At 64.6% G+C, this 52,979-nt stretch overlaps 1 protein-coding gene across 4 annotated transcripts; it reads left to right on the top strand.

The window, feature by feature from the left end:
* Positions 1-9,554: 9,554 nt before the first annotated feature.
* On the top strand, positions 9,555-52,033 carry LDB1 (LIM domain binding 1). Of its 4 annotated transcripts, none has more exons than XM_045024298.1 (11): positions 9,555-9,799; positions 43,725-43,827; positions 45,252-45,296; positions 47,016-47,091; positions 47,424-47,526; positions 48,087-48,259; positions 48,701-48,823; positions 49,112-49,195; positions 49,726-49,849; positions 50,042-50,184; positions 50,596-52,033. In XM_045024298.1, exons 1-11 carry the CDS (start codon positions 9,775-9,777, stop codon positions 50,824-50,826), a joined length of 1,230 nt encoding a protein of 409 aa, XP_044880233.1. In that variant the 5' UTR covers positions 9,555-9,774; the 3' UTR covers positions 50,827-52,033. The 4 variants fall into 4 exon arrangements, with proteins under 4 accessions (XP_044880233.1, XP_044880232.1, XP_044880235.1 ...); XM_045024297.1 differs by having other exon boundaries at positions 9,556-9,799; positions 50,042-50,190; XM_045024300.1 differs by lacking the exon at positions 9,555-9,799 and adding an exon at positions 31,661-31,681 and having other exon boundaries at positions 50,042-50,190.
* Positions 52,034-52,979: the final 946 nt, after the last annotated feature.

Below are 52,979 nucleotides of genomic sequence, written 5' to 3'. Positions count from 1 at the left end.
TGCAGAAGAGAAGAGTGAGGGGGGATTTGATAGCAGCCTTCAGCTACCTGAAGGGGGGTTCCAGAGAGGATGGAGCTCAGCTGTTCTCAGTGGTGGCAGATGACAGAACAAGGAGCAATGGTCTCACGTTGCAGTGGGGCAGGTCTAGGTTGGATATTAGGAAACACTATGTCACGAGGAGGGTGGTGAGGCACTGGAATGGGTTACCTAGGGAGGTGGTGGAATCTCCTTCCTTAGAGGTTTTTAAGGTCAGGCTTGACAAAGCCCTGGCTGGGATGATGTAGTTGGGGTTGGTCTATGAGGGGCTGTGACCAGGTTTCAGGGGTCTGCCAATTAGGGCCAGCATTAGACTCACTGGGACTCTCAGCAGAAAGCTGAAGTCCCGCTGCTTGGGGCTGAAGCTGTTGACCTGAATGTTACGGGCTAGTTGTTCTGGTTCACCACTGATCGCCTCCGACCAGAAAATGTATAGGTTCTTGTCCAATTCAGACCACAGGGTCCGAGACCTCAGAGCTCTATATTGGGGGAGGACTCTCGGGGTGCTCGGCAAAAGCACTTACACTGAGGACAATACCAATTTGATAAAAACTTTATTGAGATTGACAAAAGAATAATAAATACTATTAAATTTATGAGTGCAAAACAGTAAAAGAATCCCAGAACTCCTGGTGGTAACTTTCCTATTATATATCAGAGGGGTAGCCGTGTTAGTCTGGTTCTGTAGAAGCAGCAAAGAGTCCTGTGGCACCTTATAGACTAACAGACGTTACTATTATAAGTACCTTAACCTAACAAACTCACACCCTTCCTTGAGGACCTGGTAATAGGAGATGACCAGCCTCACTCCTGGCACACGCGATAACAGGATGGTGCTGGCTTCCCCAATAGTTAGGGATGCTGAGTAGTTCTGCTGTACTGCACAAGCTGAGCTGATAGCGTGATGGAAGAGAAGCTGATGGTCTATAGAATATACAGGAACAAAGAAAAGGAAAAGCACCCTATGATATCCTTACATGGTATGTTATAGGATCCTGACGCTAGGTAATTCAGACCCAACCTCCTATATACCCCAATCTTGTTTCTGTACCCTCAGACATTAGGGGTACCCTTCTCCTATGCACTTACTCCCTACATATTAATAAGGATTATCTCACTCCAAAAACTGCCAGCCTAGCTCTCTTGGCAACTTCCAGGTTTGTGGTGTGCCTTGTGGTAACCAGCGCCGGATAAACCTGTTCAGTGTTGTGTGTAGTTCCTCCTTCGGTTCCCCAAAGTTCAGGGACCATTTCTATCCGTGCCAAAGGTTGCCAGCTTTTATGCTGACTTACTCTTCACTGATCATACTTTTAGCTATTTAGCAGATCTTACCGGATACAGGCCCGTAGGCTTCTTGCACTTCAGCAAAACTTATTCTATGTATAATTATTAGGAAACATATTTTATACCTCAACACATCCTAATTTCCTAGGAATTAATACTGATAAAATACAAGAATCAGATATGAAATGGATCAATCCAGAAAGAGAAGCAGATTACTTGCTACGGCTGGCTGGATTTGTAGGGTATAATAGCTAGCAAAGTAATCCTGTGGGCTACAAAGCCCAGGGCCCTGACCCCCCACTCTGGGCTGAAGCTGAAGCCTGAGCAATGTGGCTTCACGGGGGCTCCTGGGGCCCCAGGCAACTGCCCTGCTTGCTACCCCCTAACATTGGCCCTGGCTTTTATATACAGAAAAACAGCTGTTGTGACCCGGACGGGCTGTGGAGTTTTTCTAGTATTGAGGGGGCTCAGAAAGAAAGGTTGAGAACCCCTGTGATATCACACAATACTGACCGGAAGAGGTGCCCGCCCAGCGCTGGCTGGCAGGGTCTCGGTCTCCTGGGTCCCTCGCATTGTCTCTGCCTCGGCGTACAGGGGGGTGACAGGATCCTGGCGGGTGGGCGGTCTCTTAGGCAGCCTGGCTCCTCAGCTGCGAGAGTGCCATTAATTAGGGCCTGCCGTCCTTCCCTCTTCTTGGGGCACCCGGCTTCAGGTCGAGGCAGGCTCCAGGTCGGGGCAGCTTGCGGCGCTCAGCAGTCTCCCAGGCGTAGCCGTCTTCCTCCTGCTCCCCGCCCCTTCCCAGAGCTGGCCCTCCAGGAGCCGGTTAGCACGGGGTGAGGCGGGGCCCTTCCCAGCCCCATGGCAGTGGGGAGCTGGCGGGACTGCAGGCAGCAAGGTGGGCATGACAGGCTGGCCCAGAGACAGGCAGGGGTCAGGGAGGGGCAGATCCTAGAGGAACCGGCCCTGTTAGGGGATGAGACTCGGCCTCACCTGGGCCAAGTTTCGGCTGCCTCCCCAGATGGTGGGTTTGGGGGCCAGGCGCAGATGGTGCCCACAGGATGCGTGAGCCTTAGAGAGCGGTTGGGCCCTTCCTGCCATGTGGGGCTGCTCACGCAGACGCAGCCGGCCCCTCGGGGCACCCGGGGCCAGAGGGGAGGTGGGAAGGGGCTCTGTGCAGCAGCCCCATGGACACGCCTGCCTTGCCCAAGCCGGGGCTGAGCGCACCCGGAGCACATGGCAGCAGAGCTGAGCCTAGGCAGATGGCCTGGGGGCTGGGTCTGCCCCAGCGGGAGGGGTGCTGGCTGGAGGAGATGGGGACAAGGGGACCCCTTCCCCTCCTGCTCATGGGGCAGTGGGTGCTGGCCAGGAGGGTGCCAGGCCTTTGGGCTGGAGTCACAGCCGGGCCGATGCTGGGGGAGCCGGGAGGCCGCAGCCTGTCTAGCCGGCAGGATCTGAGCGGGAGCCTCTCTTCCCCGCGTGCCGCCCCTGCGGATGGGGCTGCCTGGGGCTTTAATACCCCCCGCCCAGGGCTTGGGGGGATCATTGGGCGGGGAGAACTGGGGGAGGGGGGGAAGGTCCATCCCAGGAGGAGCCTGCGAGTGCTCACCTGACGGCTCCAGCTCTTCTCCCGCTTTGCGCTTCCCACCAGGTACCTTGGTGGCAAACAAAAGCTCTGCAGCCACAACTCAGGGTGAGGGGCTGTGGGGGGGAGGAGGGGGGAGGGGGGATGTCCAAACCAGGGGGCCTTGGCTGCTGGGATTTAACAGGAGCAGGGGCCTGACCCCCACCTCCTGGCCAAATTCCACTCCTCCTCAGCCCTGCCGCATCAATCTGATACAATGCTCACTCCCCTTCCTGCACTATGCTGTGCAGCAGCCATGCCCCACCCCAGAGGTGGCTGCATTACAGTGGCAGGTGACAGACACAGCAATGAGTTTCCAACTGAAACCACAGGTCGAGTTTCGGGAGGCCATGGCCAACTGCCCATGCTGAGATTTGGGACGTAGGCTAATGTCTCCGGTGCTAGCTGGGCCCTGAACCCAGCCCCAAGGCTGCGGAGCTGGTGGTTTCTGCCGCCAAGCGGCCTCACGGGGAGGCTATATCTGTGGTTCTAGGCCTGATTGAGGGGCTCTGCTGCACTGTGTGGGGGTCCCATTAGCCCCTGCATGTCCAGGCAGCAGAGGCACCCATGGGCAGCCTCTCTCCTCCTGCAGCTGGGGAAGAATGCATCTGCTTTACTCAGATGGGCCGACCTTGCTGCAGTCACCCTCCCTGGCCCTGCAGGGCGGGGCCACGGGTGGTGGGGGGAGTCACAGCCCCAGGCAGGGATTGCAAGGGCAGAGGGGCCGGTTGTGATCATGCTTCACCACGCAGGCCAGAGACCTGCCCCACGTTCCCCTTTGAAAACGCAGCCAGTCTCGAGATAAAAGTTGTCCGTGATGGAGGATCCACCATGGCCCTCGGGGACCTGCTCCGATGGCTAATTGCTCTCACCGTTAAAACATCCGCCTTCATTTCCTGTCTGAATGTGTCTCGCTTCAGCCCCCAGCCATTGGATGGTGTCAGCTCCCTGCTAGACTGCAGAGCTCTAGGCACTTCCAGACGGTGCGCGTCACCCGTAGCCTCCCAAAGAGAAGTTCAATCGATGCAGCTGTTTGCCAACCCGTTCATCATTCTCAGGGCTCTTCTCTGACCCCTCTCCCGTTCAGCGACATCCTTCTTGAATTGTGGGCACCAGACCTGGGCACAGGATCCCAGGAGGGCACTGCAGTCCTAGGCCTCAGCGCAGGGGGGTCCCTGGTATGCCTGGCCCAGGACCCTGCTGGGAGCCCCGGGTGGCCAGGAGGCACCTGTGCTGCCCCCCAGCGAGCCCCGCTGCATGGCTGGAGCCGGGTCTCTGACTCCTGGCTCAGCGGGGCCCTGTGGCAGGGGCGGGGAAGGCTGTGGAGGGGGCGTGCTCCGCCTATGGGGACCCTGTGGCAGGCAACGAGCCATGGCCAGGGGACCAGGAGCAGCTGGCCCAGCTCCCGGAGGCCCTGAGCACCCCGTGGTCCTGGCAGCCCCTCGCTGGGCCGCCTGCTGCTTGGGCCAGGCCTGTATGTGCCTCCTCTGTGCCGGGTGGGTTCCCACCTGGCCGGTATTTGACCAGCCTGGCCAGTGATTTATCAGTTTGCCAGAAAAATAATTTAATGTGCCAGTTTTTTTATGTGGGTCTAAGGATTTGCATTGTTCTCCCAATACACGGGGCTGGCTCGTGGTAAAAGTTTTGGTGTCCGGCCGAAGCTGCTGCAGCTTTCCTGCTTCCGCAGTGCGAGTGAGAACCGAGCCAAACTGGGGAAAATGCAGCAGCTGCCTGCGCACCGCCCCGTGGGCTGAGTCCCGTGCATGTGAGGAGACGTGCCATGGCGTCTGCCTGTGCTCTCGCTGGATACTGGAAGTGGCTGGGTTTTTTTGCCGGGGGCTGCTGAGTTGCCTTGCGGTTGGGGTGGCAGCAGGTTTGCCTTACGTCCTGGTTCTTTTTGCAGGTCAAAGGCGGTAACGCTACTCAGGCTCTGCTTGCTGGGGGGTGGTTCTCAGTGCTGGGGGGCTGGGCTGGGGAAGCTGCGTACTCCACCCCAGGGAGGTGGGGGGGCAGGGGGAGGACTCCCTGAGCAATGCCCGAGTCTCCCCCTCCCCATGGTGTCAGTGGGGTGATACTGGGGTGGGCATCCCAGAGAGCAGGAGCTCCCTGTAAGCTGCCATGTACCCCCACCCCAATACACCCCCCCAAGTGTGCCCTGCTAAAGGCACCCCCACAACACCTCTTCCCTGCTGCTCCAGAGCCCCCCAGACTGAGCTCTGCCCGGGCAGCAGTGGGGGCAGCAGGCAGCTATGGGGCAGGCCGTGGGGGTGGGCTGGAGGGCCCATGCCTGTGAGATGGGGGCAGCACAGAGCCAGTGACAGCCATGGCCTTTGTCTTGCGGGCTCCCCAAGCTGGCACCGGCTGACCTCGCCCGCGAGGGGGCCCCGGACGTCTCGGCGCTGAGCCAGCAGGGCCCGGATTCCTGAGTCAAGCTGTTCCCCAAGTGCTCGCGGCCCGAGGCAGGAGCCCTGCGCCCAGCAGGGGGACAAGGAAGCTGAGTGCCCCACACAAAGCCCGGGCCCCTCCGGTGCATCCTAGCAACAGCCTCGTGTGGGCCTGATCCTGCCCAGGCCTTCTCTGGGGAACGGGGAGGGGCCCCGCAAGTCCTGCCCTTGGGCTCATCCCTCTCAGGGACCCACACGTTGCCTTGCTGGGCTCCGGCCAGCAGTCGCTGGGGCAGGGCAGGGCAGGCAGCAGCTCCCGCCCCCCCATGTGTGCCCCCCCTCGCTGGCGCGCCTCCCTGCCCCCCCTGTGCATGCCCCCCCTCCCCGGTGCACACCCCTGCCCCATCCGTGTGTGCCCACCCCCCCCACCGGTGCGCACCCCCCCTCGCTGGCACCCCCCCGTGCATGCACCCCCCCTCGCCAGCGCACACCCCTCTGTGCATGCCCACCCGTGTGACTGCCCCCCCACCACATCTGTGCATGCCCCCACCGTGCCAGCACGCCCCCCGCCCCCTACGTGCATGCCCACCCCCTCGCCGGCGCGCCCACCCCCACCCCCTCGCCGGTGCACCCCCACCTCTGTGCATGCCCACCCCCTCGCCGGCGCGCCCACACCCACCCCCTCGCCGGCGCGCACACAGCCGCCCCTTTGCATGCTGACGGCTGGACACCTGCCCTTTCCCTGCCCACGCTTGGGGGCCGCTGGGGCTGCAGGGGTGGTGAGTGGGGGCTGGGGGGAAGGGAACGGTTTAGAGCCAAGCTGGCCCCTTGTTGTCTGGTGGGGGGAGGGGCCAGGTGCCAGGGGCCAGTTCATACTGGAGACCTGCCACGGCACTCGGGCCCTTCCTGCGCCATGGGGCCTCCACGGGGTCCTCTGCCCGTTGGGGTGGCGGGCTTAGGGCAGGGGTGGGCAAACTACAGCCCGGCGGCCACATCCGGCCCTTCAGACACTTTAATCCGGCCCTCGAGCTCTCGCTGGGGAGCGCGGCCTGGGGCTTGCCCTGCTCTGCACGTACCGCGGCTCCCCCCGCGTGGCTCCCGGAAGCAGCGGCATGTCCTCCCTCCGGCTCCTACACGTAGGGGCAGCCAGAGGGCTCCACACACTGCCCCTGCCCCCAGTGCCACCCCCACAGCTCGACTGGCCGGGAACCAGCCCGCCATACAATTTCCATACCCAGATGCGTCCCTTGGGCCAAAAAGTTTGCCCACCCCTGGGTTAGGGTCTGCTCCAGTGCCCCCGTGCGGGAGCCCACTGGAATGAAAGGGCAAAAGGCCAGCAGCTGAGATAAGGAAATTCACTGTTAGCCTGTGGAACTCACTGCCACAAGGAACCACGGAGGCCAAAAGCTCAGCAGGTTCCCCAAAAGGGCCAGTCGTTTCCTGTGGCTAATGAGTGGGTGTCCCAAGTGACATTACAGGGGATGTGGAAGGGCCACAAACCCTCCTGCCCCAGGGAATGAGCCAGCCCCACAGCACTCTCCCCAGGGGCCAGATATTCTCCAGGTGCCCATCGGGGGCATCTTACACCTTCCCCCGGCGGCCCCTAGCGGATCCAGTCCCTGGTCTGGCAATTCCGAGACAGCTAAGGGGGGGCTGGCAGCCCCAGGACAGAGGCGGGGTCCCCCCTCCCTGCCCCCTGGGCACCAGCCCCAGCTGCTGTCCCAGGGCAGGCTCCGCCTGTGGTGTAGCTCAAACTCCCCTCCCCTCGCCCCGCCACGCCTGCGCATCTGGGCCTGGAGAGGGCTGGCCTGGTGCCAAGCAGAGGAAGTGGCCCAGAAGTGGCAGGGAGGGGGATGCTCCAGCGGCCTCGGCCTGTCCCTCTGTGTGTCTGTCCCTCTCCCTGGCCCCTCTGTCTGTCTGTCTGTCTGCCCCGGAGACAAACCCAGGGCTTCAGCGGGGCTCCTTGGCCTGCTCCCACTGTGTGCGGAAGCAAAGGCAAAGCGGGTTTCCAGGGGGCACGATCCCTGCAAGGGACTGGGGGGCTCGGGGCCAGACTGGGACCCGGGGGCAGTCCCCCAGCAGAAGAGCCAGAGCTGGATCTTCGAGCTCACTGGGATAACGGACCCCGGGGACAGCACGCCCCCACCCCCGAGGGAGAAAGGAGCCGGAGCCCTGGGGCGCTCCAATTCTGCGTCTTCCTCTCCCCAGGGGCACTGCATGCCGGCTCCATTGCGGGGCACAGGGATCCAGGCGGGGCTCGTCCCCCCCGGGCACTGCGCGGGGCACAGGGATCCAGGCGGGGCTCGTCCCCCCCAGGCACTGTGCGGGGCACAGGGATCCAACCGGGGCTCGTCCCCCCCAGGCACTGCGCGGGGCACAGGGATCCAGCCGGGGCTCGTCCCCCCCGGGCACTGTGCAGGGCAGGGATCCAGCCGGGGCTCGTCCCCCCCGGGCACTGCGCGGGGCACAGGGATCCAGCCGGGGCTCGTCCCCCCCGGGCACTGCGCGGGGCACAGGGATCCAGGCGGGGCTCGTCCCCCCCGGGCACTGCCTGGGGCACAGGGATCCAGGCGGGGCTCGTCCCCCCCGGGCACTGCCTGGGGCACAGGGATCCAGGCGGGGCTCGTCCCCCCCGGGCACTGCGTGGGGCACAGGGATCCAGCCGGGGCTCGTCCCCCCCGGGCACTGCGCGGGGCACAGGGATCCAGCCGGGGCTCGTCCCCCCCCGGCACTGCGCGGGGCACAGGGATCCAGCCGGGGCTCGTCCCCCCCGGGCACTGCGCGGGGCACAGGGATCCAGGCGGGGCTCGTCCCCCCCCGGGCACTGCGCGGGGCACAGGGATCCAGCCGGGGCTCGTCCCCCCCCCCGGGCACTGCATGGGGCACAGGGATCCAGCCGGGGCTCGTCCCCCCCGGGCACTGCGCAGGGCACAGGGATCCAGCCGGGGCTCGTCCCCCCCGGGCACTGCCTGGGGCACAGGGATCCAGGCGGGGCTCGTCCCCCCCCCGGGCACTGCACGGGGCACTGGGATCCAGGCGGGGCTCATCCCCCCCCGGCACTGCGCGGGGCACAGGGATCCAGGCGGGGCTCGTCCCCCCCGGGCACTGCGCGGGGCACAGGGATCCAGGCGGGGCTTGTCCCCCCCGGGCACTGCCTGGGGCACAGGGATCCAGGCGGGGCTTGTCCCCCCCGGGCACTGCCTGGGGCACAGGGATCCAGGCGGGGCTCATCCCCCCCTGGGCACTGCCTGGGGCACAGGGATCCAGCCGGGGCTCGTCCCCCCCCCCGGGCACTGCCTGGGGCACAGGGATCCAGCCGGGGCTCACCTCCCCGCCCCACCGGGCACTGCGCAGGTGGGTCTCAGTGGCTCCTTGCTGGGCTGAACTGGCATTTCGGAGGCACATGGGCACCTCTGGCCATGGCAGTGCAGCGAGCACCGCGGGGCTGGACAGGCAGCCATGACCGGTGACTGCCTGTGAACTAAAAACAGGCAACTTGGCCCCCGCCCAGCCCAGCCCCCTCCACTGCCCTGCCCCCCCTCACAGCCTCTTCCTCCCTGACCCCTGTACGCCTTCCCTTCCCCCCCCGCCCCCCATGCTCCCAGCCCAGCCCCCTCTTCCTCCTCGACCTCCCACCTCCTTCCCCACCCCCACCTTCCCCCACCCCAATGTATCACCAGCCCCCCTCTAGCTCCCCGCCTGGCCCCGGGTGGCTCATGTTACACCAGGCAGCCCATGGGGCCCCACGGCTCCGTTCGGGTCCAGCCCCCGTGTGCTGCTCCCTTAGCTCCGGGCCCAGGCCAGAGGGGTCCGACCCCCACGGGAAAGGGCTGCTGCACCCGGGCAAGGCGGGGTGTCCTCACCCCTGTGCTGCGCCGGGGACGGCAAGGACGCGGCGCGCACACACGTGTGCTTGCACACGCACACATACACGGTCACACATAGGTACGCACACACACACATACCTGCACACACATGCACACAGTGCACATACACACACGCATAGGTGGCCACACATGCACGCATACGCACACACACATCCACGTATGCACACACAGATGTACACACACATACACACGGACACGCACGGGCCCTGCCTCCCCCACACGTTTGTGCACACGCGGGGCCACGCACGTCCACACGCGCAGCCCAGCCGCAGCCGCACACGCACGCACGCACGCTGGCCCTGCCCCCGCCGCGCACGCGCACACGCACACGCACTCTCACACACAGACACGCGCACGCACGCGCGCAGCAGCACAATCACCATGTCAGAGATTTCGGCTCCGGCCCGGTTTTTTCCGCGCTGCGTCACGCGCCCGTGACTCCCCCCGGGGCGGCCAGCGCGTGGGAGCAGCGCCGCGGGGAGCCCCTGCGCCGGGGGGCCCCGCTCGTGTCCCGCCGCGGGGGCGCCTCGCAGCTCGCCGGGGCCCGGCCGGGCATGTGAAGATGTCAGTGGGGTGCGCATGCCCTGGTGAGTGGCTCCGGCCGGTCCCCTTCGCGCGTGGGGGGGGGGCCCGCCCGCCCCCCGGCACTGGGCACCCACGGGAGACGCGGGGCGGGGGTGGGCGCAGGAAACCCGCCTCTCCGCGGGGCCGGGGGGAACGAGGGGTCCGTGGCGGGCTGGGTTTTCACCCGGGCTGGTGGAGCACAAGGGGAGACGGACCCACAGAGGCTGGTTGCGTCTAGTGGGCGGCGGTGCCCCCCGGCCCGGCTTGGGGGGCTGGGGGCACCGTGCAGGATGTGCCGGGGTGGGGGCAGGGTGGCGGTGCCCCTTGGCCTGGACTGGGGGGCTCGGGGCACCGTGAGGGGTGGGGGCAGGGTGGCGGTGCCCCCCGGCCCGGCTTGGGGTGGGGGCTGGGGGCACCGTGCAGGATGTGCCGGGGTGGGGGCAGGGTGGCGGTGCCCCTTGGCCCGGCTTGGGGGGCTGGGGGCACCGTGAGGGGTGGGGGCAGGGTGGTGGTGCCCCCCGGCCCGGCTTGGGGGGCTGGGGGCACCGTACAGGATGTGCCGGGGTGGGGGCAGGGTGGCGGTGCCCCCCGGCCCGGCTTGGGGGGCTGGGGGCACCGTGCAGGATGTGCCGGGGTGGGGGCAGGGTGGCGGTGCCCCCCGGCCCGGCTTGGGGGGGGTGGGGGCACCGTGCAGGATGTGCCGGGGTGGGGGCAGGGTGGCGGTGCCCCCCGGCCCGGCTTGGGGGGGGTGGGGGCACCGTGCAGGATGTGCCGGGGTGGGGCAGGGTGGCGGTGCCCCTTGGCCCGGCTTGGGGGGTGGGGGCACCGTGCAGGATGTGCCGGGGTGGCATTGGAGCTGGGCACCCGCCAGCAGTAACCGAGAGAGGAAAGGGTTGTAACCACCTGGCTGTGGAGGGGCCGCTGGCCACTCTCCCCCCCCCGGAAGCGCTCGGGGGGGCGGCCGAGGCAGGGTCAGGGCACCAGCTGGGTGCAGGCGGCACCCGGGGGAGTGGGTGGGGGGAGTGTGATGAGGTGGTGAGGCCTCAGCTTTGTCCCAGCCGCGGGCCCTTGCCCTGCAGGGGGGCTGCCCCGGACTGGCCCGTGGGGAGTGTCTCTGGGCTCCGAGGGACCTTCCAGCCTTGCCAAGCAGTGGGGGCACCTGGGGCGAGCGCGGGTCTCCTGGCGCAGTGCAGCGGCTGCCCCATGCTGGGAGGAGAAGCGGGTCCCGGTGCCCCTCAGGCCCGGTGCACGGGTGCTGTGAGCTGGCCGGGGCAAGGCCGAGGGTTGGGGCGGACGGGGAGTCGCTGGCAAGGTGGGCAGGGCTGGTTCAGGCGTGTGGGGGCAGCGGGGAAGGGGTGAGATGTTCATTCCCTCCCGTTCCCTCACTCCCTTCCTCTGCCCCGTCTGCCCAAAGCCATTTGGGGACCTGCAGGGCACAGCAGACTGGGGGGGGAGAGTACCGATGGGTTTGGGCAGTTGTGGGGTCTGGCGGGCAGTGGGGGGGTGCCGGATCGGGGTGGCAGGGCTGGCAGGCAGTGGGGGCAGTTGTGGGGTCTGGCGGGCAGTGGGGGGGTGCTGGATCGGGGTGGCAGGGCTGGCAGGCAGTGGGGGGTGCGGGGTCTGGCTGGCTGACAGGGCCGGCGGGCACTGGGGGGTGTGGGGTGAGGCCCTTCCTCATGTGGGGCGTTGGCTGATGCCCCCTGAGCCTGGCCTGAAAGCTCTTGTCTTTGGTGTGCCTGGAACGTGTCTGTGAGCAGCCTTTGGCAGGGCCAGTTGGGTCTCCCGGGCGTGGGCTGAGCCCTCCCCGGTGCTGCCCTTCCCCTGACCGGGAAGGGTTTGGCTGGGGCGGATGCTATCGTCTGTGGGTCCTGTGCAGGCCTGGGGGGGTGGCTCAGGGGCCCGGGCACTAGGTAACCTGGATTCAAGTCCCTGCTCTGCCACAGACTCCTTGTGTGACCTTGGGTGAGTCACTCAGCCCCGTGCCTCAGTTTCTCTGCCTGTCCAGTGGCTGCCTCGTGGGGCGGGTACAAGGAGAGTGTTGCGTGTGGCCGTGCGATTGCCCGGGGGCGCCTGGTAGGGCTGTGCTGTGCGTGGGGTGAGCAGGTGTGCTGGGGGGCGGGTCGAGAGCCCGAGCACAGGGGCCTGCCTGGCCCCCCCGCCGTGGGGCCAGCCCCCCAGCAGGGCACGGTGCAGGCTGTGCACCCCTGGGCCCAGCCCCCTATCCGGCTCCCCCTCTGTTCGGGGCGGGGGCCCTGCGGTGCCTGCCCGGCTGCCCCTCCCCCGCACTGGTTCAGGCGGCCCCTTCCCCCACCCGCCTCCCCCAGCTCCCGTGGAAGCTGCCAGAGCCAGAGCGCTGCTTCCTCGAGCAGAAAGTCACGTGAGCCGCCTGGCCTGCCTTTAAAGGGCCAGCCCCAGCAGGCGCCCCCCCCCCCAGGGCGCACAGGGCCTGCACCCCCTTCTGCCCGCGGTGCCGGGGGGGCCTGGCTCCCGCTGCAGCCGGGATGTGGCACCGGCCCCCACCCAGCTGTGCCCGGAGGTTGTGTTGGGGGCGGCGCCCGCTGCCTGGCACAGCAGTGGTGACCGGCAGGGCCTCAGGCGGGGCAGAGCCCTGTGGGGTCACTGAGTCCGGCCCATCCCCCCACCCCTTGCGAGGGCAGCGATAATCCTTCCCCAGGGCTCCCAGAGCCCCTCCCCGCACGTCTCCCCCTCCCCGACTGGGGTGCGTGTGTCATTGCCCAGGGGGACCAGCCGGGAGTGCGCACACACGCGTGTGCGTGCGCGTTACCCGCCCCTGCCTCCCGCCCCACGCAGGGCTCGAAATGCAGCCAGAGATTTCCCCGCCAGCCGCCTCCCCGGCCCCCCGCCCAGCCTGGGCTGTTTATGGGAATACAGAACAAGCAACCTCTGCCTCTGGCCGCCAGCCAGCCAGAAACATTTAATGAGCGGCTGGGACCAGGCTGCGCTCTGGGGCTGCGTTAACTTGGAGGAGTTTCCTGCTTGGGATTGGCCATTGGGGGTCTACTGTTCCCCCCCCTTCGCCGCGGAACCTCTCACCCCAGGGAGGGAGCGGGGGTCCCTGCCCATCCCTCTGCTCTGTTAGGGGCGAAAAAGCAACGGGGGCAGGGCAGATACCCGGTCCCCCCCATGCATCAGCAATTCCCCCCGCTCTGCACCCGGGGGTGAGAACAGAGCCTGGGGGCCGGTGCAGTGTAACGAGTGGGGCCGTGCCAGGGCCCGAGCGCTGCTTTTGGCCCGGCGGGATTGGAGCAGCTCCGCTGCGTTGCACGGGGATCCTAGGCCCTCTATTGCTAATGGGGGGTGGGGATTCTCCTGCGGCTCAGGTGGCGGGGGAGGGTTGCTTGGTGGAGCAGGGGGGTCAGAGCTCTGTGCCGGCTGGCACCATGGATACCTGTGCGTCGGGTGCTCGCCCCAGTTCCCTTTGTGCTGAGCCCACGGGGGGGTGAGTGTATGCGTGTGTGTGTCCCCCCCCCCCCCGCGCCCCAGCAATGGAGAGACAGCAGGAGAAGGGAACAGGCCCCACTAGGGGCCCTGCCCTGTGCAGAATCGCAGACCTTGGGGGGCGGGGGAGTCTGGCAGCTGCTGGAGCCAGAGCCGGGCTGAGCTCAGACCCCTGGGGGCAGCAGTTTCCATAGTGCTCCCCGGCTCGGCTCGTCCCATGGTAGCTGAGTCACAGGCCCCGGGAGCGGGGCAGTGAGCAGAGTTGCTCGCCCTGCCCTGCCTGCGGGCCAGGACCTCGCTCCGCCACTCTGCAGAGGGGAAGTGACTTGCTGACGCAGGGACCTAGTAGCAGAGCCAGGGGGGGGAGAACCCAGGTGTCCTGACGTGCAGGTTCTGCTCTAACCACTAGCCCTCCTTCCTCCGGCGTGCTGGGCACCCCCGGCAGCCCCAGGACGCTGCCCTACATCAGCCCTCAGTGCCTCTTGTCCGGCCTCCTCCTCTTGCACAGCAAAACGGAGAGCGCAGGGGTGTCTCGGGGGGGCCTGGGGTGGTTTGGGGGAGCAGGCCGGGTGTGTGGGTGTCTCTGAGGGAGGGGGGCTGGGGTGGATGGGGGAGCAGGCGGGGTGTCTGGGGATGTGGGGGTGTCTGAGGGAGGGGGGGGGGGGTGGTTGGGGGAGCAGGTGGGTGTTTGGGCGAGGGGGTGTGTGGGGGTGTCTGAGGGAGGGTACTGGGGTGGATGGGGGAGCAGGCGGGAGTCTGGGGATGTGGGGGTGTCTGAGGGAGGGGGGCTGGGGTGGTTGGAGGAGCAGGCGGGAATCTGGGGGTGTGGGGTGTCTGAGGGAGGGGGCTGGGGTGGTTTGGGGGAGCAGGCGGGTGTCTGGGGGTGTGGGGTTTCTGAGGGAGGGGGGCTGGGGTGGATGGGTTAGCAGGCGGGTGACTGGGGGGGTGGGGTGTCTGAGGGAGGGGGGCTGGGGTGGATGGGGGAGCAGGCGGGTGTCTGGGGGTGTGGGGTGTCTGAGGGAGGGGGCTGGGGTGGATGGGGGAGCAGGCGGGTGTCTGGGGGTGTGGGGTGTCTGAGGGAGGGGGGCTGGGGTGGATGGGGGAGCAGGCGGGTGTCTGGGGGTGTGGGGTGACTGAGGGAGGGGGGCTGGGGTGGTTTGGGGGAGCAGGCGGGGTGTCTGAGGGAGGGGGCTGGGGTGGATGGGGGAGCAGGCGGGTGTCTGGGGGTGTGGGGTGTCTGAGGGAGGGGGGCTGGGGTGGTTTGGGGGAGCAGGCGGGGTGTCTGAGGGAGGGGGCTGGGGTGGATGGGGGAGCAGGCGGGGTGTCTGGCACTGACTGCAGCGAGCTGTACGTGTCCAGCCACGCTGCGAATCAGGCGCTGGGAGCCCCCCGACTCCGCAGGTCTGAAACCCGTCAGGCCGGAGCTGGCCCAGGGACACGAGGCGGGCAGCTGCCAGGCCCTGCCTCCCTGTCCGGGAAGCCCTCCAGGCGGCTCCCACGCAGCACCCACGTGTAGCCAGGGACGCCGCTTTCCTCGCCGAGTCCTGCCCCCCAGGCTGTGTCTGGTGTGGAGCTCTGGGGGCAGCCTTGGGGGGTGCGGCAGGGCTGGCTGTGGGGCAGGTTTCCCAAAGGACGCGCCCTGGGGAGCCCCAGAGTTGAGCTGCCCCATCAGCGCCGATGGGAGTGTTAATCCCGAACCCGGGTGGGGAGGGTGAAGGCCGCTGAGTGCCTGGGACACTGGCTGGGAGATCCCCCAATGGGCGGGGGGGTGTGTGGAGTCCCCATTGGGGTCCCTGGCGATGCTCCATCGGGGAAACCCTTGCCCTGGCAATCGGCGTTACCCTCTGGGGGGGAGGAGGGGCCTGTTGGGTTTTCTGTGGCTGCGACTCTGAAGAAAGAGCCGCTCCTCCCCCTTCCCGCAGTTCCTGCTGAGCGGGGTCACTGCTTCCCCCAGGGCCGCGTTGCTCCCCAGCCGCGGGGGCCTGCTGGCACAGCCCGGCGAGGGGCGGCGGTGCACACGGACACCAGCCAGGCGGCCAGGGTCCCTGCACGTTTCGGTGGAGGCAGCAGGAGCTGGGGGAAAGTGCTGTGGTAGGTCGTTGCGTGCTCCGTCACTGCAGGGGCGTCCCGGCAGCGGGCAGCGTAACGCACATTGCAGCAACTGCTCCCAGCCCCCGGGTGGCTCCACACCGATTCCCCTCGCCCCTGTGGGTGACACGCACGTTGCACTGCCCAGGCCACGGGTCCCCCACAGCCACGCACGAGTAAATATAAACATGCCTGTGTGCCCGCGGCCCCGCACAGCCGTCACGGGGCTATACACATTGGCCACGGGCATTTCACAGCCGCGGCAGGACAGAGCCAGAGCCTCCTGCTCCGAAATGCAGTTACTGGAGACTCTCCGTTAGCAGTATGGGGCTTATGGCACACAGCCAAGCGAGGCTGGTTTCTCCCCAGTGGGGGGCAGTGTTGCACAGATACGCTGCAGTATATGTCCCCCTGTCCTGGGGTCGGGGGAGTCCACAGAGGTCCCTGTATGGTATGTCCTGGCTTCTGCTCTGGTCAAGAGGGGTCTGTGGTCTCCAGGGCCAGGCTCTCTGTATTGGCCCGTGGGCTGCGCTTTGCCTGCCCTGTGTGCTGGGCCCAGGCAGGTCGAGTGATCCGGGAGGGTCAGTGCTGGGAGGAGGCGGGGGGTCCCCACTTGGCCCTAGCGTCAGGGTTAGCCCACCAGGTCCCCCTGCCCAGTGCCAGTGGGGCCGGCGTGCGGCTGCAGAGCTGCGGAAGGGACCCTGGGTGGCACTGGGGCAGCCCCCTGGCATGCTGGGGGCGTTGGCAGGAGAGTGTGAAAGGCTCCCTTCCCCCGCCTCCCCTGCTGTGTGTGTGTGTGTGGGGGGGGGGGATCAGTCTGCCTGCAGGGTGTGGCTGTGGTTTCCTGCCGCTGCTGGGGGCGGGGGGGTCCTGCATGCCCGGGGGGCAGGGTTATGCACACGCGACTGTACATACACCCCCCCCCCACACACACACACCAGGGCTCTCAGACCCGTATCCTGTTGGCTGCAGGGTCCCTGGCCTGCGTCCCAGGGGACAGTGTCTGTGGGAAGACGGCAGGGCTGGGCCCCCACACTCCTGGTCCCCAAACCCAGCTCCCTGCTGTCTCTGGGTCTTTCTCTTTCTACGCAGAACCTGGAGTTTTCCACACACCCCCCTGCCCCCCAAGCTGCTGGGCCTGGATCAAAACAAGAGGGACCGTTGGGGAGGGTTTGATCTCCAAGTGTCCCAGCCGCCAGCCCCACCCCTCTGGGGCTCCGCCAGTGACCACAGATAACAGCCTGCCCCGTCCCTAGGGCCCTGGCATGGGAGGGGGAGTCCCGCAGCCCCCAGGGTGGGTGCAAGGTCAGCAGAAGGACTGGGGGGGGCAGTGGGGGCACACAGAGCCCCTGGCGGGGGGGGGGGGTTGCAGGCATTCCCTGACCCCGAGGGGGATGCGAGCCTGGTGCCCAGGGAGCTTGGAGGGATGCCAGGAGCTTGGTGGCAGAAGCTGCGACGTGGGGGACCCTCGGCTTGTTTTACAGATGTGATTTGTTATCTGATGGCGGCGGAGCCCAGCCAAGGCCCAGGCTCCCGCTGCGCCAGGCGCTGTACAAACGGGACAGAGAGACGGTCCCTGTCCCAAGCACTTAGGTGAAATGTTCTGCTTGATTTCACGCCCCCCTTGCCTCTGCCAGGGAGAGGAGCCGGAAATGCCAGGGCGCCTTGGCTGGGGGCTCGGCTGGCCCAGGCTCAGGGCAGAGTGGGAGCCAATGGCAGGGGGCCAGAGCAAACTCCTGCATGGACCCCACTGGGGTTTGCCGGGCCCTGGAGGGGGCGGGGACGAGCAGCAGCCTTGATGGAGGATTCTTAGAACTGGGAACCCAGCGTATCGTCCTGGGCTGGCCGGTGGGCGGAATCAGAAGTGCCCAGCTGTGTGTCATAGGCACTTCACTGCATGCAGCTGGTGGGGATTCTCCCTGAGTGCAGGGGCCTGTGTTGGCGGCTCGGCGCTCTCCCCGGCCTGCGGCTGCGAAGCGTGGCGTGATTGGCGAGGGCACCGTGCCGCGGAGCCCCCGGGTCAGTGTGTTGCGTGTCCCCCTGGGGGATCTGATCCACAGACCATGAGTCCGGTGCAGCCAGACCCCGGGCCTGGCTCCTTAGCTCCAGCTGTAGGGACTTGTGCTTTCGGCTTTGGAGGCCCCCTTCAGTGCTGAGGTGTCGGCCAGGACCGTGCCTCACCTTCCCCTTGTGCTGTGGGCGCTGGCGTACCCTGGGCAGGTGTGAATCACGTGGGGAGGCCCTTGGCTCAGGCTCTGCAGGGCGGGGAGCTGGCGTCGCCCCTTGGAAGGGGCCCAGAGCGCACTGCAGCGTAGGATCTGGTTGTCTCTGAGCTGCCTGTGGCTGAGTGTCTCCCGGTGCAGGGGGGTAGCCGTGCCAGGGCACTGCTGGGGGGAAGCTCCCAGCGCAGCAGTTCTCCCAGGCAGCACGCGGCTCGGAGGGAGGCCGCGTGGCACAGGATTTCCAGCGCGGCTCTCACCGCTGTAGGGCCCGCCTGGCACACGTTGCTCCAAGCCCCAGAGAATCGCCTGCCGTGCAGCAGCCCGGTCCCAGCTCCAGGCTCTGTGGAAGGGGGAGAGTCTGCAGGCAAAGCTCAGCAATGGCTGCAGCTGCCTCACTGCCCCCAACCTGCCCCGAATGCTGGCAGTGAATGGCTCCTCCCCCCAGTGCACATCACCCCCCCCCCAGGGCTGGGGGGCTGCAGCTGGCTCTCTCACACCAGGAGTGCAGACCCCCTCCACAGGGGTCCCAGGCCCAGCCTTCCCGCTGGGCGTGGGAGAGGGGTGGAGTGTGGCCCAGGCCGCAGGACAGGCTGGGGCTTAGGGGCAGTGCTGGCAGGGCCTTGCCCCACTGGGGACTGCTGCAGGGAAACTCTGGGCCTCAGAGCCACTGCAGCTCGCAGAGGTGAGTTAGTGTCTCTTAGGAGCCATCCGAGCCAGGGCCTGTGGGGTCTCTGGGGCAGCCTGTTAACATTGTGGAGGGGGCCCTTGTCCTCAGCCTCACGGAGGGGGGGGGGCAGAATGCCCTGAGGGCAGCTCTGCTCTGCAGAGGGACAGGCAGAAGCAAAACAGTGTCAAGCTTTCCCCTGGGGGGTGGGTGCATCAGGACTGCTGTGGTTCACTGGCAGAGCGGGTGTGGTCAGGAGCCCAGGGCTGGGCTAGCCGGGGGCTGCGGGTCGGGACTGAGGGGCACCAGCAGAGATAGGGGTGGAGGGGCTGGGCTAGCCGGGGGCTGCGGGTCGGGACTGAGGGGCACCAGCAGAGATGGGGGTGGGGGGGCTGGACTAGCAGGGGGCTGTGGGTCGGGACTGAGGGGCACCAGCAGAGATAGGGGTGGAGGGGCTGGGCTAGCCGGGGGCTGTGGGTCGGGACTGAGGGGCACCAGCAGAGATAGGGGTGGAGGGGCTGGGCTAGCCGGGGGCTGCGGGTCGGGACTGAGGGGCACCAGCAGAGATGGGGGTGGGGGGGCTGGGCTAGCCGGGGGCTGCGGGTCAGGACTGAGGGGCACCAGCAGAGATGGGGGTGGGGGGCTGGACTAGCAGGGGGCTGCGGGTCAGGACTGAGGGGCACCAGCAGAGATGGGGGTGGGGGGCTGGACTAGCAGGGGGCTGCGGGTCGGGACTGAGGGGCACCAGCAGAGATGGGGGTGGGGGGCTGGACTAGCAGGGGGCTGCGGGTCAGGACTGAGGGGCACCAGCAGAGATGGGGGTGGGGGGCTGGACTAGCAGGGGGCTGCGGGTCGGGACTGAGGGGCACCAGCAGAGATGGGGGTGGGGGAGCCCAGGGCTGGGCTAGCAGGGGGCTGCGGGTCAGGACTGAGGGTGATTTTGAGATCACAGGGTCCCCGAGAAGCCCGTTGGTTCCCCCCCGTCAGTACACACGCGCCTTGCCGTGCTGGTTTTGCCCGCACCTGATCTCCGAGTTGTGCCTGGCTCCCTCCGTATCCTGATTCCATTTGCTGGCTCCATCGGTGCGTTTGCTGGGACAGGTTGCACTTGGCAGTGGCTTTAATTGTCCTTCCCCCCTTGAAACTCTGGTGCGCCCTTGGGTGTCACTTGGCCCCGGCGTGTGGGGCCGGGGCAGGGTTCCGAGCCCCCGTGGGTCTGCGGACTATGTCTGAGGGGCCCGCGAAAGACTTAGACTGAAAACGGATGCAGGAGAACTGAACTATAGACAGACGGTAGATGTGCAGAGGGGGCCGCACCTGCATTCAAAATGAAAATGACAAAAGGTTGAGAACCACTGGGCTAGGGGGTATTTCCCGCCCTGCAGCCGCCGGGCCGGGCCTGCGGTTGGGGTGGCTGTCGGTTTGGTGGGCGCTGGTGAGGAGCTCCCGGCTGTGGCAGCAGGTTGCCTTCGGCCCAGCTGGCAGAACCGGGGCGGCTGTTCCACAGGAAGGACACACGTATCAGTAACAGGAAAGAAGCAGCAAAAGGAAACAGAAGCGATACATTATTGATGGGGCCGTTTGCTGCTGCTATATTCGGAGAGCAGCTCTGGAGCACTCAGCCGCCCGGCACTGAGCGGGGGAGACAGGCGTATAACCAACCGCGCGTGGTGAATGGCCTGGGGAAACACTGAACCCCGCGTTCCCTCAGGGGGGATGGGAAAACTGATTTTAAAATAAATATTTATAGTTCCTGGAGTTAACTTTCTCCAGTGGCTTGAGCCAGGTGACTGGGAGCCAGGACTCCTGGGTTCTGTCTCTGGGAGGGGAGTGGGTTAGAAATGGGGGGTCTGAGAGCCAGGACTCCTGGGTTCTATTCCCAGCTCTGGGAGGGGAGTGGGTTAGAGCAGAGAACTGGCAGTCGGGTTCCTGGCTCTGGCCCTGGACCCGACAGGCAGTTGTGGCTCTGGGCGAGTGATGTGGCTCAGGTTTCCTTGTGTAGCCTGGCGGTGTGAGGGGCGTGAGGATTGGCAGATGGATGCTGATGGCCTGAGGTGGAAGTTGTGCTGGCTTTGCAGGAGGCCAGGGTCTGTTCCCATCTATGTGCGGCTCCTGGGCTGACGTGACCAAAAAGCTCCCAGAGAAACCAACATAAATGAGGGGGAAATGCGCACGGGCCCCGCCAGGCCACCTTTCTGTGCAGAGGTAGCCAGAGCGGAGTGGCTGCTGAGACGAGCCTCAGGCTGGGAGACTGGCCAGAAACCAAAACGTTTCTGTAACCTGAGAAAATCCGGGCCGGGAGCTGTCAGACCCCGAGGTTGTGGCTGACTCACCTGGGCCGTGGGCAGCTGAGCTGCTGCCACAAAACGGGCAGGCGCCTCTACCCTGCTGACAGGCCCAGCGTGCAGTGCCTGGCGTGAGTCAGAAATCCCGAGCAGCTAGAGATGGCAAAGACCTGCTATGGGGTGTCAAAAGACCCACTCGCCACGGGGGGCTGAGCCATCGATTTCTGCAGAATCTGACTTGTAATGTTTTTTAAAACCCCAACGTTTCTGGCCCTGGTGTTGTGGGGGCGGCTGTCCCCGTAGGCGAGCAGCGTAACAGCGCAGCGAAACCTGCCTGAGACTGCAGACAAGGGCTCCCCGCCCTGCTGCTGCTCTGCCAAATTCACCAGGCTCCGGTCAGTTTCAGGCTGCTCTGCAAGGCAGGGTGCCCTGCAGGGAAACTGTCCGGAGTCAGCTCGGTTTCACTCTGGCTTCACTGCCAGGGGGGGAAGCTCTGGACCCAAAGGCAGAGGCTGGGGGGGGGGGGACGCATAGCAAAGACCCCCTCCCCTTCTGCAGCTGCTGGGTGGCCCAGGGGACAGAAGACAAAGCAGCTGGAGTAGGGGGAGCCCAGATTTAGCAGAAAACACCTGGCTGGAGGCTGAGGGATGGAGCTGGCCCCAGGGTGCAGCTGCCAGCAGTTCCAGCCCCTCCCCATCCCACCAGGAGGGATTGTTCTGAGTCTGAGGGCTTTCCCCCTCCCCCATTCCTGGAGAGCTGATCACACAGCCTGATCCAGCTCCCTGGCTGGAGGTGTCTGACAGGTTCCTTTCCTCATTTCTTCCCCTTGCTCCCACCTACATGCCCAGCCACTCCTGCAGGATGCCGCCCTGGCCATGCTAGGCACATCCTGCAACTGCACCTTGCCCCACGGCCCAGTTCCTCCAGCTCCCTAGTTCCTAGCGATGTGGGTGACAGCAGCACTGACACCCCCCCCCGACCGAGATCCGGGCCCCGCTGTGCCGGGTGTATAATCAGAACCAGTCCTTGCCTGACGGCGCTCACCATGCAAACAGCCAAAGAGAGGCGGGGGTGGGGGCGGAAGGCAGGCTCTGTCTCCCCAGAGGGCGGGGGACTCCCCCCAGCTAAAGAGGGAGTCTCCCTATTTCTGCTGCTCTGTGCTGAGCTCCCCCACTTTCCCCGTCTGCAATGTGGTGCGTGGGAGTGAATGTGACATTGCCGCTGTGGTTACACCAGTGCCTCCCTCCCACCCACCATGTGTGCGGCTCCGGTCTCTCTTGCAGCTGTCTCAGATTGCAAACTCCTTGCTGCCTGCTGTCACCCTGTCCCCAGTTTTCACCGCTGGCTGGCTCTAGGGCTGGAGTTAACCCTCCCCCACCCTCGGGGATTTACTTGTCTGTTTCCCAGCCAAGTCTCACTGTCGCTATTTGTCAGGTCTCTCTGGATTCCCCGGGTCATCTCTCTGTGCTCCCTGCCCTTTGCAGCTCCTCCCAGCTGGGTGCCCGCTGCCCGTTGGCGCTGGGCACCCTGCTGCGGGTGGCTCAGTAAGCACGGTCCTACCATCGATGGCTTTGGGCACCTCCCCGTCACTCACCGTCCTCCAGCCATTTTCGCTGCACATCCCAGAGTTTTGCCCTGGCTGCTTGGAGTGATTTTTTTTCCCCCCATTCAGACTCCCAAGACACTGGACCCAAAGGGCTAATTGCAGGAGCCCAGCGGGATCTGATGTCCGCGATGACTCATTTCTGTGCACAAATGTTGGGTTCGCAGGCACAGCCCAGCCGCCTCGGCCTGATGATCCAGCGGGAGGTGGGATATTTTCAGGGTGAATGAGTCATTCTCTGTGAGAAAAACTGTCTTTGTGTCTGTCTGTGCAGCGCCTGGCATGGCCTGGGGCTCCCGGGGGCTTTCATAATACAAATAAATAATCATAAAAAGGCTCCATTCCCTCCTCCCCAGTCTCTAACAGCAGCTCACCCCCCAACGGCAGAAGCCAAAGGGAGTTCACAGACCCTTCCTCTGAACGTTGGGGGGGTGGAAATTCTCAGCTGAGAGCCCTCAGCCCTGCAGCTTGGTCCCACTGTTGGTTTGACACAGTCTGAGTCTGCTGATCTGCAGAGCACGATGTGAAGCCATAAGAACGGCCAGACCGGGTCAGACCAAAGGTCCATCTAGCCCAGTGTCCTGGCTGCCGACAGTGGCCAATGCCAGGTGCTCCAGAGGGAATGAACAGAACAGGGAATCATCAAGTGATCCAGCCCCTGTCGCCCATTCCCAGCTTCTGGCAAACAGATTTCGGGACACCCAGATCATGGGGTTGCATCCCTGACCATCCTGGCTAATAGCCATTGCTGGGCCTGTCCTCTGTGAACTGATCTAGTTCTTTTCTGAACCCAGTTATACTTTTGGCCTTCACAACATCCCCTGGCGAGGAGTTCCCCAAGTTGGCTGTGCGCTGCGTGAAGAATTTCCTTGTGTTTGTTTTCAACCTACTGCCTAGTAATCTCATTGAGTGACCCCTGGTTCGTGTGTTATCTTCCCCCACACCAGTCATGATTTTATAGCCCTCGATCATATCCCCCCTTACTTGTCTCTTTTTCTAAACAGTCCCAGACTTTTTAATCTCTCATATGGAAGCTGTTCCAGACCCTTCTTCAGTTTTGTTGCCCTTCTCTGTACTTTTTCCAATTGTAATATATCTTTTTTTGAGAGAGGGTGACCAGAACTGCATGCAGTGTTCACGGTGTGGATGTACCATAGATTTATATAGTGACATTATGATATTTTCTCTCTTATCTATCCCTTTCCTAATGGTTCCAACATTCTGTTCGCTTTGTTGACTGAGGCTGCACATTGAGCGGATGTTTTCAGAGAACTGTCCATGGTGACTCCAAGGTCTTTCCTGAGCTAATTTAGACCCTGTCATTTTGTATGTGTAATTGGCATTATGTTTTCCAGTGAGCATCACTTTGCACTTATCAACATTGAATTTCATCTGCCATTTTGCTGCCCAGTCACCCGGTTTTGTGAGATCCCTTTGTAGCTCTTCGCCATCTGCCTGGGACTTAACTATCTGGAGTAGTTTTGTATCATCTGCAAACTTTGCCAACTCGCTGGTTACCCCTTTTCCCAGATTGTTTATGAACATGTTGAACAGCGCTGGTCTCAGTACAGATACTTGGGAGACCCCGCTGCTTACCTCGCTCCACTGTGAAAACTGCTTATTCCAGTTACTGATCCATGAGAGCCCTGTCCCTCCTATCCCATGGCAGCTTACTTGGCTTAAGAGCCTTTGTTGAGGGACCTTGTCAAAGGCTTTCTGAAAATCCAAGTGCACTAGATCCACTGGGTCCCCCTTGGCCACATGCGTGTTGACTCCCTCCAAGAATTCTAACAGCTTGGTGAGCCCCATGTGCGTTGCCTGCCGGGGTGGCTCGCAGCGACCTGTTTGTCTTGGTGCGTTATGTGATCCCAGGCCCTGCAGTATCTGAGCCCCCTCCCCACAGAGCAATCCTCTCTGCTTGGGGTGGGGGGGGAGAGAGAGAGTGAGTGTGTGTGTGTGTGTGTGTGTGTGTGTGTGTGTGTGTGAAGAATCTCAGTCCCAGCTCTGAGTGTCGTGAGGCCCAGTGTCTCCTCTCTCTTGTGGCAGTGAGTCCCATCGTCCCCGGCTCGGTGACAGTTCTGTCTCCCATGCTCCTGACGGTGATGGTGTCCCTGGTCTGGTGGGGACAGCAGTGGCAGGAGGTTGTGCTCACACAGCGGGGGAGGCCGGGGCGTCTCAGAGGAGCCAGGGCCTGCCCTCACACCAGACACCTTGCCCTGCATGCTGGGAGCTGTGCAGCGAGGGGGCCCTGGGAGGCTGGGCAGTACGGTGCTGAGGCCTGGCCCAGGTGGTGCTGGCCCAGGGCGCGTGGCAGCTTCGTTCCTAGGCTGGCTGATCCTGGCGGTGGCGGCGCACGTGCGGGTCACTGGGACGGGGGCTGTGCCTGGCTGCAGAGGACGGGCTCTCCTGGCCAGTCCCGTTGGAAGGGGCGTTTTGCTGCCCTGGCTGTGTGGGGCCCCCCGATGGCGGGGGTGGCGGAGTGATTGCGGGTGGGGCCAAGTTCTCTAGTGCAGCCAAAGGAGTTTCATGATGCGAATGTGCTGGGACTCGATCGATAACTCCCCAGGCCTGTGTTCAGAGCCGAGGCGGGGAGGCAGCTGCAGGCATTGATGGACCGTAATGCTCGGGGTGGGGTATTTTCCCGTATTAATTTACTTGCCTTAATGGCTGCAGGGGACTGCTGGGAATCCAGAGCATCAGGCTTTGGACTAGCTGGTGTCCCTGGAGTCCCAGGCTGAGCTCTCTGCCAGGCTCCCTCATTTCCCCCGCCCGGTACCAGCAAGGACGCCAGGCCTTTGATTGCTGTGTTCGACTGCGGGGGCAGAGGCCGGGGCTCGGCTCCATCTGCGCAGCTCCCAGCCCGAGGGGGTCCCTTCGGCCCCACGCACCAGAGACCCTGTGGCCAGTAGTGAGCAGCCAGCTGTTAGCCCCGCGGGGCTGGGCCGGAGTCACGCACAGCTGGCGTTACACGGCGGTCAGCTGCTGACGTTCCAGCCTAAGGACCGTGCCTGGCGCAGGCTGGTGCCTGGGGCTTTGCAGTGTGGGTATAACCAAAGCCCTGTCTGCTCGGTGCTTTCTGGGCGGAGCAGGGGTTTTCCTTGATCAGAATATCCCCACTCGTGCAGCCTGCTGGTGGCAGCTGCTCGCTGTGCTTCACCCCAGAGGTGGCTGCGTGTCAGCAGTGCTGCGTGTGAAGGGTTTGTGAAGGGCTTTGGCCTGAGAGGCGTCATACACCTGTGATAGGTGGTTACTCCCTGTGAGACGAGCCCTGAGCAAGGTGTGGGGGGGGGCCCTGTACTGTATCGGGCCGGGGCGTGGCCCATTGGAGGGGCAGGAGGCTGGGCCAGCTCCTAGGTGGGTGTCCATAGTCCCCCTCTCTGGCCCCCTGGGGTCTGCTGGATGGGACTTGGTTCTCCACTCCCTGGCCCCCTGGCTGTCCCCAGGGCAGGGGCTCTGCAGGGCGACGGCTGACAGGCTGCCCTGTTCTGTGCGTGCAGCACGGCTGGTGTGCGAGGGGAGAGGGTGCTGCATGCAGGGGCACTTCCAGCTCCTCCTGGGGGATCGGGGGCTGGAATGGCGGGGGGCTGCAGGGCAGGACCTGGACAGAGCTGGCTTTGCTCTGCCTGTACTAAGGCCTGGCAGGGTGCAGCAGAACAGAGGTTGGGGGCTGGCAGGACTAGGGAGAGCCCATGCTGCTGGGGGGTAGCCCCCCTCAGGTCTGGCTGTGAGTGGGAGCAGCCCCTGGGAACGAGTGCCACCCAGGGTTCCCTGGGCTGGAAGACACAGACTGCCCCAGGCAACAGGGTCAGATTTTGTAATGCTGCCCAGCGAGTCTGCCCTGTGCCTCCGTCTCGCCATTCCCCACCCAGCAGTGCCAGGGAGCTGCCGGTAGCTGGCTGGCTGAGCCGGGCCACGTGTGCAGTGAGTTTGGTGGGTCTCAGCTCAGTTCCTACCAGATCACAGGAACCCCCTGACTGAAGCTGCCTGGGGCCTCGGCTGGCTGCTCACTGGCGAGGCCAAGGAGACCCCACAAGAGCAGGGCCCTTCTGGGGCAGGGCTGGGCAGCGGTGGAGATACGCGGAGGCGTTTGCTCCCCAGGGCTGTTACACGCTGGCCTGAGTCCCCCCAGCCGCCCACCTGACGTGTTCCATTGGGTCTTCCCTGGGCCGGTGTGTGCGACACGCCCCTGCCAGCTGCTGCCTGTCTCTCAGCCCCAGACTGGGCCTGGGTGCCACTTGGGCTGCTCAGTAGCCGTAAGCGGCTCGGAGACCCTTCCCCTCTCCCCCGCACACCCAGAACGCTCAGGGCAGAGCCAGTCTGTGGAGGGATCTGGGGGGCCGCAGACAGAAATGGGCTCAGGGCCCCAGAGATGGGGGGGATTCAAGGTGAAGGGGCCCCGCTGGGCTGCACCCTGTAAATGCAAGACGGGGCCCCAGGAGGGAGGGAATGGACACGCCCCTCCCCAGCTGCATCCCAGCCTTCCCTCTCCAGCCAGCGCCTAGTTCATTATTAACTCGGCTATAACCATAAACAGCTGGGGCTGCTGCAGCCACGTGGACCCGCTGTCGTCAGAGCCGGGCAGGACCACGTGAGCAGCCACCAAGGCCGCGCAGCCTTTGGGGGAATCACAGGGATATGCGCCCTCTGGGTGTCTTGGGGCGCCGGCCTTCAAGCCCTCGGTGTGCGAACATTGGCGCATGCGCCGTGCACGTCCCTCTGCGCCATGTGACCGTCAGGCGGGCGCCGGACTCCCTGGTGCCCGGCTAGATCTTATAAGGGGGGAAATTGCCCAATTTTGCAATATTTGAAAATACAACAGCAGCCAAGCTGCGGGTGAGCTCAGGTGTCTACGTCCGCGTCCCCACGTAGCACAAAGAGCATGTAAACACGGGGAACGAGCGGGAGATGGGTTCGGACACTTCTCTGCCTTCTCCTACCCATTGTTGTGACTGGGTGTGTGTGCTGTGGAAGTGTGTAGGGCCCCCTTGTGCTGGGCGTCTCACAGATGCAGAGAAAGCCCTGCCCTGGCTGATGTCCTGTGGGAAGATCGCCTCCTCCGGCCCCTTGCAGGGAGTCCCCCATACTGCCTCCACTTACTGGCTGGCTCTGCATGGGGCTCAGTGGGATGGTCATGGGGTGGCTGTGCCAGAGGGGTGGTCCTGGGCCCATGTGAGGAGTCTCACCGGCTTAGTGGGAGTGGGCTGGGTGGGTCCGTCTACGCTGCAGTTGAACCACCGCGGCTGGCCTGACTCCGGCTGGCGGGGGCTAAAGGGCTGTGTAGACGTCTGGGCTCCCTCCCCCCTCGCAGGGTCCCAGTTATACAGCTCCACCGCCCAGTCCCTGTGACCCCGAGTCAGCTGGCCACGGGGGGGTTAATTCCAGAGACAGGCTGCTGAGGACGCACCGAGCACCCACCCTGCGTCATGGGGTTAGTCGTGCGTCTCCTGATGGTACCACGGCAGAGATGTGTTACTTGGAGAGGGCCCGGCCGGCTGCATCCGCACGCATGGGGTCACGCGTTGTTTCGTGCCTGCCTCGGGGCGGGGAGGAACACGGGTGGACAGAGAGGTGTGAGGTGCTGCAGCATGCTGGCATGTATGTGTAAGTCCTGGGGTCCCCCAGTGCTGTCTCCCTGCGGAAGAGAAGGGACCCCATTTGCAACCTGCGGGAGTGGCACCCGATTACCGTTCCTGGGAGGACAAGGCGCCCCGATGCTGCCGCTCCAGCCTCTTGGGGGAGGAGGGGGCCCTATGGCCCACACTCCAGAAGGATGGTGGGGTCAGAGGGCAGAGCATGGGGGGTGTTCTGGCCCCCAGGTGTGGAGCTGAGATCTTTAGCTCCGGCTGTGCAGACTCATGTTTCGGGTCCAGAGCAGAGCCGTGAGAAGGAATTTTTGCGCCCAAGGCAAGGGCCGGCTCCAGGGTCTTCAGCGGCAATTCGGTGGTGGGTCCCTGAGTCCCTGTCGGAGGGAAGGACCTGCCACCGAATCATCGCCAAAAAAGTGGCGGCGGTAGAGCTGCCGCCGAAGCGCCGCCGATCACGGTAGAGCTGCGCCCCTCCGCTTTGCGCACCCGAGGCAAGTGCCTCACTCGCCTCGCCCTTGTTACGACCCTGGTTCAGAGGGCCTGGGTGTCAGCCCGGCTGGTGGCTGTGACATAACACGGAGCCGGGTGAAGCTGATAACGTCAGGGCGTGTGTGTGCAACAGCAGGATTGTTGATGTGTGATAGGGGGTTGGTTTGTGCACGTGCTTTCCACTGGAGGGTTGCTGTTTCCTACCACCTGCATTGCCCGAGGTGGACAACACTTGAGTGATGAGCGTGCCAGCAGTACTGTAGACAGACAGATGTCTTAGCCTGCCGCTGTGCCGGCAGCCCCCTCCGCGAAGCAGCAGCAGTACAGATGTGGGGATTTGGGCGGGAGAGACTCAGTTCAATATGTGTGCCATTCGCAGGACACCAGGGCTGGTACCTTCTCCTGCCTACACCTTGTCCGTCTGGGCTGTGAGCTCCGTGGGGCAGGGACCTGGCCTTCTAGACGGTAAAGCGGATGGCGGCTCAGCATGGCCCTGGGGGAGGCTAAGATAACCTGGGCTGGGGTCTCACAGTACCACAAGCCAAAATACTGTACAGCCCAGAGCTCCCATTCGCTGAGCCCCATCCCCAGCATCATCGCCCAGCCCAGCACTGGGGTGGCTGAAAAAGTTCCATTCAAATGTGTTTTTCAAAATGAAATTGCATATTTGACCAAATGGAGATTTTTCATGAAAACTCCCATTGAAAAAATAAAAAGGGATGTTTGTCAAGAAACTGGAAATATTTGGGGTTTTAGAAACTGCAAACCAACATTTTAAAATTTCAAATAGGAGAAAAATGTGATTTCCGGTTGCGGAAAGCTGAAAACAATGCAGTTTTCTGATGAAAACCTGAAAAAAATCTAAGAAAAAAATGAAACAATAAAAAAAAATTGTCATTTTTCTCTGGGGGGAAAACCCCACAACCATTTCCCAGCCAGCTGCGCTCAGTGTGCAGCTGCCTTCGCCACATTGACACCCCCCTGCCCCACCCGGCCCGGCTGCAGGCCTGTCACCGAGGGGGCGGGAGTCTCTTATCGCCCCGGAGCAGCAGTTCCCAGGCCTGGGTTGTACCAGCTGGTTGCAGCGCTTGGTGCGGGGTCCTGAGCGCCGCATTTAGTTGCTGCATTTCTGTCCTCCCCCCCTGCTTCTTCCCTCCATTCAGTGTCTGGCCCCGCTCCTGCACAGAGCGCGATGGGGGAGGTGCCCCAGAATACCCCAGCGCAGCCATGGTTGGCAGGTGTGCTGGGTATGACTGTGGCTTGGTCAGAAACAGGTTTGCCGCGGGGAGGGGTTATACTGGTGCAAGGACAAATGAGCCACTGGCCACGTCATGCAGCCAGTGTCCCTGCTCCGGGCAGACGTCCAGAGAAATGAGGAGTCGCATTGTGATGTGAGAACCTCAGTTGTCTTTCTTTGGTAGGAGGAAGTTCCTAGCCCTCCTGGTTGCAGAGAAGAGCTTGTAATAAAGACCCCTAAATGCTCAGAACCTCAAAGGCAAATAAGACGCAAAACACGTTACTTTTAAAATCATGATTTGTAAGCCAATCTCATGATTTTTAGTGCCTGACTTAATTTTTTTTAAATGCTGGCGGTTGGCTGTCTTTGTTTTCTAGAGCAGCCCGGTATGAATGACTCTTCCATGTGGTAGGAGGGCAAAGAAGGAGGAACAAAAGCAAAGTCTCCAGGAGAGAGCACAGTGTGTGCGTCTCCTCTGGATCATACCACAGCTGCCCCGCCTCACAGAATGGCAGCTGCTTCTAACCGTGTAAAATTGCCACATGCAGCCAGCCTGACTTGGCTGACGCGAAATAGGGTTAGGAAGTGGTTCCTTTGGAGACTGCTCTTTCCTAGCGCTTTGCATCTCTGCAGCCCAGCCACTCCTGCCCCTCTTGGTGTGTGGAGCGGGGCAGAAGTGGAGGCAGCTGCTGGAGCAGGATGGAGAGGGGAAGGAATCCACTCCTCTGAGCTCCTGCACAGAGCAGGAAATTCAGGTACATGAGTGGGTCTTCCAGGGACCAGCAGCGATGGGTCCAGCCCATCACCCTGCACGAGGTGGGAGCCAAAGCCTGTTCCCAGCTTGTTGCTCTTGTTATAACGACCCTGCTGGACACCCCTGCAGCTGGGGGAGCCTGGCTCTGAATTTCACAGCCCAGGCCCCTCCCTTGTTAAAAATCCACATTAGTAGCACAGATTAAAGGGGCTACTCCTCTCCCACCCCCGATCCTCCTCGGCCTCGGTACCAGCTTTGTCCCAGAGCTGCAGGCCGCATGTGCCGGTTAATATGTGATCAGATTGATTGTTATTTTCTCAAGGCCTCTTCTATTCAATCCCCAAACCAGCCGCATCTCAGCAAAGCCTCGGAAAGCCCTCACTTTATTTATTTATGTTTTATTTAAATGTGGCTGCGCCAGATTGATGGCAGTTGAGGGGAGGCGGGGGAGCCATCCTTTCATGGTGTGCCCTCCCTGGGCCCATACACCACGATCCTGCCTTCTCCTAAAGACCCACCTTCCCTGTGATTCCATCTCCCTGCCTCGCTCTCCCTCGGCCTGGGCTACGAGCCGGGTTTGTACCCATTTAAACAGAGAGTTACTCTGGTGCCAGCCCCCGGGGATGCAGGCACAGCGGTATGACGGGGCAGCTTATTTCCATCTTGATGGGAAGCACCTGGCACATCACTGGGGCTACCACAAACAGACCATCCTTGGAATGTCCCCCCGAGCCCTGGCTGGCCGGATCCGGCCCCTGCTTGCCTTGAGCATGATCCTTGGCTGCCAGCCCAGAACCCAGCCAGCGTTGCCGCCTCTGGTGATGTTGTGTGGGGGGTGTAAAGCCCTAGCTCCCGGAGGCACGGGAATGAGGGGAGACCCTCGCTCGCCTTTAAAAAGGAGAGAACCAGGTCCTAGCCCTCCCCCGAGAGCGGCTGGAAAAGGGCTGGGGACCGGACCCCCGGGTTTCTTATTTCGGAAAAGCCGGGTGATTTTTTTAAGCCGGGTGCCTGGGTTTTGGGGGCGCCTGGCTCATGGTTTGGCCCTGCCTGGCATGAGCCCCCGGGCTGGGGCTCGCTGCTGGCAGGGGGTGGGGGCTGGTCCCGCATGGGGGGTGCCCCGGGCCGGCTCTGCCCTTTGTTTGCCCGGCCCGGCCCGGCGCGGCGCGCCCCGCCTCCCGGGCGGCGGCGGGGCCTCTCTCGGGAGGGCTCGGGGAGGGGGTGGGTCTGTGCGTGTGCGGAGCTCGGAGGCGGCTCCATCCCCCCGCCGAGGGCCTGGCAGGCGAGCCGCGGCAGCAGCCATTGTTCCCGGGGAAGCTCGCAAACAAAGGAAGGGGCAGCCTCGGCCCGGCGCCCCACGCGGCCGGCCCCACTCGCGCCCGCGGCCCCCCGTGGGCAGCCCGGCGCGCTCGGCTCCGGCCCGGGGAACTTGGCAGCCGATGGCCGGCGGGGCGGGCGGGCCCGGGGCCGGGGCGCGCTAAGTTTCTGCCGGCCCCCGGCGGGAGCCCGGCTCTTCTCCTGGGTAAGTCGGGCTGGCGCGGGCCGGGCCCACGGGCGAGCGGCCCCGGGGGCTGCAGGGTCCCGCTTGGGAAAGCCGGGGGGCCCGATCCGGGGGCGCGGGGGCCCCGAGACCCGGGACGGTTCCTGCCAAGTGCGGCCTTTGGGCTCCGGGGCCGGCGTGGCGAGTCCGTGGCCCCGCCGTGCGTGGGCCGGGCGAGCCCCGGGAACTTCTCCATGGCGCGGATCTGCCGCTGGATCGGGGGGTCCATGTGCCGGGGACCCCCCCCCATGTCCCCACTTGCTCCGTGTTCCTGGGCCCCGGGGTCTCCCCCCCTTCAGTTCTGCAAAGTTTGGAGGTGGGACAGTGGCTGTTTGGGGTTTCTCTGTGCTGAGCCCCCTGCCAGGGGGGTGCGGGGGACGGACATCCCCTGCTCCCTCCCCCCGTCTTTGTGTGTTAAATTCTGGAGTGAATTGTAGGGCTCCGGGGAGAGGGGCTGACAGCAGCTCCCCGGCTCCCTGTGGGGACAAGGGCTGTCCTGCTCAGCCCCCCTCCATCCCCATCTGCTGTCCCCCCCTGGTTGCTATCCCACGGCTGAACCCCTCTGGGCTCCTTCCTTCTGGCCGGCTGCCCCCTTTGCTACTCCCCTCCTGCTCGCCCTGTGGCTTTGTCAGGGGCCCGCCGTCCCCCCCCCTTTGGTACTGGACATTGCAGGGTTCCCCCGTTCCCCATGTGTGCACGGTGATGGGGCAGGCCTTGCGATATGGTGGGCCAGTGTCCACAGGGACTAGGCTGAGAACTCCAAACTCATCCCACTAGTGACTTTCAATCAAGTACAATGTGTCAGGGATAGAAACCCCGGGGTCCAGGCTTCGTGCCATCTACCTGTTGGCCCCTGAGCCATGTTACTGTAGAATCCTCCCTTGAAGGGGTTTCACTCTCGATTCTGAAGAACCCGCTGTCAGAGACAGGATCCCAGACTAGGTGGACCAGTGGCTAGATCAGACATGGCAGGAGGCCCAGGGACTACCACTGTACAAATGACTGATAATAAATAGACGAAGCATTGACCTGATGTGAGACGACGGTTCTGCTGTTCGCGGCCAGGGCTGGAAGGGGTGTTCGGCAACCCACCGTCGGTGCCGGCCAAGCCCCAGAAACTCCACACTGAGCTGGAAATCCTGCTCTCTGGTTACACTGGAAGCTCTGGGGCAGGGACTGTCTTTTTGTTCTGTGGTTGTTCAGCACGTGGGGTTCTGCTCCGGGATGGGGGCTCATTGGTGCTACCACGGTACAGATTCTAATCATCCTACCTCTGTTGCTGTGAAATGAACAGGTGTGGGAGCGTTAGGCTGGTGGCGTTCTATCCGAGCACCCGTTGTGACAGCCCTGGATACGGTACCGCAGACCCAGGGTGCTCTCTGAACCATCTCGCCCGAGGCACCCCCACGGAGCAGCTGCCTGGGTGGGGAAGACACTGCACTGTAGCAGGCAGTTGCTGGGTGCTAGCTGAGCCATTCCGGCTAGTGTTGTAACTCTCCAGTGTGGAGCAGATTGTGTAGCATCGCACACATGCTAAGTAGATGGAGTTGAATGTGACTCCCCCACGGCTTACCAGCTAGCACGTGTGGGCGAGTTCGAACACGTTAGCTAACGCCCTCTGACATCCTGCCCTCCAATCCTGTATTGACGGTGTAGCCGTAACGCCTGGGTGCTGGAGTCATGGAGTGGGACCCTCCAGGATGGTTTCTGCTCCGACGCCGGTACAGCCTGTGACCAGAGACAACAGGTGGGTGCAGACAGACCGGAGAGGAGACGAAAACAATGAGAGAGGACGGACCAGCGTGATAAGCAGTGGTCTCAGGTCTTGGCCAGTTGTCTAGCACAGCTTCAACTGTAAAGTCTGGGGGGCAGGGACTGTTTGCTTTGTGTCTGTCCAGCGCCCGGCGCGCTGAGGTCGTGGTCTGTGTCTGGGCCCCGGGGCTGTACTGCAAGACGGGTGATGTGAGCTATGCGGCGCGGACAGTCCCCTGAAATACCGCCAGTGCAACAATCAGCACACAGCACAGGCGACCGGTAGCAAATGGATGAAGGTTGGAGATGACCCTCCTGGGAGGTGAGCCGGTGTTCCCTGGGATTCCAGCTGGGGCTCCCTTCTCACAGCAGCATGTGGAGGCTCTGTACCTAGGCACAGCGGGTATGTCCACCCTGCAGCATAAGCCCCGGGTTCAAACTCAGCCTCAGACCGAACCCCTCTTCCGCCTACACGCCAGTCACGCTAACCCAGGCTCGGACCCAGGGCCTCACGGGGCGGAGAGTCCGACTGCGAGTCAAGCCGGGACCCAGGGTTCCAGCCCTCTTGCTTTGCAGTGCGGACGCAGCCCCACTGGACCCGGGCCCTGGGAGTTTGCTGAAAGTATCCCACAATGCCCCGGGCCGACTTCCTTTGTCCTCGGGCCAGTCGTGTTCCCGCGCTGCCCCACGCACAAAGGGCTCGAGCGGCCCCGTTTTGGGAGGGTGCTGGGAACTCTGGGCTGTGGGTGGTTGGACTTGTCCCTGCATAACGCTGTGTAGACGCTGGAGCCCGAGGCTGGGCCCTGGGCTCACCAGTTCCACCCCTGGGGTTACAGAGGAGTGAAGCTGCTCACGTCCCAGGGTAACAAACCCAGGGGCTGCTCCCTCGAGCTCTGCTAACCGGGGCTTGCACTGCAGCGTAGACAGACCCAGTAAGAGCGAGTCTCTACCCCGCAGAGCTCCCAGCCTAGACAAAGGGGTGATTATGGGAAACTGAGGCACGGGAGATTAAGTGACTTGCCCAGGATCCCGCGGTGACAGTTGCGTGGGGAATCTGGCTTCCGAACCCAGTTCATGCTACTTTCCCTGTCAGATTCTTATAAGTTGTCTTCTCGCGCCTTCTAGTGGGAGCGAGGATGTTTGTTACTTCGTCCTGTGTAATGAGTGCAGTCTCGGATACCCGCTCCGCCAGGGGACTGCGCCCTGCGTGTGTGTGTGGGGGGGGGGGGCTGAGCCCTGGGCGCTGGGGCTAGTTTTCTGATTTAAAATAGCAAACCCATTTTGTGATCTGCCCCTCCCCCGCCCACAGAAGTGGGGGTCTTTGTGTGTAGCTGGGATCACTCCTGGGAAAAATCTGTTTCAGATTAAGCCCCCAAAACTGCAGTGTATTGGGAATTAACATAGCGGGGGTGGGAAGAAGTGCAGTGTGGATCCACAGCTTGTGAACGCCGGGGATACCGGTCTGTCTTCTTCCCTTCGGAGTCAGGGTGGGAGGGAGGGAGGCTGTCTTGTGAGTCAGGCCGTGGACTGGGAGATCTGGGTTCAGTCCCTGGGTGTGTGTCCTTGGGGGAGTTGCCCTGCGTCTGGTCTGCACCTGTGAGGTGGGAATAACATCACAATGACCCGGCTAGGGTGCCTGTGTCACCACTGCAATCTGCTGCACAGAGACACCTGCCTCGCTGTGTGTCATGGGCCCAGTACTGCAGGTAGCTGAAGGAGAGTCTCGGGTCCCTTTGCAGTAGGAAGTCCTGAGTTCTATTCTCACTGTTACTGGGAAATTCCGACTCTCTCGTGTGCAGCAGTGAAGCGAGAGGTGCCTACAGATCCCCGAAGACACTAACTCCCTCCCAGCGAGGTGTGAGGGCTTGTAAATATTTGTCCAGGACTTGGTAGATGGAAAGTGCTACAGATATATGGGGTGGGGAGATAAACCCACAGGATTTGGGTTGCCTCAGTGCTGGTGTGGTTGACTTGTGACTTGGCCCTGTAGTTTCAGTGGGTCTCTGGGGCCCAGACCGGGAGCTCCCCTGCTTGTTGGACTTGGGGAGTTCGTACATTTGAGCTGTCCCTGCTGGGGAGACTTGCTTTGCTCTGCCCTCTGGGCCAGAGCTGCTCTCGCCAGTCAGCGTTTGGGGCCTGGGTGGGAAATTTGTCACCTCTTCCATTTGATCTTTGCTCTCCTCGCTCGCCCTTCCCCAGATCTGTGCATCTCCCAGGCAAAGCAGCGTCCAAGCTGGGCTCCCCTGGAGTGGAGAGGGCAGAGGAGCCAGTGGCTGTTTTTTCTAGTTTGTTTGCTTTGTGCACGAGTCTCTTTGCTGCCTCTCCTGCAGAGCGGGTCAGTTTCCAGGGGTTGTCAGCTTTCCTCATCTGATCCGACTCTGGCACTTCTGGTGGTTTTCTCAGGCCCAGCTCTTGGAGTCAGGAGATTCTGGGCAAACCTTGGCTTTTGTTACAGTAAATTACTAGGCCTTATGGGAACAGGCAGAGGACGTCCTGAGGCTGTGACCCAAGTGTGACCGTAAAGGCTCAGAAACGAGAAAGCAAATGAAAAGACCCCCAAATTCATTGTCTTTGAAAGAAATCTCCTGATTTGGGCGGCCTGACTCACAGGTGGGGAAAGCGGCGCACGGAGGTGAAGTGACTTGATTAAGGCCACATGCTGAATGCCTGGCAGAGACAGGAATTAAACTCCGGCATCCTTGGCTTCCAGTCCCGAGCTCAGCTTTATGGACCACGTGCCTCTGTCTCTCTCTGTCAAGGGGCTTGTTCCGTCGCGCAGGCACGGGGAGCGTGTGGTGTTGTGCAGGAGATCGGGGGAGCGGATTGTTTAGACCAGAATGCATCCCTGTTCACCCTCTGGGTTCCCTTCTTTCTCCCTGGAGTCCGGGAGCACCCCCTGCTGGCCAGAGGTCGCTCTGCGGCACCCTGCCTCTGTTTTCCCCCTCTTCCCCGGGCACCAGAGATCCTGTGGGATCAGGGCTGACTGAGGTTCCCACGTTCTGCGCCATATGCAGCGTAACAAGCCCTCGCTGCCACGCCTGGGCTCCATTAAGTACGTTTATTTTTCCAGACTAGCACCTAACAGACAAAACTGGCCCTCAGCTCACACTTTGTCCTGGGGCTTCTCAGCGTCCCTCCTGGGATCTCTGGTAATCCTGCTTCTTGCAGCTTCCCAGTCCCGCCAGCCCCCTTCTCGCCGCCGGTTCGGCTGGAACCCCAGCCCCAGGGCTGCTTCCCGAGCATCCGGCTCCTTGTTCTGGAGACCCACCGCTGCTCTGTGGTTCCTCCCGCCTGGCGCAACCTGCCCCACTCGCGCCGCCTCTTCCTGCCCTCTGATAGGCCGCTCTAGCCCCAGGAGTCCCCTGCCTCCTTTCATTGGCTCTGACCCGGAGCTGGGCCCGGTCTGCCCCAGGGACCCACTATCTGTGACAAGCCCCTTTCTCTTGCAGTCGGTCCTCACGCCCATCGGAGGAAGTTGCAGGAGCCCGTAAGCTCTTCCGGGCAGGGACCACGTTGTCTCTGTGCACGCACAGCGCAGCGTATTACAGGAGCACTTGCAGAGAACAGCAGTGCTGCAGGCTCCGGTGCTGGCCGTCCCCAGGGAGTTCTGAAGGCTGTGCTGACCAGGATGGCATGAGGAGCACCGCCTGGTTTCTCTATCCGGCTGGCCCGTGTATCCTGTGGTAGCTTGGTAACTTCCTTGAGTATCCTGTAAGTTTTATGCACCTGCTCCGACAGTGGCCTTTGTGTCCGGGGGGCAGCCAGGGTCTGCACACAAGACAGGAAGTAGGGCTCCTGGGTGCTACCGTAACACCAGTAATTAATAATCACAGTCCTGTGTTGGAATGAAATGACGCTGTCCGAGCAGCAGCATCCCAAAGGTGTTAGCTCAGCGAGGAAACCCACCAGGCAGGTGTTGTTCACGAGCCCTTTCCAGGCCCTGGGGAGAGGAATGGTCAGGGATTGTCATGGCACACAGTGAGCTTTGAGCGAATGCCCGCGGCTGAGTAATATGTGGGGCTAACACTCTCTCCCTAAGCCATGGTCGTGACCCCCTGAGCATCCCTGTATCTGGGAGCGACGCCCCAGGGGTCATTCCGCCCCGGCTACATGGACGTCGAAGGAAACTGCTCCGTGTTCTGTTGAAAGCAGAATCCCCAAAACTGTTGCTCGTGTCACAGTAGCACCCAGAGGCACCAGTCAAGCCCAGGGCCCCGTTGGGCGGCGCTGGGCGGATGCAGTGCCAGGTGCTGGGCGGATGCAGTGCCAGGCGCTGGGCGGATGCAGTGCTTTAAGGCCAGGTGTGACTTGTAACGGTTGAGTTACCCGGTTCACACCCCTGCGTGCACACTCTGATTTCTGTTCAAGAGCGGCTGATTTCAGTTTAGTTTACACTGATTCCTAATGGTCTGAAGCTAACCTGGAATAATCCAGAGTGGGTCAGGAACAAGTTAAGTTAAACTGACACCACTTCTGCGTGTAGACAAGATCCAAAGCAGTGTAACAGACAAGTGAAGAGCGTGATAGGAAGGTGCAGTTGCACACACCGGCCATGGGGGTGCCCTGTCATTTTTGTCACTCCCACCAAGTAAGCATTGCCCCCGGAATTGGAATCTGAACTCTGCGCCTTGGATTCCGCCTGGGCCGGGGCTCCTGGAGCAAACATCGCTGCGAGATGAAAGGGTCGGGTTGTTTAAGAAGTCCGTCCCCTCCCATTCTGCAGCCCGCCCTATGCCCCGACATGCAGCTTCGTCCAAACGCTCTGAGTCTCAGGACTTCCAGCGATGTCCCATCTCGGCGCAGTAGGCGGTGCGTACCGGGTGCGTACCGGCTCCATCAGATCCGCTCACCGAGAGCTCGCGGCGAGGGGCTGAAGCGTCACCCTGATAGGAAGGCAGCGCTGGCGCTTGGGCAGCTGTCCTCGAGGTGGTTCCTGGAGACTACATGTCCCAGCATGCAACACTCCGCCCTGCTGCAGATAAAAAGTGCTTGGCTCAAGATGGAGCACTGCATGCTGGGCTCTCCAGTCTCCATGGGCTGGGCGGGTGCCCGGAGGACTTGCGAGCGGGCTGGTGTTTCCAGCCCAGCCCTGGGAGGAGATGCTGGGCAGATCTCTCCGCCTTTCCAGCCAGTTCTGAATGGTGCAGCCCACTAACACACTCAGGCAGGCCTGCTCCCCACTAGCCAGAGACCAGTACGCCAGGCAACGCGGGAGCAGAGTGAGCAACGCCCTGGTGATCCAGCCCAACCCCCCAGCTGCCAGGGACAGAGGAAAGTGCTGGGATGGCTCCCAACAGGTGCCGTCCCTGTGCCTGTTCTGGGGCGTCCGTATCCGGCTGGTGGGGGTCTGACGGAATCCGCACACCCCCTGCCCCCTCATCTCCCCTAGGCAGAGACCCCTGACGGGGAGAAGAGTCTCCCTCATGCCGCCACCTCGGCTTGGGGGTTCTGGGTTCTGCTCCCGACGATGCTCCAGCCGTCCCCAGGCAGCAGCAGCAGCAGCTGGGCAATTCTTCACAGCCTCCCTGCTGGTGCCAGCCAGGGGCTCAGAACAGCAGCAGGGAACGCCGCCGGAGTCTTGCTAATCGTGCTCTGCCGCTCTGGGGAGATGTGCTGGTGGCAGACTCAGGAGGACAGCGCTGGGTCAGGTCACCCGGGGAAGGTTTTCTTTGCTGCCACGAAGGTGAAAACCCCTTTTCTTAAGAGCAAAGCTGCCCACTGCCCGGAAGGTTTTCTCACTGGCTGCTGGCGAGGGTGTTTTTCGAGTGTGTAACACCACAACAGCGTTTTTGGTTCAGCTCTGTACCTGTGCGTGGTGCTGAACGGTCAAAGGGATCCTGTCCCAAACGCTCTGGTTCAGAGAGGGCTCAGCGAGGCGCGGGGTGGAACGGGGTGTGAGAACTGAGACTCTTCGAGGGGGGTGTCTAATAGGGTTCTTGCGGCTACCGTTGGCCAAGACTTGGAGCATGGATCTTGTTAAAGAGATGGAAAGTTTAAAGGGATAAATAGGGGCTGAGTGGATATTTCTGTGAATCAAAGGAAATTCGTGAGGCCGTTATCTGCTCTGCAGAAGAATTCTTCCGTCATCGCTGCATCTGCATGGGGGCTGGGACAGCCTCATGACAGCACTCGGGGTGTGAATTTTTCACACCCCTAAGCCACGTGTCTGCTTTGATCTAATTTTTAAAGGTTAGACCAGGCCTAACTTACACTCCAGTGATACTGGTGAGGTTCAAACCGGTTTAAAACCCAGGTTTCAATAGGGGCTGGCATGGGAACTCACTCCTTCAGTTTCACATCCGTTTGTTACCCCAGTGCAAATCCCTTCATGTCGCCGGCCTGGAGGGAGCTCCCTCTCCATGGATCCGAATGACCTGCAGGGAGAAGGGGGGACCTGATGCTCTAGGGATTTCTAAGTTGGAAAAGCCCCCAGCTTTCAGGTCTTGCTTACAGATGATAAAGAAGCAAAATATTTCCGCAAACTCAACGGTGTAATTAACCCCACAACTGCACAGCTAGGCACATCAAAGTCAGGAAAGGCAAGTGTTGAAGTTGCAGACGCACCCTTAACTCTGCCCTGTTGTACATGTGCAGTCTACAAGAATACCGCATCTGTTACATTTTCTTCTGCAACTTCGGACGCACGGTTTGCATCCTCTGGTGCTGCATACGGCTCCGTGTGGGTCTGGTCCATGGCCCGTTGAAGTCAGGGGGAATCACTGACTTCATGGATTTGGGATTAGGTCCTGTGTGCCCAGCACAATCCTTGTAAGTCCTGTATGTGAACTTTTCTTGCGTCATTTACTACAGATTAAGTACAGATTCAAGGGAAGGGGAAATGTGCTGGTGTGTACAGGCTGCCCTTGTTTCTAGCTAAGTTACCTGCTTCGTCCCCAAACTGCACCTCAGGAGTCTGCGCTGCAAATTGAAAAGGGAACGTGTATTACGGAGACAGTGACACTTATTAAAATCCGGGCCTGGGTCCTTGCCAGGGGGAAAAGTCTGAATCAGCCACAAGGCACCGGACCACGATGAGAACAGAAATAGTGTAAGTGCACGAGGGAGAAACCCTGGTGAGACGCCACGCGTGTGTCTGCGGTTTGAGAGGGTGTTGTGGTGTTTGACTGAGCGCTTCTCCTCGGGCCACGTCTCCCTCGTGTGAGTCCGGCATCCAGCACGGAGGGGCCATGATCCGGACACGATCCTTTCTGCGCTCCTGCAGAGGCAGGCAGCAGCAGCCAGGAACTGTGCTGTTGCCGTGGGGAGAGGAAATACCACGAGGTGTCGCGATTCATCGCAGGCCAAGTGCTTTTGTTTTAGCATCCACAGCTCCATAGTGAAACGGGGGACGGAACTGTCACTGTGGGTCTCGGAGCCTAGGGGCTTCAGTGGCCAAGGGCTTTCCGAAGGAGGAGAGCGGAGTGATTAGGGCGTGAGGGTCTCGCTCTCTCATGCACACACAGAGCCGAGGGGTTAGGAGGCAGTGAAGATGCAGGAGTGGAGCAGGCTGGAGACCGGGGCGCTGGCATGTGGCTCTCTGCATTGCTTGGCCTCCAGTAAGCACCAGTGTTATCGGGGTGATTGGCCAGCGGGGTGAGATGGGTGCTTGTGGCTGCAGCGGTGTCTGATTTGAACATGGATAGTTGACTGGGAAGTGCAATGGGAAGAATCTTGCCTTGAAGATGTTAGTGGTGATATGGTCCAGCACTGGGCAGTCACTGGGCTCCTTTGGGTACAGAGACCTTGGCTGCTTGGCACCTTGGCAAATGCACCATTCACATTTCCAACACCCCTGTTTTGATCCATGACTTTCAGGCTCCGTTCTCAGCGCAGCCCTGGGGCGAGGACACTTCTCTGTTTGGAGCAGCTCCGTCTTTGCGTCACTCTGTGGTGCCGTTCTCCTTCAGCGTTCGGGGTCAGGGGCGACTGTGGGACTGGTCAGCGGCTGATCTCACACTGGGGGAGCCTGATGGGCCCTCCAGCAGCTCCGACACCCCCCTGCTGCTCCCCGAGGCTTTCACAGCCCCGCTGTTGGTCGTTCGGGCAGCAAGGAGGGTTCTTGGGAGCAGCCCCAATGGAGGTTGTGGCCCCGGCAATTCCAGGGGGCAGGATGATCCTGTGCGGATGGAGGTTGCCAGGTCTGCCTGGCTGTTCCCAGCTCCCGTCTGTGCCGCTGGCTCTGTGCCCGGGGAGAGGCTGGTGGGGTGTGGGGGCTGAGTTGCTGGCTTGCAGCATGCAGAGGGAGCCAAGGATGGGAGTGACGGGGCCAGGGAGAATTCCCTCCCCACATCACGTGCCTCCTTGGCTCCAGCTGCTCCTGGGGGAGCAGGCGTGCCGAGCCCGGCGCTGGGCCGGGGATCAGGTCCCACTGGGGCTGCAGGAATGGCACCGGGCAGAGACCACTCTGGCATTGACCCCGCAATCCAGGCAGGACGGCCTGCTGGGGCTCCCACGCTGGCCAGGGCTGGATCCCTCTGATGCTTGGCCCTGATAGGATGAATTACCTGGGTCTATCGGACACGCGGCCCTGCCAACCCCTGCCCTGGGGGTGCTGGGCGAGGCCAGGCTGGCCCTGGTTGAGCGGGCACCAGGCCGGGTTGTCGGTGGAGCTGGCGTGTGGGGTTGCTGACCTGGCCAGGTGGCAGAGGGTGCTGGTATCAGTGTGGGAATGGGCAGAGGGCCCAGCCCATCCCATCCCTCCAGCGCCCATGGCTGGAGGGGGCAGAGGGGTCTCTGGGAACGTGAGCCCCTGGGGCCGAATTGGGCCCTGAGAGCTCTCTGGGAGTGTTGGCCGGGCCAGTCCATGTGGGCAAAGCTCTGGCAGCCCCTCACCCAGGTATCAGGTACCGAGCGAAGAGCAAGGCACAGGATTTTCACCAGTCGGGGGCAGGGGGTAGTTAAGTGGTTACTGGCCCGGTGTCTGGAACCCGCGAGCTTCCGAGCCAGACCAACGAGCCCTGCACGGACCCCCCAGCCTCCTTGTCCGTCCCAGAACCACCCTGGCCCTGCCCACCAGAGGAGCTAGCATGGCCCAGGATGGGCCTGGCAGCCCCTTGCCCCCAATGCTGTGCAGATGCAAAGACCCCTCTTTGCCTAGTGGTGACCCACTGATCCCTACGAACGCCGCCTGCTGCCTCTGCCCTGAGCCTGTCGCCCGGCACCAGGAGTTTATAATGGAGCTGGGAGTCTCAGGTCCAGCCAGGCCCCAGACACGCTGGCTCCAGGGCAGGATCCGCCTCCCCTCCAAACTGGTCTGTCTCCGCCTGCTGCCAGACAGGGACCGGAGGGGCGGGCGCGCCCCACGCTGCCCTGCATTGCTCACATTCCTGTCGAATCCTGGCCCTTGTGCCCCACCCCAGCCTGTCGGCACCGAATTGGGGGGGTTGGGGGGGTGGGGTGGTTCTTTCGGACCGGCCAGAGCCTGGGCTGTGAGCTGGGCTCGCCAGTGACCCCTGCTGGACCCACAGCGTCAGTGCGGTGTGAGGAGCAGTGCCTGGCCCTCGGGGGCTGCTGTGACGCCGGGCCCTTGAGGGGACTGGAAAGGGAACAAAAATCCCAACCGCAGCCCCCTGCTGTTCCCCTCCCCCCAGCTGTGCCGTGCCCAGTGCCAACCCACAGCCCCTGCTAGCCCTGCCCTGCCCTGCCCGCCCCCGAGCTCTGCCAGTGCCCCTCACTCCCGACCCGCAGCCCCTGCTAGCCCAGCCCTGGGCTCCCCCCCCAGCTCTGCCAGTGCCCCTCACTCCCGACCCGCAGCCCCTGCTAGCCCAGCCCTGGGCTCCCCCCCCAGCTCTGCCCGTGCCCCTCACTCCCGACCCGCAGCCCCTGCTAGCCCAGCCTTGGGCTCCCGCTCTGGTGCTGCCGTCATGCCCCCAGTGTGCCATGGCTCAGCGCCCCCTCGGCCCAGGACTGTGCAGAGATGGTGCCCGGCTCTGGGGCAGTTGGCAGGGGTGGCCAAGCTGCCCCCAGAGCAGGCTGAGGTTCCCCAAACACAGCTGGGTCCGTGAGCTCCCGGGACCCGAGGCCAGCTGAGGAGACCTGTGTCCTTCGCCCCGGCGCAGAGCGGGCTCCTTCCGGTCCCTCGGCCCCTCCCGGCTGCACCGCCGGCAGGGCTCAGAGCGCCAGGGCTGTGGGGGAGGGGGGTTGTGCCTAGCTGGCTGGGCCTGATCCTGCCGGGGCCCAGCTGTGATGTGTGCTGCTCGCTCTGTCCCGTGCCGAGCGCGGGGGGCTGCGGATCCCACTGACCTCTCCCCCCTCTCGCTGTCTCTCCCACCAGGCTGTTCCTCTAAGTCGTTCAAGCTGTACTCGCCAAAGGAGCCCCCCAACGGCAACGCCTTCCCCCCTTTCCACCCGGGCACCATGCTGGATCGAGATGTGGGGTGAGTGATGGCTGCGGGGCACGGAGCGGCGGGGCCGGTTCCAGCCGGGTTCAGGGCCGCCCCCGTCCTTCCAAGCAGCAGGGCGGATGTGGCACGGCCGGGGCTGGGAAGGTTAGGAACACGCGGGCTGAGGTGCCGGCCGGCAGGCGGGGGGTTAATAGCCCCGAGAGGTGGAAGAACTGCCGGGAAGACCCAGTGATCCTTGGGGTCGCCTCGACTCCCCTGGGCTCTGGGGGGAGCGGAGGGGGCTCAGCCGAAGGGCGGCGCCAGAGTGGGTTACTCCCCACAATGCAATGGGGCAGCCATTGGCACTCATGCCCCAGCCCCTCCTCCCCCCTGGCTCCCAGCTCCTGGTGTAAAGCAGCAGTGGGTCCGGGCAGGTCCGACCCCCCCTGCCCCTCGATGGGGGTCACACAGTGTGTTTGGGGTTCATCCTCGGGGACCATTTGTTGCCCTGCCCCCGGCCGGGCCTGGGTTTCCCTCGCCGCACTCTGGCCAGACGGCTCCTGTGGCACCCGATCACTGGACCTGCCAGCCCAGGCTGGGGGCAGAGAGCCCCGGGCAGCCTGTCCCTGGGGGGGGGGGGGGGACCTGCCAGCCCGGGCTGGGGGCAGAGCGCCCCGGGCAGCCTGTCCCTCGGGGGGGGGGGGGGGACCTGCCAGCCCGGGCTGGGGGCAGAGCGCCCCGGGCAGCCTGTCCCTCGGGGGGGGGGGGGAGGGACCTGCCAGCCCAGGCTGGGGGCAGAGCGCCCCGGGCAGCCTGTCCCTCGGGGGGGGGGGGGGGGGGGACCTGCCAGCCCGGGCTGGGGGCAGAGCGCCCCGGGCGGCCTGTCCCTCGGGGGGGGGGGGGGGGGCCCCGCCAGCCCGGGCTGGGGGCAGAGCGCCCCGGGCAGCCTGTCCCTGGCGGGGAGGGGGGCCCTGCAGGCCCAGGCTGGGGGCAGAGCGCCCCGGGCCGCGTGGCCCTCGGGGGGGGGGGGACCTGCCAGCCCGGGCTGGGGGCAGAGCGCCCCGGGCAGCCTGTCACTCGGGCGGGGGGGACCTGCCAGCCCGGGCTGGGGGCAGAGAGCCCCGGGCAGCCTGTCACTCGGGCGGGGGGGACCTGCCAGCCCGGGCTGGGGGCAGAGCGCCCCGGGCAGCCTGTCACTCGGGGGGGGGGGGAGGGACCTGCCAGCCCGGGCTGGGGGCAGAGAGCCCCGGGCAGCCTGTCCCTCGGGGGGGGGGGGAGGGACCGGCCAGCCCGGGCTGGGGGCAGAGAGCCCCGGGCAGCCTGTCCCTCGGGGGGGGGGGGGACCTGCCAGCCCGGGCTGGGGGCAGAGAGCCCCGGGCAGCCTGTCCCTCGGGGGGGGGGCTGTGGTGACAACACAGACTAGTTCCGAGGCTCCATGGGGACCTGCCCTAACCGCCCGTCGGCGCCTTTCCCCGCAGACCTACCCCCATGTACCCGCCGACGTACCTGGAGCCCGGGATAGGGTAAGAGCTTCCGCGCCGGGGGTCACTGCTCCCACCAGGGGGGCTCCTGTCTGGGCGGGCAGCGTGGGGGCGGGGCGGGGCGCGTGGGACAGGCTGGGGCCAGGGCGGGTAACGTGGAGGCGGGCTGGGGTGGGGAGCATGGGGGTAGGCTGAGGCAGGGAGCGTGGGTCCGGGGCGGGGAGCGTGGGGGTGGGCCGGGGCAGGCAGTGTGGGGGTAGGCTGAGGCAGGGACCGTGGGGCCGGGGCGGGCAGTGTGGGGGCGGGCCGGGGCGGGGAGCGTGGGGGTAGGCTGAGGCAAGGAGCGTGGGGCCGGGGCGGGCAGTGTGGGGGCGGGCCGGGGCCGGGAGCGTGGGGGTTGGCCGCGGCAGGCACTGTGGGGGTAGGCTGAGGCAGGGAGCATGGGGGCGGGCTGGGGCGGGGAGCATGGGGGTGGGCTGAGGCGGGGAGCGTGGGGCCGGGGCGGGGAGCGTGGGGGTGGGCCGGGGCAGGCAGTGTGGGGGTAGGCTGAGGCAGGGAGCGTGGGGCCGGGGCGGGGAGCGTGGGGGTGGGCCGGGGCAGGCAGTGTGGGGGTAGGCTGAGGCAGGGAGCGTGGGGCTGGGGCGGGGAGCATGGAGGTGGGCCGGGGCAGGCAGTGTGGGGGCGGGCTGAGGCAGGGAGCATGGGGCCGGGGCGGGGAGCTTGGGGGTGGGCCGGGGCAGGCACTGTGGGGGTAGGCTGAGGCGGGGAGCGAGGGGCTGGGGTGGGGAGCGTGGGGGTGGGCTGAGGCAGGGAGCGTGGGGCTGGGGCGGGCAGGGAGGGGGCGGGCTGGGGCGGGGAGCGTGGGGGTGGGCCGGGGCAGGCAGTGTGGGGGTAGGCTGAGGCAGGGAGCGTGGGGCCGGGGCGGGCAGTGTGGGGGCGGGCAGGGGCAGGCAGTGTGGGGGTAGGCTGAGGCAGGGAGCGTGGGGCCGGGGCGGGGAGCGTGGGGGTGGGCCGGGGCAGGCACTGTGGGTGTAGGCTGAGGCAGGGAGCGTGGGGCCGGGGCGGGGAGCGTGGGGGTGGGCCGGGGCAGGCAGTGTGGGGGTAGGCTGAGGCAGGGAGCGTGGGGCTGGGGCGGGGAGCATGGAGGTGGGCCGGGGCAGGCAGTGTGGGGGCGGGCTGAGGCAGGGAGCATGGGGCCGGGGCGGGGAGCTTGGGGGTGGGCCGGGGCAGGCACTGTGGGGGTAGGCTGAGGCGGGGAGCGAGGGGCTGGGGTGGGGAGCGTGGGGGTGGGCTGAGGCAGGGAGCGTGGGGCTGGGGCGGGCAGTGTGGGGGCGGGCTGGGGCGGGGAGCGTGGGGGTGGGCCGGGGCAGGCAGTGTGGGGGTAGGCTGAGGCAGGGAGCGTGGGGCCGGGGCGGGCAGGGTGGGGGCGGGGTGGGGCAGGCAGTGTGGGGGTAGGCTGAGGCAGGGAGCGTGGGGCCGGGGCGGGGAGCGTGGGGGTGGGCCGGGGCAGGCAGTGTGGGGGCGGGCTGAGGCAGGGAGCGTGGGGCCGGGGCGGGGAGCGTGGGGGCGGGCTGGGGCGGGGAGCGTGGGGCCGTGGCGGGGAGCGTGGGGGCGGGCCGGGGCAGGCAGTGTGGGGGCGGGCTGAGGCAGGGAGCGTGGGGCCGGGGCGGGGAGCGTGGGGGTGGGCTGAGGCGAGGCGCGCAGGGGCGGGCTGGGCATGGCCGGGCCCCGCTGATTGGCCGTGCTGCGCTGGCTTGGCAGGAGGCACACGCCGTACGGGAACCAGACCGACTACAGGATATTCGAGCTGAACAAGCGGCTGCAGAACTGGACAGAGGTATGCGGCGGGGCTGGGGAGGGTGGGACCCTGGGGGCGGGGGGTGGGGCCCTGGGTGCTCCTGGGTAGCCTCACGCCCGCTCCCGGCCCCTCCGCGCTGGCCCTGCTCCCTCCTGCTGGGGGCTGGCTCAGGGTGGAGCGTTGCCTGCTGGGCTGTGGCCACACAGCCTGTGTCTAGGCTGGCAGAGCCCCGGCGAGTGACTGGCCAGGCCCCAGGGCCCGTGGGCCTTCCAGCTCCCTGTCTCAGCCCGGCCAGGATGGAGGGTCCCAGGCCCCCCGGCGGGGCGGGTTCTCTCCCCTCCCCGTGACCCCGCGCCGTCTCCCGCCCCCAGGAATGTGACAATCTCTGGTGGGACGCCTTCACCACGGAGTTCTTCGAGGACGACGCCATGCTAACGATCACCTTCTGCCTGGAGGATGGACCAAAGAGATACAGTGAGTGGCCGTGGGCCGGGCTCCCTGGGCACTGCTGGGACCCCGCCCCGACGAAGCTGGGGACGGGCTTACAGCCGATCTGCGGTGCCGAGTGCTGCCCGGGTCCCTGGGCTGGGGGCCCCGACGAAGCGGCCGCGCCGGGTCTGTGTCGAGCGCCTCTGGGGCTGGTTCTGGGCTTGGCTCCGGGGCAGAGCTGAGCTCTGGGTCAGACCCCGATACCACGGTGACGGGCACCTCCCCAGTCCCGTGGATGGGGGGAGAGGACCCTGCCTGTATGACCTCAGGGACAGGGACAAAGCGGCACCAGTGGCGGGGAGCCCAGGGCGGCTTCCTGCCACAGGGCCGTCTCGTCCTGCAGGCTGCCCGCCCCGCACCTCTCAGGGCAGCTCCCTGTGCCCCACGGCTGCCGTGTGAGCCGGGTTCCTCAGTGCCTGGCTCCTGGCCCATTGCGCTGGAGGCCGGGGGGTGGCAGGGCGGTAGCCGGGGGCGCCTGGCCAGCCGGGGCTCCAGGGAAGCCGGGCGCTGACTCTCTTCCTCCCTCTCTCCCCTCCCCGCTGCAGCCATCGGCCGGACTCTGATTCCCCGTTACTTCCGCAGCATCTTTGAGGGGGGGGCCACGGAGCTGTACTACGTCCTCAAGCACCCCAAGGAGTCCTTCCACAACAACTTCGTCTCGCTGGACTGCGACCAGTGCACCATGGTGACCCAGCACGGCAAGCCCATGTTCACGCAGGTACTGCAGGGCACCGCGGCGCCGCTGGCCCTCGGGAGACGATTAGCCGCCGAGTACTTACCAGTGCAGGAGGGTATCTGGGGTTCCTGGGAGCTGCCGAGGGACCAGCCTGGGCACCCCCTGTGTGGCTGTGCCTGCCCCTGCCTGCCCTGCAGCCCGAGCGTGTTCGGGCGAAGGGGAGGCGGGCGCGGGTGCCAGGGGGGCCAGCAGCTGCCAGCCGCGTAGGCTCAGGGCACTGGAGTCTGTCTGGGGCCGCAGGCTGGCAGAGCGGGAGGCCTGTCTGCTGGCACCGTGGGTGCGCAGGCTTGAACGGCCCTCGCCGGGTGGGAGCCCAGGTGCGGTTTATCCACGGGGAGGGGGGCAGCAGATCAGAGCCGGGAGGGGTCGAGGGAGCTCGGCCGGCTCTCGGGGCGTTTGGGTTTGACATCCTGCCCCCCCCAGGTGTGCGTGGAGGGGCGGCTCTACCTGGAGTTCATGTTCGACGACATGATGAGGATAAAGACGTGGCACTTCAGCATCCGGCAGCATCGGGAGCTCATTCCCCGCAGCATCCTCGCCATGCACGTGAGTGCCTGGCTCTGTGACGCCGGCGTGCGGCTGAGCCCAGGGCCTCGGCAGGGCTGCGGCATGGCCGGGCGCAGGAGTCCCTTGGGCCAGGGGGTGCGGCTGTCTCCTGGTAACACACTGACACCCCGGGGCCGTGGGCGCGGGTGCTGTGACGCTGCTTGCTCAGCCGTCTCTTCCCCGTGCGACTCTGCCAGGGCCCAGGCGGGGCGGGGGGCTGGGCTGGGCTGTCCGAGGGCCGTTCCCAGCCCCAGCACGGCTGAGGTGTCCCTGTCCCCCGCTCTCTAGGCACAGGACCCCCAGATGCTGGACCAGCTGTCCAAGAACATCACCCGCTGCGGGCTGTCCAACTCCACCCTCAACTACCTCCGGGTACGTGTGTGCGGAGCGCGGGGGGGCTCTGTGGTTATCGCCCTGGGGGGCGGCGCTAGGACTCTGCCCCGCGACCCCAGGAGTCCTGCCTGGACAGCAAAGCCCCCAGCCCAGACGCCGTGGTGGCAGACGGGTGCTGGCTGGGGAGAGGGGGACCTGGGGGGGGGGGATTTATGCAAATATGGCAATGCATATTCATGAGCTGTGCGCATTGTAGGACACTGTCACGCCTATCAGGACCCCCCAGTATTGGGTGGCCTGTTATTGCCCTGGGGGGTCCCACCCGCCGCGGGGACGGTCCGGAGCCCATGACACAGCTCCTGCCTGGAGCCCGGCCCCTGTGGTGGGGGTCTGGCGGAGGGGATAGGTGGGGCAGGGCAGGGGGGTGCGGGTGGGGCACCGTGTGACGCTGGGTGTGGGGGGGGGGGTCTGTGGCTGTGCCCGGGGTCCCGGGGGGCGCTGGCTCGGACGCAGCGGTGGCATCGCGCCGTGCAGCTGATCCGGACCCCCCCTCGCCCCCCCCCCCCCAGCTCTGCGTGATCCTGGAGCCGATGCAGGAGCTGATGTCGCGGCACAAGACCTACAGCCTCAGCCCCCGCGACTGCCTCAAGACCTGCCTGTTCCAGAAGTGGCAGCGGATGGTGGCGCCGCCAGGTGAGACCCCGGGGCCCATAGCACCTGGGGGGGAGGGGGGCCGGTCCCACCTGGGCAGTGGGGCTGAGTGCCATGGGGCGCAGGGGCTGGGCAGGGTTCCTCGGGGTGAGGCTGGGGAGCCAGCGAAGGGGAGGGCCGTGGCCCCCCTCCCGCTCCAGCCCAGCCTGGTTAACAGCCCCCCTCCCCCCCCAGCCGAGCCGGCGCGGCAGCAGCCCAGCAAGCGCCGGAAACGGAAGATGTCGGGGGGCAGCACCATGAGCTCCAGCGGCGGCAACACGAACAACAGCAACAGCAAGAAGAAGAGTCCGGCCAGCACCTTCGCCCTGTCCAGTCAGGTACCTGTAAGCATCCCGTTTGCATTTCTCTTCCCCGCCCCGCCCTGCCGAGCCGCCCCCGGAGCCCAGAGAGCCCCGGCTCCGGCTCCGGCTCCAGGGGGCTGAATGTGCAGGGACCGGCCGGGTCCCCCGCATCAGGCCTGAGCTGGGGGAGGCGCTGAGCAGAGCTCCCGTCCTGCCGGGGCCACGTGGGATCCCAGGCTGGGCCCGGGCAGCGATTCCGCTTCCCATGGGGATCCCGGCCCGCAGCGCAGCAGTGACCCGGGAGGGGGGCGGTCGTACGGCCCAGCGGGTCACGCCCGGCATGGGACTGGGGGCTTGGGAGAGGGGCTGTGGGGGGCCCAGGGGAGCGGGCCGATGGCCGGGGCTGCCTCCGCCTCGATTATGTTTCGGGACCGTCTCCCCTCTCAGGATGTGATGGTGGTGGGCGAGCCCACGCTGATGGGGGGCGAGTTCGGGGACGAGGACGAGCGGCTCATCACCCGGCTGGAGAACACGCAGTTCGACGCCGCCAACGGCATCGACGACGAGGACAGCTTCAACAACTCGCCCGCGCTGGGCGCCAACAGCCCCTGGAACAGCAAGCCGCCCTCCAGCCAGGAGAGCAAGTCGGAGAACCCCACGTCGCAGGCCTCCCAGTAACGCCCGCCCGCCCGGCCCCCGCCGGCCCGGCCCACCCACCCGGACGGTTGCAAAGAAAAGGGACTGGGGAGCGGATCGGCGCTGCCTGGTACCAGGGCATGGGGCCCCCGGCCCTGCCAGCCACCCAGCCCCCGCTCTCTGCACTCCTGCCTCCCCATGGGGGACCCCCCTCTCCCCCACGCAGGGCTGGGGCCATTGTAGCCACCCCCCAGCCCATGTTCCCCGGCCTGCCCTTGCCAAACGGGGGAGCCCGGCCCCGGGGAGAGGGGGGTCTGCTTCCGTGGCTCCCGCCCGTTCCCACCTGACCCCCTCCTTTGATGGGGAAACCAGCAGCCAGCGAGGACCAAGGGTTGGGGCTCCCCGAGTTGCGGTACACTGAGGCAGGGAGCGAAGTGAGTGCGACGCTCCAGCCCCACAACCCACGAAGCGGCTGCTTCTCCCGTCCCCCTCTGAGCTGGCCAGGTGCAGCCTGCAAGCATCCCCGAGGTGGGGCGGGTTGATTGGGCTTTGGGGCAGGTAGCCATTCGGGAGGCTCGTCCCTGTCGCGCCCCCCTCTGGCCGCTGGGGAGGTGGCAGCCGGGCAGGGCTGGGAGAGGTTTTGCCCTCGGGCCGAGGTGGAGCGTTGTGTATATAGAAACCCGCCATGGAGACGAATCCCCTTAAACCTGGGGCTGGGATGGGAGGAGGGGTCAGAGGCCGAAATGGGAAAGTGCCCCGAGTCCACGCCTGGTTTCCTCGCTGTTCCTCTCGCTCTGTGTGCGTCGGCCTGGGCCCCGGCCCGGCCCCGGGCTCCTGGGCCCCCCAACTGTTTTTTTTAAATAATATTAAAATTGTAAGTTTAAAAAAAGCCCCCCTCCCCTGCACTCCTCCCCCCTCCCCCCCACGACCTGCCCTGATTTTTGTACAGGCTTCTGGATCCCTTGGGAGTCGTGTTTTATACCGTTCAGAGAGCTTCAGACCCAGGAGAGACTTTGCAGACTTCCTTTCCAATCCCTCCAGGGGCGGGGGAGCCCCCACCCCCCTCCATGTAAATCTTGTGTGCTGTAGTCCCCAATCCCCCCCCACCCCCCCGGGTTTGTGTACCTCGTGCTTGTACATTTCCGCGCTGTAGACGGTGTATGATCCTGTTCTTTCAATGTGTTCTCACTAGAGCAGCTGCCTCCTTTGATGTTAGGGGAAACCAGAAGAATAATAATGATTTTTAAAAGGAAAATCCTTCCCCGGCTTCTTCCGACCAGGCAGGCGGGGGGAAGGGGGCGCCGTCACCAGTTCACACCCGGGGTGTTGGTGGGTCTCAGGGCTGGGCCGAGGGGTGAGGACAGGTGGGGGGAAGGGGGCGCCGTCACCAGTTCACACCCGGGGCGTTGATGGGTCTCAGGGCTGGGCTGGGGGGTGGGGACAGGCGGGGGGAAGGGGGCACCGTCACCAGCTCACACCCGGGGCGTTGGTGGGTCTCAGGGCTGGGCTGGGGGGGGGGGAAGGAGGCGCCGTCACCAGCTCACCCCGGGGGCGTTGGTGGGGCCTGGGCACAGGCGGTATGGGGTGGTTACCCGGCACTCTGCAGAGGGAGGGGTGCTGGCCACCCACACCCCCGCGGTGGGGCAGCTCTGTGTGGCCAGGTGATTTACTGGGCGCCCGGCCGGGCTGGAGTCAGGGCAGATCAGCTGCAGCCGGGTGGGTTGAGCCTGGTGGGGCGCGAATGGGTGGGCGGGGGGTGGGGTGGGTGTTCTGTGCTCCCACCCCTCCCTGCCACCAAGGGGTGCCCTGCGGGCAGGGCTCGGGAGCGTGGCAGCAGCAGGTCTCTAACAGCCCAGGGTGCCCCCGTGCCCTGGTGCCAGCCGCTGGCTGCAGGCTGGTTTCAGGCCCCAGCCCCGGGCGGGGAGACTGAGACGGTGACTGTGACTTTCCCTGCAGTGTTTGGTTCCCAGTGAGCACCAGGGGGCGCCCCTGCACCACACCAGGTGGCAGTGCCCCCCCGGTCCCCGTTCTCGGGTCACCCAGACGGGGGGCCGGCCCCTGTGGGGATGGGGGCTCAGCGTCTCCTGCCCCCTGGGGCTGCTCTCTCGGGTCACTTCCCGCCTGCTGGGGGCCTCGAGCTGGCGGCTGGGGACAGAAGGGCCCTGGAGCCCCAGTGCCGGCTGGCTCCTGCCCTG

Source organism: Mauremys mutica, chromosome 7 (assembly GCF_020497125.1).
Source record: "Mauremys mutica isolate MM-2020 ecotype Southern chromosome 7, ASM2049712v1, whole genome shotgun sequence".
Lineage (NCBI taxonomy): Eukaryota > Metazoa > Chordata > Testudines > Geoemydidae > Mauremys > Mauremys mutica.
The sequence above is the reverse complement of the archived record's forward strand: the minus strand, read 5'-3'. Positions and strand labels throughout refer to the sequence as shown.

Bases quoted from the DNA above. Each gene is read 5' to 3' on its own strand.
- LDB1 (XM_045024297.1), top strand. From the start codon at position 9,775: ATGTCAGTGGGGTGCGCATGCCCTG. The intron at 48,824-49,111 runs GTGAGTGCCTGG...CCCGCTCTCTAG, and splicing joins GCAGCATCCTCGCCATGCAC to GCACAGGACCCCCAGATGCT. The intron at 49,196-49,725 runs GTACGTGTGTGC...CCCCCCCCCCAG, and splicing joins CCACCCTCAACTACCTCCGG to CTCTGCGTGATCCTGGAGCC.